The sequence below is a fragment of the Podarcis tiliguerta genome (assembly GCF_965153285.1).
Source record: "Podarcis tiliguerta genome assembly, chromosome: 1".
Lineage (NCBI taxonomy): Eukaryota > Metazoa > Chordata > Lepidosauria > Squamata > Lacertidae > Podarcis > Podarcis tiliguerta.
This window is the reverse complement of record NC_139534.1, coordinates 93,967,863-94,028,808: the sequence shown is the minus strand read 5'-3', so window position 1 is coordinate 94,028,808 and position 60,946 is coordinate 93,967,863. Positions and strand designations below refer to the sequence as shown.

At 45.0% G+C, this 60,946-nt stretch overlaps 2 protein-coding genes, 1 long non-coding RNA gene and 1 pseudogene across 26 annotated transcripts; 1 reads left to right on the top strand and 3 right to left on the bottom strand.

Moving 5' to 3' along the window:
- Positions 1-4,091: 4,091 nt before the first annotated feature.
- LOC310682521 lies at positions 4,092-27,850 on the bottom strand. 5 transcript variants are annotated; one of them, XR_014513933.1, is made up of 4 exons: positions 24,582-24,695; positions 23,780-23,855; positions 12,057-12,202; positions 4,092-6,370 (listed from the first exon to the last, which is right to left on the bottom strand). It is a non-coding gene; the product is annotated as an uncharacterized lncRNA (long non-coding RNA). The 5 variants fall into 5 exon arrangements; XR_014513930.1 differs by lacking the exon at positions 24,582-24,695 and adding an exon at positions 27,724-27,850 and having other exon boundaries at positions 4,093-6,370; XR_014513931.1 differs by lacking the exon at positions 24,582-24,695 and adding an exon at positions 26,758-26,867 and having other exon boundaries at positions 4,093-6,370.
- LOC310681968 (serine/threonine-protein kinase PAK 6-like) lies at positions 6,779-53,177 on the top strand. Of its 19 annotated transcripts, none has more exons than XM_083450203.1 (11): positions 6,829-7,426; positions 19,640-19,701; positions 28,658-28,810; positions 30,839-31,047; positions 34,420-35,052; positions 42,485-42,970; positions 43,905-44,038; positions 46,511-46,637; positions 48,879-49,004; positions 49,832-49,966; positions 51,375-53,177. In XM_083450203.1, exons 4-11 carry the CDS (start codon positions 30,844-30,846, stop codon positions 51,540-51,542), a joined length of 2,013 nt encoding a protein of 670 aa, XP_083306329.1. In that variant the 5' UTR covers positions 6,829-7,426; positions 19,640-19,701; positions 28,658-28,810; positions 30,839-30,843; the 3' UTR covers positions 51,543-53,177. The 19 variants fall into 19 exon arrangements, with proteins under 19 accessions (XP_083306318.1, XP_083306325.1, XP_083306329.1 ...); XM_083450206.1 differs by lacking the exon at positions 6,829-7,426 and adding an exon at positions 18,583-18,748; XM_083450205.1 differs by lacking the exon at positions 6,829-7,426 and adding an exon at positions 18,855-19,049.
- LOC310682426 (large ribosomal subunit protein eL24-like) lies at positions 47,047-47,627 on the bottom strand (annotated as a pseudogene). Its single transcript has one exon. The product of its transcript is annotated as a large ribosomal subunit protein eL24-like (transcript).
- A 1,494-nt stretch (positions 53,178-54,671) lies between the features above and the next one.
- On the bottom strand, positions 54,672-59,750 carry ANKRD63 (ankyrin repeat domain 63). The gene has a single exon (XM_083451136.1). It carries the CDS (start codon positions 58,140-58,142, stop codon positions 57,327-57,329), a length of 816 nt encoding a protein of 271 aa, XP_083307262.1. The 5' UTR covers positions 58,143-59,750; the 3' UTR covers positions 54,672-57,326.
- Between the last annotated feature and the right edge of the window lie 1,196 nt (positions 59,751-60,946).

The following is a 60,946-nucleotide window of genomic DNA, read 5'->3' as shown; positions in this document are numbered from 1 at the left end:
TAAATGTAAAGGGACCCCTGAACGTTAGGTCCAGTCACGGATGACTCTGGGGTTGCGGCGCTCATCTCGCTTTGTTGGCTGAGGGAGCCGGCGTACAGCTTCCGGGTCATGTGGCCAGCATGACTAAGCCACTTCTGGCAAACCAGAGCAGCGCACAGAAACACCGTTTAACTTCCCACCAGAGTAGTACCTATTTACCTACTTGCATTTCGACGTGCTTTCAAACTGCAGGACCTCAAAGACCAGGATTCAAATCCTCACTCCGCCATGAAGCTCACTGGGTGACCTTGGGCCATCCGCTGCCTAGCCTACCTCACAGGGTTGTTGTGGGGATTAAATGAGGGAGAGAACCACCTACACCACCTTGAGCTCTTTCAAGAAAAAGGTGGGATATAAATGCAGAACAAACAAACAAACAAACTGGAGTCACCCTTGGGCCTCTCAGAAGCAGGAAGAGTTAAATCAGAAGTGAGGAAAATACTAGGAATGCCTAAGGTATGTACATCAGTGCTGTCACTTTCCTGGCTCTGTGGATTTTCTCTTTGTAGGCTTGTAAATGCTATGAGACGGGACCTGAAGCAATAAATCAGGTTCATAAACTACAGGATCCGTTCTGTAGCAGGTGGAGTCACTGAGGTGAGATTCAGAAGGTCAGAGAGGAAGTCATCTTTCTCTGCTTGGGCAGAGTTGGAGGCTGAATAATATTTTTGGGTGCTTATCACTTTGAATATTGTGAGTGCAGGGCAAATTATCAGTTTGGCTTTTTCTGTGGTTGTGCTGTGGCACTAAAACTGCAAGCATATGAGTGACCTAGCACCTAGGTGGGTTATAGGAAAGTTCATACTGGCTGAAATACAAACTTGACAAGCAAGAATTGCCTACATTTTCTCTTTGGACTCAGCATTGCATTTTTCACACACTAAACTAATTTTCTATGCACTTACCTGTTTGGGGGCAAGTACTCTATTGTTCTGTATATGCACACACAAGGAAAGCGCATGGGTGCACTGTCGCAGTGTGGTCTCATCATAAGAAGAGCCTGACAGATCAGGCCAGCGGCCCATCTAGTCCAGCATCTTGTTCTCACAGTAGCCAATCAGATGCCTGTGAAAAACCCACAAGCAGGATGTGAGCCAAGGGCACTCTCCCCTCCTGTGGTTTCCAGCAACTGGTGTTCAGAAACATTGGCACCTCCACAGAGCCAGTGTGGTGTAGTGGTTAAGAGCGGTACACTCGTAATCTGGTGAACTGCGTTCGCGTCTCCGCTCCTCCACATGCAGCTGCTGGGTGACCTTGGGCTAGTCACAATTCTCTGAAGTCTCTCAGCCCCACTCACCTCACAGAGTGTTTGTTGTGGGGGAGGAAGGGAAAGGAGAATGTGAGCCGCTTTGAGACTCCTGAAGGGGAGTGAAAGGCGGGGTATCAAATCCAAACTCCTCCTCCTCCTCCTCCTCCTCCTCCTCCTCCTTCTCCTCCTCCTCCTCTTCTTCTTCTTCTTCTCCTCCTCCCAGCTGTGGAGGCAGAGCATAGCAAAGTTCTAAATCTTCGTTAGGATAGGCCCCATCAAACTCCTAACCCTTACCAACTAGCTAGCACCAGAATATTCCCTGATGCAGAAGGCATGTGAATCTTTGGAGGTTTTTGGAGTTGGGAGGAAAGATATTTCAGACCCCCTCCCTATCTTCCTGCAAGGATAGGGGGCTCTGCTGAGGTGAGAGAATGGTGTCTAGGGACAGGGTCTTTTTGGACATGTCCGCCCCATCTTAAATTATCTCCCCAGGTTAGGTTTCCTAGCACTAAGTCTTAAAAGTCTTTATGGCATCAGGCAAAGACCTTTTCATTTGTCCAAACCTATGGAATTTGCTTTTAATGTGATTTGGTTACTTCACTGTTTCAGTATTATTGCATTGCCTTTGCTGCTTTTGTATTTGATTTCATTTGTTTTCTTGTTAAGTCCCCCCGGAGTTCTTAAGAACTGAAGGCCAGGTTATGAAATTTGCTAAATAAATGCAAGTACAGCAAGGACTAGGCTATATGAGGATAGCTTAAAACAGATTAACATTGGACACCCAGCAAAATGTCACAAGCCATTTTTCAAGTACCTCTTGTGCAATAAGCCGTAACGTGTTTCTAATATATTTACAGAGGATTTTCCTGTGAAATAGGCAGATAACGTTTGGGCAATGTTTTCAGTCATTGAAAGCAAGTGTCAGCAAAACACCTTAAACCAGGAAGATTATGAAAGTGAGTGATTTGTTCCTGTTCTTGCAGCTAATATTTCTGGCTATAACTGGCGTGGTGGATTTCTAAAGAGGCATGACAATAGAAGGTACACCTTCTTTGAGAGTTGAAAATCAAGATTTAAGATGCTTATACGGAGTTCTGCCAACAGTTCACACAGCCTTTTTTAAATTTTGGGGTCACTTGTTTATGATGATCAGACCAGACCTTTTGGGGTCGGTTCTCCTTCTTGGATTTTTCCTGGTCCTCTTCTACCATTGGCTTATCAAACTTGGCATCAAAGGGGGGGGTGTCAATTGTACCCTATTTTCAAAGAATCTTATATATTGCTATCCTTTCCTTTAAGAATAGATTTCTTGATCTGTGGATAAAAAGGTAAAGGTAAAGGGACCCCTGACCATTAGGTCCAGTCATGACCGACTCTGGGGTTGCAGCGCTCATCTTGCTTTACTGGCCGAGGGAGCCGGCGTACAGCTTCCGGGTCATGTGGCCAGCATGATGCTTCTGGCGAATCAGAGCAGTGCAGGGAAACACTGTTTACCTTCCCACCGGAGCGGTACCTATTTATCTACTTGCACTTTGACGTGCTTTCGAACTGCTAGGTTGGCAGGAGCAGGGACCGAGCAACGGGAGGCTCACCCCATCGCGGGGATATTCGAACCGCCAACCTTCTGATTGATAAGTCCTAGGCTCTGTGGTTTAACCCACAGCGCCACCCGCGTCCTTTTGATCTGTGGATAAGTTTGGCCAAATTTTGATCTTGAAAGGTGATCATTGCTCATACCGAGTAACCATCATAATGTAAGTACTCTATAGAAACAATATCGTTTGGCTTTACTACTCCTGGCAACATATCATTCAGGATGTTCAGGAAATGCATTATGCGATCTATCCATGAGAGGAAGCCCTTTAGTGTAAACAGTAATCAGCGACTAGGACAAGCTCTTGTTTGTCTCAGTCGGAATTCTTCCTGGCCACTTCACCTGGAGTTGAATTGTATAGTCAGGCAGGTATTGTCTGACATGTTCCATTGCCCATCCCTTTCCTTATCAAAACCCCCTGACGTTTTAGGGAAGTGCCTTGGTTGTATTTGTTGTTTAGTCGTTTAGTCGTGTCCGACTCTTCGTGACCCTATGGACCAGAGCACGCCAGGCACTCCTGTCTTCCACTGTCTCCTGCAGTTTGGTCAAACTCATGCTGGTAGCTTCGAGAACACTGTCCAACCATCTCATCCTCTGTCGTCCCCTTCTCCCTGTGCCCTCCATTTTTCCCAACATCAGGGTCTTTTCCAGGGAGTCTTCTCTTCTCATGAGGTGGCCAAAGTATTGGAGCCTCAGCTTCACAATCTGTCCTTCCAGTGAGCACTCAGGGCTGATTTCCTTAAGAATGGAGAGGTTTGATCTTGGTTGTACAGGACCTCCAAATCAGCTTTAACTGGGCAACATGAATTTGCCCAAATGTGATTGAATCCCACCTGAAAACAGCAACAGTTTTGAAGCACCCAAGGTCTCTGGACTTCACCTTGAGAATACCACTCCCAAGGAGCACAGATTTAACTGGTGGCAAATAAATAAGTAATTCTGAATGCTCTGCTGGTGTCTGTATGCCAAGTACCACCTGACCTCTATTTATGGATTCACTGGAAATCACCTCTGAGCAGAAGAGCTAAAAAGCCAGCTGTATGGAATGAATTATGCCTGAAACCTGACAGCATTTCAGGGACTTGGAGCATTTCTTGACAGGTTAGCAAAGTTCATTTCTGAGACATGGCTGTCAAGAACCTCTGCCTGCCCGTTTCCCCCCGACACCCGCACTGAAAGAGGTGCAGGGATTCAGGGCGGGGAAGGGGGGGGGGATGGAGAAGTAGGCTCTTTTATAAATAGCTCTGTTCCTGTTGTATGTGTAAATTCTGTGCTTTTCCTGCGAATGACATCATCCTCTTCCCCATGGCAACTTCCTACGAGGTCAAAATTACCAGGCAACATTTAGGAAATGCAATGCTCTCAAGCGAACGAGTTGATTCATGATTTAATTGAGAAATAAAACTGCGGGGGCTTGGGGTGTGGGAGGAGCCCTGGCAAAATGGGCTGCTGTCAGCTCTGGAAAGGTTGCTTCTATTATCGCAGCTTTTTAAAATTCATCTTTCCCCGATCTCTCAAGCCCTCTTCGTTTCTCCCCCCTCTCTTTGTAATAACTAACCTTGTCAAAACGAAGAAGTGGGTGGACATTGGCAGGGCATCTGCGCTCACTCTGGTGAGCTGGAGAGAAGATGTACAGGTGACTAAGCAGAAGACTCAAAGATGAGTCACTCAGGAGTTATTTCTTTCGCTCCGCTTCCTGCACTTCTTCATCTCTTAAGTTTTGGACCAGCCGTTCATCCCCCCTTCAGACCCGGATGAGTGTGCTGTACTGTTCCACTCAGAGAAATGTAGGACATGCTTGCTAGCCCAGGTAAAAGTATTTCATGAGCAACGTTGCTTATGTCTGGCAGTGTCCTTCTCTTAGAATTCACACTTAGTTCTTCATTACTTGAACTTATTATGAAGTGCTGATGTTTACAGAATTGCTATCTAAGTTTTGTCTAACTGCATGCTTAGCAGCAGACATTACAGTGGTACCTCTGGTTACTTACATAATTTGTTCCGGAGGTCCGTTCTTAACCTGAAACACCTAAAGCACCACTTTAGCTAATGGGGCCTCCTGCTGCTACCGTGCCGCCACTGTGTGATTTCTGTTCTCATCCTGAAGCAAAGTTCTTAACCCGAGGTACTATTTCTGGGTTAGCGGCGTCTGTAACCTGAAGCGCATGTAACCCGAGGTACCACTGTATAATGTGCATAGGGCCTTATTTATAGTTTCTTACTGCTCATGAGAATATGTACTTGCGGGCATACAGGTGAGGATATCAAATGGAAAACCCAGTTTTCCCTTCTGAATTTCTTCCAGAAAAGTACAAGGTGTCTGACAGATTGCTAAACTGTCTTTGTTGTAAATATACCTGGGGAGGAGGCCGGAAAAAGAGGAAATATTTCTTTGGCAGTTCTATTGGTTTTAACTTGAATGGGAGAGGAAATTATTCTGATGCAAGGTTTTTATTTTATTTTTTAGTTTCCTTTTTTACCTGGGGCCTTGCTGAGAACTTGGATCTTGTCGGAAGGCAATACCATGACAGAAATATTCTTAATTGAAATGTATCGCAGCATCAGCTGTGACTGTGTGAGATGTGGCTGGCTTCTCAGACTCCAAATAAGAAGCGCTATCTTTCAAAACTCTTCTTTCTCCTTTAGATTTGTTATCTGAATTTGAATTAGCTGTGTAAACACCATACATTTAAAGCAGAATTGAAGCACATCCCCCCCAAAACAATTTTGCTAAGAGTTGCTGAGGATTGTAACTCTGTGAAGGGTGAAGTACAGTACCCAGAATTCCTTGAGGGAAAGAATGTGCTTCAAATGTACCTTAAAGGTACGCAGCCTCAGAGGTGCAGGCTCCTCCTCGAGGTCATCTGCCAATCTAAAAATTGCAGGGCAGGCTTTGCCATGAACCAAGCTGAAGGAGTTGCTTCAGGCAGGAGATTCCAAAGAGGGGTGTGATTTTTCCCCCTGTCTCTAATCTCAAAATCTGCGTATGCCAGTCAAAGGAGCAGGGGAGGATTGCCACCAGATGCTTTCCTTCAGATATGGAAATGCTGAAGACAGCCTTGCTGAGGAGAACTGGTGTGAAAGAGCTACGTGACAGTTGACTGCTATCATCACCACCATATTTATTTAGTGACAATACAGATGTGACACGGGTCCCTGCCCAGGAGGATTTTGTCCCTTGTTAGATGGAAAAGTGCACAGGAGCATTTCGGGGTGATAAGGCTTCCTCTTATCTTGGGTCACAAGCCACACGGGTTGTTTGCTCATGGCAGCAATCCCTTTGCAATGTTGTTGACGTTTGAATTTTGATGACCCTCTTGTTTCCAGTTTTGGAGACCTGGAGGAATTGTACTTATTGTTTCAACTGAGGGTGGTCTGCAAACCACCAACTTTGCCCTGTCAAGATTCAGTTGTAAAAGTAGCAGTGGCTGCACAACACGAACTGTCTCTTTCATCTTGCTTCCAGAACACATGTTCAGGGTGAGAGGCTGGGAGGAGAAAGCAAAGATCCCAGGTGAGAAATGGGAGGGACTACTACCTTCTGTGGGTGGTAAGTGTTAAGAACTACCTTTAAGAGAGGACTCTGTATTCTAGTTGAACTTTCTGAAGCTTAAAAAAAAATATTTACATCAGTTTTATATACAGTGGTACCTCAGGTTACACACACTTCAGGTTAGATACGCTTCATGTTACAGACTCTGCTAACCCACAAATAATACCTTGAGTTAAGAATTTTGCTTCAGGATGAGAACAGAAATCGTGTGGCGGTGGCGCGGCGGCAGTGGGAGGCCCCATTAACTAAAGTGGTACCTCAGGTTAAGAACAGTATCAAGAAAAGCTTTAATAAAAATCTTAACCTGGAATACAAGTTCTCTTTCAGGATCTAATCCAATCTTCTCTCTGCTGAGATTACAGGATTGGCTCAAAACTGGAATTGGGGGCGTGGACTTGCCTTCGTTGGAGGTTTTTAAACAGAGGTTGGGTGGCAAGCTGTCAGGGATTCTTCAGTTGTGATCCTGAACAGCGGATGCTTGGACTAGATGACCCTTTGGGTCCCTTCCAACTCTACGATTCTCTGATTTGCCGCAATATCATGCCTAAGTAAGATTTTAAAAAATTGCTTATGAGGTGTGTCGGGTATGAGCCGGTCATCGCAGCAAAAACCGAAGTGTACCTCTGGCCTGATTCTTTCCAAAGCGTATAAGGAAGAGGCTTCCTTGTGAGTCCCGCTTTTTCAACACCTGCCTGGGCAAAGGGGGGCGTTTGGCATTTTCATCTCTGCTCCTTCACAGCAGCTGGCAAGCTGGCACAAGGAGAGTGTTGGTGAGGAAGCAGCTGCGAGGAGGATGTATTTCTGTGCATGTGTAATGCTGAACCAGAATCTTTCTGAAGCTCAAGAGATGGAATTGTGGGGAATTTTTGCCTGAAGCGAGGGATGTTTCCCTCCTCCTGAGACAAGCAGCAGCCTGCAGTCAGAGATGGGCAGGGACTAAGCTGAATCTTCTGAAGAGCAGAAGCACACAGGGCAGGAGCCGATCTTCAAGGTAAGACCCCAGTTCCACTTCTAGTAAAGGAGCAGGGTCCGGGTGAAGCTCCCCTTCATGTAACAAGAGTATTTATGTAGAAGTGTGTGGGGGGGGGGGGGTTGGTGGTGGTGGTGTGTGCCTGGGAAAAGTGGAAGCTGTCATGTTCCAGACCTGTCTGCGCTATTAGCTGCCGCTCCCTTCTCAGACTTAACAATTTAAATCAGCCAATGGGAGCCATCTTTTCAAACCTAAAACCACCAACAAGTGAAGGGAAGACTTTTAACCCTAGAAAGGCTGCCTTTAGCTATAGCCAAACTACAGCAGACAGGATCCGATTGGTTTACATCCCTTATCCAAAGGGTCAGGGACTTTACTGAAGAATACTGAAAACAGATAAGAATTGTTGAGCCTGAAATTCTGTAAGCTGAACACACCACCATAGGAGATCAAGGTGTTTGTGGGTGTTGGGGGAGGGAGCGGGGCTCTGCTTTTCTTTATTTCTTTTTAAAAAATCTAATAATTTTAAGCTGCTAATGGGTTCCTTTTATGTACTTAAGATGTGGGGTTAAGATGGTTGTCCTTGAGAACTGGATAGCTCCTGTTCTTTTGCAGTTTGATCCCATATAATAGGAACAAGAGATTAGGAACCTCCAACAGCGCCAAACCAGTAGCCTAAACAAGCAGCTCTCTCTAGATTATTCAAGGTTACCGACAGCCATTATTTTGAGTTTAAGGGGTATAAACAATGTTGGTTTTTAATAATGGATTTTTTGAATGCTCTGCATATACTTGTCTGAGCAGAGGGGAGGGGAGGTGTTTTTTCTTTTTAAAAAGAAATTAATTAGAACATCTTCAAATGAGAGTAAAATACTGGGAATGGTTTCCAGAGCAATAGCCATGGTATATTGTTGCAGCAAAGATAACAATGAACCCTGTGGCACCTTAAAGGCTAACAAATGTTATTATAGTGTAAGCTTTTGTGGACAAACTCTAGTCCATGAACGCTTATGCTATAATAACATTTGTTAATCTTTGGGATGCCACAAGACTCTTGATTTTTTTTAAAGAACTGGGAATATGTTCCAGATTAATTCTTATTTCTGTATCGTTCTTCCATTAAACTTCTGTTTCTGCTAATATATTCACTGGCTGTTAGAACAGACATGCTCACTGGTCTGGGCAGAACAGATTATAGATATGTTCCATGCTGTTTCCCTCCCTCACTTTCATTTGCTTGATCCATGCACATACTTTTGAGATGCCGGTGCTTAGAAATGTTTTCCATTTCTCTCTCTGACTAGTCTGTAAACTGTGTGTGCTCTCGTAAGCGAAATCTACTTAGATGTAGGGAAACTGGTCTGCTCAGTGCAGGTGCAGAGACACACAGTGGAAGTGTCCGGAATAATTTATATCCTGCCAGCGAGAGATCCTTCATCCATCTATTTAGGTTCTGTTCTCTGTGAATCTTTGGCTATGGTGACAGGCCACTGTACGTACTTGGTGGGCACAATACTTAACTCTCTGTTTTGCGATTGGGATTGCCCTGCTTTGTAGGTTCACATGCAAGATCTGAAAAGTCTGACAGTTTTAGTATTGAGAAGCCTTCCTCAACCTGGGGCCTTTTTATTGTGCATTCATGAGGATGTAGGATCAGGACATGCACCTTTTTCCCTGCAAAGGTTTCAGGACGGACTGTGTGGTGTAGTGGTTAAGAGCGGTATTCTCGTAATCTGGGGAACCGGGTTCGCGTCTCCGATCCTCCACATGCAGCTGCTGGGTGACCTTGGTTGTCTTTGGTTTTTATTTTATTTTATTTTATTGATTGAATTTATATACCGCCCAGTGCCGGATTTACGTATAAGCTAAAAAATTTAAAGAAAAAACAACAACCTGGATGTACATTTCCAAAATATAAGTTAAAAAAATAAAATAAATAAAAGCTACATACAGCAACAGTGGCAATTGGCTTTAGATACCTATTAGGTCCATAAATTACCATATAGCATATGTTCAACATAATAAACAGTGACAATTTGTTGTTGAAAAGGACAGCTGGACATATAAAGGGCCCCATTACCTTCTGGAGCTTAGGGCCTCATCAAACCTAAATCCAGCCGTGATACCCCCTGTACCTCAGGGCAGTTCACAGAAAAGATCACAATATATAAAATCAAAATAAGTAACCCAATAACAACCTCTCCCCCAAAAGCCACATTTTAAAAGGGCATAGGATGTCATTCAGGTCAAGCAAAGGCCTGGTTAAAAAGGAACATTTTTTCCTGGCGCCTAAAGGTGTATAATGAAGGTGCCAGGTGACCCTCCCTGGGGAGAGCATTCCACAGATGAGGAGCCACTGTAGAGAAGGCCCATTCTCATGTTGCCACCCTCTGGACCTCTTGAGGAGAGGGCACACGAAGGAGGGCTTCAGAAGATGATATCAGGGTCCGGGTAGGTTCATATGGAAAGAGGCGGTCCTTGAGGTATTGTGGTCCTGATCCGTATGTATTTTGTATTGTGATTTTATGTTGTGAACTGCCCTGTGATCTATGGGTATAGGGCAGTATACAAATTTATGAAAGGAAAGGGAAAGGGAAAGGAAAGGAAGATGTGGGGAACCTCTGGGCCTTCAGATGCTGTTAGATTCCAGTTCCCAACAGCTTGAACAGTGTGGTCAATGGTCAGAGTGATGGGACTTCAGTAACACCTGAGTGTGAACAGCGCAATGGAAAACAGGGCTGTGTAGAAGAGGGAATGTTGAAAGCTGGAACTTTTCATACATGAAAGAAAAATTAGCCTCTGTTGAAATTTCTATTTTGGTTATAACCATTCGAGGTAGAGGAGCCCTCTGTGTCCTTCTTGGCAACTTGGCTGCCTCACTAAAAAGGTCACAATTCTTTATTCTAGCCATTTCCATGCTTTCTCCTTTGGTTCACTTTGTGGACCTAGATTTCTGCTATCTAGGGAGAGCGGGATAATTAAGAGGAACAGCGTTAATGTTCCTTTGGGATGCAACAGCTTGACAGGCCAGAACCACGTGCTCTTAATTAATATTGATTGCTGCTCTCTGCTAAAGAAACTGGTGAAATCTAGGGAATTAGAGCGCAGGTTATTAAAGGCCATTTGTATCTGTGAGTAATTGTTAGCAACACCTCTTGAACCAGCCATGAATAAGACCTCTCAAGGGGATGTGTGAGAGACGGTGGCATAGATGTCGCAAACAGCGTGGGAGGTGGATAGGGTGTGTGTGTGTGGATTACCTGGTGGAAGAATCAGAGAGTGAACTCTCATGGCGCCAAGTTCAAATACAGTTCAAAGCTGAATTTTGCAAAGACATTTCAGCTGGTCTCTGCTGATCTCCTTTCATTTCCTACTGAACCATTCAGGTTGTAGGCAGGGCTGTCACTGATGCTGCAGTGCTGTCATTATCAAACTGAAGAATCAGGATAATAACCAGGTGTCCAGGTAGATATTAAAGTAATGCGAAAGGTCTTTCTAGGACAATCTGCTGATTCCCAGTGTTGTGTTCTATCTCGGTTGGATTGGAAAGTCTGAGAATGGAGATGGGTTTAGGGCGTGCTCCCTAACTCTGACTCTCTTGCTAAGGTAAAGGGACCCCTGGCCATTAGGTCCAGTCGTGACCGACTCTGGGGTTGCGGCGCTCATCTCGCTTTATTGGCCGAGGGAGCCGGCGTACAGCTTCCGGGTCATGTGGCCAACATGACTAAGCCGCTTCTGGCGAACCAGAGCAGCACATGGAAACGCTGTTTACCTTCCCAGCGGAGCGGTACCTATTTATCTACTTGCACTTTGACGTGCTTTCGAACTGCTAGGTTGGCAGGAGCAGGGACCGAACAATGGGAGCTCACCCCGTCGCGGGGATTCAAACCGCCGACCTTCTGATTGGCAAGTCCTAGGCTCTGTGGTTTAACCCACAGCGCCACCCGCGTCTTACTCTCTTGCTAGGATACAACTAATTTTAATGCAGCAACAAAGAAATGGTGGTCCTTCTGATGTTGCTGAGCTACATCCTGCAACGTTCCTCCTGGCTCTTGGCTGTGCTGGCTGGGGCTGATGTGAATTGGAGAGGTCCAACAACATTTGGAGGGTTCCCTGTCTCTATTTTAAACAATATTCAGTCATGCAGTAAGACCGAGTAGGATTTCTTGTTGAAGTTGCTCCCTGAGAATAGTGCCAATCTCCTCCCTCTGCCACTATCATTTAAATGTAGCAGTCTTGATTTTGAAATAATAATAATAATAATAATAATTATTATTATTATTATTATTATTATTATTATTATACTACCCTTCATCTGAAGACCACAGGGCAGTCTACAACATAAAAATACAAAATGAAAACACAAAATACATAACATAATTTTAAAAACCCCACAATTATATGTTTGGTTCGTTTTACAGCTTTTTATCCTTTGGTCTATTTCAGTAAAATCAAAAGCAGCAAGAGAGGATGTTAATACTGTACTCCCTCCCCTGTTCCTCTGCCAGCCTCTTTGCTTACATTCCCTTGTAGTAACGAGCAGGATTCTAGGTTGCTGTTGTTGTTTACACATGGCAGATGTGAGAGGAAAGTAGGTGGGGCAGAATAATCTCCGTAGTCTATCTGGAGGACATGCTCTGGGATGTCTCACCTGTAGCCTTCCAGATGCTGTTGGACTCTTAACTTCCATCATTCCTCACCACGGCTATGTTGGCTGGAGCTGATGGGCACTGGAGTCCAGAGTATTTAGAGGTTCACAGGTCCGCCACCCCTGGTTTAAAATGCCAGGGATAAACTCTGTGGATGAAGATTTGGCAACCTTAAATCAAAGCAGGCATCTTCTAAGGATGTAGATCTAGAACAAAGCATCCTAAAAGAAAGTCTTGCTTTGCTGAGAACCAGTTCAGACATTAGGTAAATTAGGTAAAGTGGGTGTCTTGTAGTTCTGCGGCAATTTGTGGAGAGATCATGATCTATCCCTTGGTGAGATTTGTGAGCTCTGGAGCTCTTCTTTGTTGCTTTTCTTATATCTAAACTGGCTATTAAGAAGGTGGTTGTTTTTCAGCACAGAATGCCAATAGCATGGCACAACTGATGGCAGCAGGCTTGGTTTAGCTGCCTGCTTCCTTCCTTGTGCCATCCAAGTGCCCACCGACTGTTACCAAAAGTGATGGTGTTTGCTAAAAGGCAGCCAACAACCAGAGGATTCCATTGATTTCATGGGACTAAGAAGGTACAGAGCTTGAAACTGTCCCTTAACATAGTTTCGAAGATTACTTGCAGATTCCTAGTTCCACTTCTTATATCTGCTAGAAGCTAGTAGTTGTACCACCTGCCCGCTCCCTGCACATCTCACATTTACATACCCTCCAAAATTTCTCTGATGAAAATAGGGACATTAATAATAATAATAATAATAATAATAATAATTTTTACTATTTATACCCTGCCCATCTGACTAGTTTGCCCTAGCCACCTTGATCAACATTTGATGAGTGCCGCAACCCCAGAGTCAGTCACAACTGGACCTAATGGTCAGGGGTCCCTTCACCTTTACCTTTTTAATCTCCATTTAAGTATCAGTTTTTGAATTGACATGAAGGGATGATAAAATTGTCTGTAGTGAATTGTTCTTCCAGATGTCAACCAGTGCTGGAAATGCATGTCCCAAGTCTTAAGCTTTGTTCGGAACCCTGGGAGACTCTGTTCATTAAGACTGGCTTTTGAAGCCCGAGAGTCTGAACCAACATGTTGGGGAGAGAAGAGCTCGCATTTTCTGAGATTTTAAATTTGCAGCTTAATTGCAATTTTAATGGAATAGTTTTATGTTTGTTTTTTAATTTCATTTTATTTTTACTTACCCCGAGCCTTTGGGAATTAGTGATCTATATTATCAACTAAATATTTTGAGCAATTTTATTCCTCGAGGCTGCTATGGTGATTTTATTAAGGTTGAATTAGAGGCAGAGGCCTCTGTGTTTTTATAAGTTAATAATGGCAGCTTGATTACTGTAGGCTCAGTAAGATTCCCCCAGAGATTCTGCCTCATTAAGTAGCATCTGTGTTGTCTTATTGACAGTCTTCTAGTATTCATTATGTCCCATGAATGCTTTAAAAGGGACAGGTTCTTGCTTTGATTGCTCTCTTTTCAATTCAGAAAGTACAAATTCCATGTAATCTGTGCCCCACACTAAATTACAGCCTATAGTGTTATGAATTAAGGTTGATATTCAGCGATAGTCATACTTGGGGAAGGCTTAAGTGCATTGATTTCAGTAGGTCTGCTCTAAATATGGCTTAGGTACATAGCACCTTAACAGATTCAATATTACTGCAATCTCTATTCACAGGCTTCCTTAACAATTCTAGACACATAGGGGAGAAAGCTCAAATGGGGAAATATGCCCCTTTGTAGCAGATGTAATATTCTAAGGCAAAATGAAGTAAGTTCTTCACCCATGATGCGAACACAGTTTTCTAAGTTTTTATTTCCAGAGAGTGGTAGGTGACGTTTTATCCCATGTTGATGGGATAAATGTGATGGCCTTTCAGCTGATTCCCTGGTGGCCCGCTGGAATGCGGAGTTAACCAGGGCTATTGACTGTCTGGCTCCAAAGTGCCCTCTCTGATTGCATGGAGCCTGGACAGCCCCATGGTTTTCCTCAGAGCTGAGGGCAATGAAACACTCGTTGAGACGGCTAGAACGCCGGTGGAGGAAAACTCATTCTAAATTTGACCGGACACAGGTTAGAGCTCAGCGTCGAGCATACAAAGTGGTGATAGCGATGGTGAAGAGGACCTTCTTCACCGCCTCTATTGCATTTGCAGAAAACAGCAGCAGGATATTCTTTCAGATTGTTTGCAATTTATCAGAACCACCTGCACCATCGGGGCCTGGTAAGGACCCCAAGATCTCCTGCAATGATTTTACAAGATGGGTGGGGCATAAATAATAAATTATTATTACTATGTTATTATTATTAATGGCATTTTTTGGTCCTATTTTCATTAAAATAAATCTTAGACAGAGGAACAACACCAAGCACAAATACATCATCATCATGCAGTCTTAAAACAAACAAAAACAATAAATATAAATCAAGTCACAATCCAGTTCAGTGAAGGTGAAATCGCTTCCCAATAAATCATCCAAATGCCTGAGTAAATAGAAATATCTTCAAAAGAAGCATTAAACCTATTATGGTCAGCAGCGGCTGCATCTGTAAGGGTCGGCATTGCGTAACTGGGATACCCTATGGAGAATGCCCTCACACAAATAGCACACGGGTGCAGTTAAAAGGGTGTTGCCACCTGATCTTAATGTATATAGGCTGCTATATCTGGAGCAGACAAGCTAGTAAGTATCAAGGTATTAAGCTGCGTAGGACTTTATATGTCAATACAAGCACTTTGAACTTTATAACTTGTAATGAGACATCACCATGTGAAATACTAGATCAGGGAGCCCTTTTCTATGCCAAGGATGCATGTTCGCTCTCAAACCTGCTTCACCATTCCTGAATAAGTTGCCTGCATTTTAAAGTTCAACACACATCCCAATTCATGGGATTTTGTATGAAATTAAATGCTGAAACCTAATGCCTAAACATGTTGCTTGGAAATTTAGAGCACTGAGATCAATAGGACTTGCTTTCACATCGTGTGTTGTGAAGATTAGGGTAGTCTAAAATGCACCCAGATATGTTCTCCAGGCACTCCTGACATTGTTGACTTTCAGAGTGAAATCTCAAGCCAATAATAACTGGAAGGAAATTGTTGATACCGGATTCAGTGGGAAATGGGATTACACAAATTGGAACGCTTCTGCGATGGGAGTTGCTCTCTGCTTATTCAACAACCTGCATGGCTTATTTATTTTAGCAACATGTTGAAAGAGAGTATAGAATTGGCCTTTGACCAAACTTGGACAATATTATCTACAGAAAACATTGCTCAAATGTTTGGATAGTTACTACTGTAAATCATGGGATAGCTTCTGTTTCAATGCCTTGCCAAAAACAGGACACTAAAGGCTTTATGTGGAGTCATTTTCTTGCAAGGTTTTCTAGTGTGGTTAGGTCCTTAAACAATTTTGTCTTAAGTATTTTGCTCTTCTATATATTGTCACATTCCTTCAGTGACAATCCTGAACACTAATATCTCTCACTGGCACCCACGTAAATGAAAGTCGGGTTTCCCCATGTCAGAGATGTGGAATGAGGATGCCTTTTGTTACCCCCCCCAACCCCCCCCCCACAGTCAAGCTTTTAGAGTGATGACAGAACACGTAGCCATTATTTTGATAGTGATCTCTGTGACTATTGCAGTGCAGACAATAGATAATAATATGGAAGGCTGCTCTGTAAAGACAATAATACCAAAGATGGCACAGCCATTCTCTCTACTGTAAATTGACTTCTTGCAGCAATTTTGTGCTTACGTGTGCTCCTGGAAGCCTAATTTTTGAGGGTTACTTTAACTTACAGTGGCCTAACAAATCCAGGCCAGCTGGTAAAGTCCTTTCCATGGCCCAGTTTTATGTGCATAACAACTACAAAGCACCAATTAAAAATTATACTTGCAGAACTGAATTAGTATTGGAAATCTGTATTTTTAATAAATGCATAAATAAAATGCAGTGCAACTTGAGCCTCATCCATGGGTGCCTCTAGATAACCTGTTTATTTAGCATTCATCATGATTGGTTTGCAGAAAGCTTACAGGGAGGTTAGATTAACACTGGTCTTTTTAAAGCATCAATATCACCAGTATCATCAGCATCTTCCCAGCTCCATATGGCTCATGCTTCATGTTAGTGTACTAAGGGCCTGAATATTTGTGCACTGAATAGTTTGTACAGAGGCAGATGGGCTCAAGTGACTTTCCCAAGGACACTGGGTAAAGAGCAGCGTCTGGAAAGAAGCCAAGTCCTGTACTTTCCTAAAAACAAGGCCGAAAAGCATGACTCTCTATTTTCTTAAAAAGCTGGATGGAGTTAACTGAGCAGAGTGAATGTGCTGTTCTTGTGAGACCTGAGATCAATAGACAAGATACTATGTGTACCTTGAGGCGTTCTATCTGAGGTCTTTGGACCTAAGTGCTTTTGTGTGCAGTGTCCATTGTTTGCATTAGATCCTTGCAAATAAACCAGGCCTCTCTTATTTGCCGATGGCTTTGGATGACGTGAACTCTGAACTTTTATCTCACTTCAGGCGCATTTCCAGTATCTTCCGTGTACTTGGCTTGCTGGGGCTGGGGGGCTGGGTGCATTTCTAGGAGCCTACACAGACTCTCAGAGCATTTAAACCAGATCATGTGTTGTGTGGATTTGCAAGGCATTAATTATTATTCCTCCTCCTAATATATATTTATATCAACAAGCAAGACAGCTTCTGCTAGGCAATAGCTAGGAAATTCAGGGCTGGTCTCGAAATTTGCGAGCTGGGTGACATGGTGAAGAAATGTCAAGATTCATTAGGGATAGCGAAGGCTCGAAGGCCCTGAGGCTCTGGGGATTGGGAGAGAGAAGAGCTAATGATCTCAGCAAAGTTTTAGTAGGTCAGTCAGCTAAGAAGGTCTGTGCACAGCAGTGCAGGGGTTTTGGATCCTGAACTTACCTGCCATGCAGCGGGCGAGGGGTGGGGAAAGAGTCTCTCTTTAGACGGCAATGTGAATGGCTTCAAAGTACAATAAGCCAGCCCTGTTGCCCTAGGGAGCCCTCCTGCTTATTCTGCTGTGTAGCGGGTTCCCAGACATCTGCCCCCCCCCCCAGCTCTCCCCAATGGCACCACTAGGTGTGCAACCACATCGGAGTACCCACTCACAAATCTCAGACACTCCAAGTGTCCCCTTTTTCCAGGGACAGTCCTGGATTTACAGAAACCTTCCTGGTTTCTGATTTGATCCCAGAATGCCCCCCTTTTCCTTAGGACATCCCTATTTTCGTCAGAGAAATGTTGGAGGCGTTATCCAACCCCAGGGCCATCTGAAGACAGTCACGTATAGGGAAGGGTTGCTTTTTTTTAATGCTTAATGTTTTATTATGTTTTTATATATGTTGGAAGCCGCCCAGGGTGGTTGGGGCAAGCTAGTCAGATGGGCAGGGTATAAATAGTAATTATTATTACAGTGGTAACTCAGTTTACAGACGCTTCAGGTTACAGACTCCACTAACCCAAAAATAGTACCTCGGGTTAAGAATTTTGCTTCACGGTGAGAACAGAAATTGCGCGGCGGTGGCAGGAAGCCCCATTAGCTAAAGTGGTGCTTCAGGTTAAGAACAGTTTCAGGTTAAGAACAGATCTCCAAAACAAATTAAGTTCTTAACCCGAGGTACCACATTATTATTATTATTATTAATAATAATATTAATATTATTACAGTGGTACCTTGGGTTACATACGCTTCAGGTGACATACGCTTCAGGTTACAGACTCCGCTAACCCAGAAATAGTACCTCAGGTTAAGAACTTTGCTTCAGGAAGACAACAGAAATCGTGCTCTGGCGGTGCAGCAGCAGAAGGCCCCATTAGCTAAAGTGGTGCTTCAGGTCAAGAACAATTTCAGGTTAAGAAAGGGCCTCCGGAACGAATTAAGTTCTTAACCCGAGGTACCACTGTATTATTATTATTATTATTATTATTATTATTATTATTATTATTGAATAGGCTGTCCCTATTTCCATCAGAGTAATGTTGGAGGGGACGAAATCTCAGCACCTTAGCCAGAGATTCTCAACCTGTCACTTTGGCTGCAAACCCTGATGTGGACACTGGAGTGGAAAACTCATGCCCTGCAAATCCCAATGTCAGCATTATCCGGTTCGTTAAAATTCAAATCCGTGCCTTTGCAACGCGCTCCTGTGTGCTTGCAGGGCCACGCCCCGAAGTCAAACTCCTCGCTAGGTGAACGGGAGCCCTGCGCAAACACGCCAGGCAGGCCTCCGCCCCCTTCTCCTCCACTCTTCTGCTCCCCTTCTGTCATTCTCTCCTAAGTTTTCTTTTGGAGCGTCAGCAAGGAACTCTGCGTGAACTTGAGTTCCTACTTTGCTCTCAGGTGGCAGCGGCAGCCCTGGAGTAAAGGAGCCTTCCTCCTGTTGGGGAGCGGCACAACCAGGTTTGCTTATTTATGAGACTGACTTCTGATTGCTGCTCTCGCATCCTATTTGCTGGCTGCTTACGGAGGACTGGATTTGTCAGTTTCAACTAACATCTTCGCTTTCCAGTTGCTTTGCTGCTGAGGATTAACTCTTCGTACGCAGAGCTGCATTAAAAAAAAAGAGATAAAAGAAAAAAACAACAGAGTGCCAAGGAGGAATATGCTGAGCATTGATGTGCTTGTACGGTGAGGGCGGGGAGCAGTTTGCACGGCTTCTGCAGCTTCTCCCCCTTCAGGGATTATTCTTGGGTGGGTGGGGGGAAGAAAACTGAAAGCTGAACTCCTTTGGGAAGGCCTTTACTCCATCTTCACTCCTGTAACCCGGCAACAACCATCCACCAATCAGCTTTGCTCAATGGCAGAAGTAGAGTTTGCTAGCAGTCTTTTATTCCTTCTCCCTTGGAACAGTCCTCACCAGCATCATTCCTGATGCACCCTGATCTCCTTTCGCACCCTGTCATTTTCAAGACCTGTGGGAGGTGGACCTGCAAGTATATCTGTTAACGCCGTTTACGGGGGTGGGGTGGGGATGTGGTGTCTGTCTGGTGGGTGGGTGGGGTAGGATTGGGGGTGGGGGCCGACTCTGTAAACTGTCAGAATACGTGGAAGGAAAATTGCATGGATGAAACTGACAAGGAGAGGGGAAGGGGTTAAAAGATGCTCCAACTGATTCTTCTGAAATCAGTCAGCATGCAAGAAACGTGTCTGCCTGCTGCCTCTATGTATGCAAGACATAATCATCTGTCTTCTGAGGACCTTCTGCCTGGGGGGGGGGGGGGAACCCCACACCCACCTATTTCAAATTTACTAAGAAGGCCCCTGCCTATATGCCTGGCATACACTTGCCGTATCTCCTGGAATCGTGCGCAATCCAGATTTAATTTTAAACTATCAAGGAAAATTGACAAAACGTAGTTGAAACTCTTTTGTATGATTTTAGAGGAGATGCCAACCCACATCTCCCGTGACCCAAAGGTAATTGCCACATGTTGTGGTGTCTGTGTGTATATAATTACTTGTCCCACATGAGAATTGTTTGGTAACATTTGCTGACTGCTGTGTATTCTTCTTTGCCAGGGTATTAAGGATTTAGCCTGATTTGAGGCCGAACAGAGAAGAGACAGCGGACTGTTCACCTGGTGAGTGAAAACTTCTAAATGCCATGGAGCTGGGAAAGTTGAGCAGGATAAGGAGACAGGCGTTTAAAATGTAGGACCTATTTTGTGTGTGCTGTGTACCTCTCGCTGCCATACACATAAGATAAGGTCTGATGCAAAGGGTCAGAGAGGTGCAGTTGTTGTGTATGTGTTTTGGGGAAAAGGTTGTCCATAGGAGTTGGCCCAAGACATGTTGCTGAATACCAATTGCTGGAATCGCATGTAGGCAGAGCACTGTTACGCTCATGCCCGGTTTGCAGGTCTCACACAGGCATGTGAGAACAGGATGCTGGCCTAGATGGGCCATTGGCCTGATCCAGCAGCTTCTCCTTATGTTCTCATGATAGCATCCTCCATTGCACATTGCAGGCTAGCATGAGTGGTGAGATCTTTCCTTCAGCACCTTGCTGCCGCTCTCCACCCCCTAATGGAAAGGCCAGCGCTGTGTAAAGCTGGCGAAACAAAAGCTCCACTGTTCTGCAAACACATCAACGGCTTCACCCATCCTGGACCTCGGAGGGCAGTTGATCTACCAAGAGGGCTGATCTTAACACCTAAGAGGGTCTGTTGGGAAGGAAGCAGTCTTTCAGATATTTGGGGCCTAAGTCATTTAGGGCTTCATCCATCGATGTGAACACTTTGAATTGGGCCTGGAAATGAACTGCTGACCAGCGCAGCTGTGTTAACACAGGGGTTATTATACACATTCAAAATGGAACCCCCAACCAGTAATCTGGCTGCTGCATTTTGGACCAGCTGAAGTTTCTGAGCTGTCTTCCAGGGCAGCCCCATGTATAGCACATTGCAATAATCTAGTCTGGAAGCTATCCAAACATGGAGTACAGTGGCCAAGTCATCTCTATTCAAAAGCAGGCCATAGTTGGCAAACCAGGTATAGCTGGAGATAGGCACTCCAAGCCCACCAGAGTCTCCTGTGACAAAGTTGGGCCCAGGGGTAACCCCCCCCCCCAAGCATTTAGTGAGAGGCATGTACATAATGGCCTCTGTTAAAAGATACTGTGTTTCAGGTGATTTGCGATGACATGAAAGCTCGCTCTGTGTGTACTGTTTCATTGATGATAGCCGTTTCACCCATGGAAACTATCACTTGCAGTCATTAAGTGATGAAATTTTATGTGCAAATGCTGAATTGGTACATTGTATGTGTAGGAGATTGGCAATCATTAGCAATGGCTGGTTGTAAAATATAGCGTAAGACATATTGGCAAACAGTTTGCTGGATTACAACATCTGTACCAGTTCAAGGCTTCTCTGCATTCTGCTTCTGTGTGTTGCCCATTCTAACTACACGCAACATGTGAGATCTGTAATTTGTTCTGCCAATATTTAAGAGCAGCCATGGGCCTCTCCAAAACTGATAGGAGCAGTTATACTTGCCATCAGTCCTGTGGAACTGAGGGAAACTGTGGGGCTAAAGCTTTGGGGGAAAGAGCCATGGCTCAGGGGTACAGCACATGGTGTTGTATGCAAAAAGTCACAGGTTCAAACCCAGGAACGTCCCCTGCCTAGGGGTCTTAGTTGACCACAAGTTTAGCATGATTAACAGTGTGATGCAGCAAAAAGAAAGCTAATGCTATTTTAGGCTGCATAAACATAAGTATTGTGTCCAGATCAATGGAAGTAGTAGTACCACTCTATTCTGCCTTGGTCAGACCACACCTGGAGTACCGAGTCCAGTTCTGGTCATGACAATTTAAGAAGGATGTTAGAAGAGGGAGTTAGGGATGTCTAGCCTGGAGAACAGGAGACTGAGAGGTGATATGATAGCCATCTTCAAAATCTGAAGGGCTGTCACATGGAAGATGGAGCAAGCATGCTTTCTACTGTTCTAGAGGGTAGGACCTGAATCAATGGATTCAAAGAAAGCAGATTCTGACTAAACTTTAGCAAGAACTTTCTGATGGTAAAAGCTGCTGGGCAGTTGGACTGATAGACTCCTTCACTGGAAGCTTTAGCAGTGATTTCTGCATTTCAAGGAGCAGAACTGGCTGAACCATGGGTTCCATTCCAACTCTGCAATTCTATGGTTCCTCCACCACCACCACCTTTCCAAAGCAAACAGTTATTCCTGGAAGTTCCAACTCAGCTCTATTCCAAGGCAAGCTGAGGTGAGCTTGGGAGAGGTTGCCCATCCCTAGATCACAGCAAGGCCACATTCAGAGAGGTCACTTTCAGAATATTCCAATCATTTCATTTGTCCACACCCTAAGATTTTATCTACAGAAACACACAGGCTCACTAAATGGAATTTGCCATTCATATTATTAAGAGCCAACATACCCCCTAGCCATCAGATGCCATTCATTTAAAAATGAGAAAAGAACAAAACAACAACAAGGCAGTTTTGGCTTTCATTTATATATATATATTTTTACCCTTTCAGCCCTCTTGGTATAATTTTTCACAAGACACTGCACTCTTGCAGTTTCTTTCTCGTCTGTCCCCAAATACACCCAGCAATATAGCAAATAGTTTTTCTTTCTCACTCACTCTCTGTCTCCCTCTTAAGCTTGTTTCTAATGGAATGGTAATCTGTGTCCACAAAAGGATTTAGAGCATTCCATCATCAGTTTGCAGTGCCATTGGCATCTTTAAAATGCCAGGAGCAGAGCGTCGTTATTGGGGAGAAAGCCATAAAATGCAACATTCAAACAAAAAGTGACTGTACATTGTGACGGAGGTGGCTGAAAGAATTTTCCCCCCAGTAAGGAGGCAAAAGAAATGTACAACATCCTGGCTCTTCAATGGAGTAAGGCAGAGATGGGGTACCTGCAGTCCTGCGGATCGTAATATCCAGCCATTGGTTGGGGCGATAGGAACTGTAGTTCAGAACATCTCTGGAGGGCTACAAGGTCCCCCAGCTCTGGACTAAGGAATTCAGTCATCCCAGCTGCCTCCACATGTACTGTAGGAACCTTCCTTCGAATGCCAAACCATGGCTTCCATCTTCCCTGCCTCCCCACCTCCCAATCTTAGATTGCAAGGTAAAATCTGGGAAAGGGCCCAACATTTTTGCTTGTCTGCCAGGTGCTACAAACATCTGTGTTTAGGTATAAATAATGATAATACCAAATGGTTTTTGTGTGTCTGCAAGGCTGGGTATAGTGTAATATACAGTGGTACCTCGGGTTAAGAACTTAATTCGTTCTGGAGGTCCGTTCTTAACCTGAGGTACCACTTTAGCTAATGGGGCCTCCCACTGCTGCCGCCGCACGATTTCTGTTCTCATCCTAAAGCAAAGTTCTTAACCCAAGGTACTATTTCTGGGTTAGCGGAGTCTGTAACCTGAAGCATCTGTAACCCGAGGTACCAATGTACTGGGTATATAAATACAGGTGTACAGGAGAATTTCCTGCTTTCTGTATAGCAGCTCTGGCCTGCACAGTAATACAATAACATTCATCAGCCTTCTAATGAGATGTTGGTCTTAATAGCTGGAAATCTGGAGCATCTCTATAGCTATGAGGATCAAGGGAAATATCTGAAATCATTTCTGCTGAATAATTAGCAACCAGAGGAAAGTAATCTCTCCAGTAATGAGTAGATGGGACCTTTTTTCATTTGGCGCAAGTCTTACGTTTTCTTCTGTTCCCCCTCAATATATACTAAGGAACAAAAGTACACATGACTTAAATTTGACTTTGCATCTAACATGTGAGGTTCTGTTGTTGTTGTTTTAAAAAGCAAACTGTATTCATTGGGGAGAGCTGGAAATTAATGAGATCAAGGCTGGCACAGAGAGGAAATGTAACCCTTTCTTCCTCTGCAGCAGTCGAGGAAAATCCCACGTATGATGCTTGTTTTTGCTTTGAGGGCAAACACTCCATTGGTGGCAGTGTGGGATTTCCTCCCAACACAAATACTAGTTTGAGAGGATAGTTCATCCTCCAGGAACACAAAAGGGGAAGAAGGGTTAAATTCCCTCTCCACAGCTGATGGGTTCTTATTAGTTATCAGCTCCCCTCTCTCAGCTGATGCAATTTGGATGCTGACCTGCCCCACCCCACACTGGCGGGGTGGGAGATGCATTTAACCTCACCTCATATCTAGCTTGTTCCTAATTCTTCACACCTGCTGCCTTCAGATTGGTGTTATTACTATGCTTGTTCTTCGGCCTGTAACAAAGAAATTAGAACAAATAATTAAAAGTATTGTCAGAAGAAGAAATGATAAACAACAACAACAACAGTTACCTCCAGTGCCTTTTTGTTATAGTAGTGAAAAAAAGAAAGAAATGCCAGTACTCATATCTTGGTCAAAAATTCTGTGGGTGCCAGCACAAAATGGCTGCCATGGGCAGTTGGAGGGCAGGAAGTGAAAGCAAAGAGGTCACAAAAAGCCACTGGTTACTGCACCTATGGCTTTAGAGATCAGCATAAGCAAAGAGAGGGGGAGATCCCTGCCCCATAGAACTTACAAAGAAAATTTCAGCAGCAGGAAAGACAACAGAAGGAGGGGAGGGAGAAAAAAAGAGAGAGGAAAAGTTAATAAGCCTGGGGAGGGGAGAAACTAGGACTCTGGTGCACGTTCAGTCTGTGCAAGCATTTCAGTTTGCCAGATGGAGCAATCCGCCCCTCTCTTCTGGCATCCAGCTCTGGGGTTTTCCTGACACCCCGCCCCCCCCAGCCATTTTTGGGGGGGGGGTGCGGCGGGGGGGCAGAGAAAGCCCCCTTACGCAAGCAGAATCCCTAATGAAGCTGATGGGTTCCATTAGGTGAACCCCGCTCAGGGGCGTTATCTGATGGTCGCCCTGCTCAGAGTAGACCCATTGAAATGAACCAAGCTGTTAGTCACGCCCATTCTTTTCCACGGGTCTGCTCTCACACAGCTCACAAACGCACCGTGCGGCCAGGGGGCTAGCGCAAACGTGACGCTAGATCCCCGCTATTAAGATGCACAGCGAGCCCGTGCCAAGAGCGAGTAGCTCGGCATCTCTTCTGGCAGGCTGGCCATTTCCCGGGCCACCCACTCCCAGCCCCCGACCCTTTCCTTCTCCCTCTCCCCACTCCCCTCTCCCTGACGGTGCCTGACCCCCTTTTTCCTCCCCTCTTGCCTCGCCCCTCCTTCCCAGCTGCTCCCTCCTCCCTCTTGCTCTGAATCTGCCGGCTGTGCTTTTCCTCGCAGTCACTGGGAGATGTGACAGGCTTTGGGATTGTATTATCTATGAAAAAGCTATATCCGGAGTTGAAAAAATCTTGACGTGGCTCCCGGGCAGCAGGGATGGATCGTGGAGAGAATCTCAGTCTCGAGCGCCTTTTCCTTTATGGCAGGGACTGATTATTTCCGCTGGTAGCTGTTCTCTCAGTACAGATGTGAGCACTAAACGGGGGGTGGGGGGGATAGGTCGGGGGGGGGCCAGCAGAGACTAAAGACTAGCATGTTACTGAAATGTCAGTGTCTTGGAAGTACAGGCTGTATGTCAAAAAGGGACCTTCTCTAATTGCTTAAGCCTCAGGTATGCATTTTACATTTACTTACCAGGTCCAAATCCAGTTGTGAATTAAAATTGCTCTTGTGTGTTCTTTTTCTACTAGCTCAAAAAGTGTTTGATTTAGGCTTTTTGTATAATTTTTAAAATATTAAATGGGGGGGGGGAGAGAGAAATGCAAATACGCTCCAGGAGTGCTGGAAGCAGAACTGTAATGCAGGAGAACAGTGTGGCTTCAGCAAAATGTAAGCAGGTTATTAAAACTGAAACAGGAGGATATTTCTCTCTCTCTTTAAAACCAGTTTTTGTGCATGGTGGGTCTCTACCCCTCCCAGCAATCTTGCTAGTCTGACCTTCTAAACCATGTCCACCTGTCTGGTATGAGGCTGTGGTCTAAGATAGCTGGTGGAAATAAAACACAAATGCTGCTAGGAAACCCGTGGTGTTATGAATGCAAAATTGGATGCAGTTTTCAACATCCTCACTACTTGTGAGCAAATATGTGTCTGCTATTGAAGGTGCCCATGTGTCTCTCTGAGCCAGGTAACTGTTGCATCTGCAGGTGTAACTGCCTTCCTTGGGTGTTTTTTGGGGGGAAATTGTGGTTGGATTCTGGCAGTCTTTGTGGGTGTGGGCTTGAGAGCTGGCCAAGAGTTCCAGACCACAACTGCAGTGTAAAAGTGTTTAGTCCATAACTCAAGAAGACTTTGAGTCATAGAAGAACACTGTTGCTAATAGCTGCTCACCACAGCCATGGTTCCTTCGTTCATTTCTTTTCAAAGCATCTGAAATTACTGAAGCATTGTTTTGGGGGGTGTGGGGAAGGAAGAAATAAATGGTCCAGGGTCTAAAGAACCTTACAATTAGTTGGAGCCGAAGGGAACCTGGAGGAATATTAGCATGTTGGTCACTGGTTGATCTTTTGTTTTGAGAATGAAGGAAGTTTCAAATGCATGTTTTGAATGAGGCATGGCAGCAAGTTGGGGGGAAAGTTATAGAAATTCACTAGGCTAGTGCAGGTAGATGAGCCAAATGTAAGATAAGAACATCAGAAGAGGCTTGCTGGATCAGACCAGTGGCCCATCTGGGCCAGCATTCTGCTCTCACAGTGGAGCTGCTGCCAACCCGTGTTGAAAATACTGAGCTAAATGGGCCAATGGTCTGGGCTCAGTATAAGGCCTGTGTTCTGGCCATAGTGACCATTAGATTCTAGCAATGGTCACTATTGCTGGAATCCAGAGCCACTGAGATTGCAATGTTATACCCACTTACCTGGGAGTAAGGCTCTTTTGACTCATTGGACTTCTGAGTAAATATGCATAGGGTTAGTACTGTTAGTCTCATGTCTGTGGGCTGCCTTGAATGTGTCACGCAAGAGACATTTGCAAGCTGTTGGGAAACCATAACGTGGCAAAAAGGCTGACTGTGACTTGACTAGATGTCACACAATTTCCCACGCTAAGGTGGCATTAGTGTGGTTCATTTCACCTTCTGTGCCCAGGCCCTTGGTATGGGAGTGGCTCCAAGGGAATAACCAGTGAGGAGAAAAAGGAAGAGCAAAGTTTAAAGTAGCAAGATCACAAAATTACTGAGTCTGTTAATTATGTTGTTTGTTGTTCTTCTTATTTTGTGCTGGGGTGGGGCTTTCTGTTGGATGTTGAAGGGCACATTTGGTTGGCTTGCCACTCTGCTTTCGGTGCCCAAGGTAATAGGAGGTGGTGTTTTTTTGTGGGTTTTTTTACAATTAAGGCTATATTGAAAATAGCTTGGGGGACCACAGCTGACTGGACTTTGGGGACAATGGTGTAGATGACAATGTTTTAGATGACAATCTCATTACTTCCTACATCAGACTATTTGTCAAGATAATGATAGGTATTACTCATACTCTCTTGACAGCTGAGACACTTGTTTAATATCAAGGGCACAACTTCCTGAACTCTTCTTATGACTCCTGGCTAACTCACTTTCATTTAGTAGCTCATTTGTATTGATGGAAGCTTCATGGTGCCTTGGCATCTTTCTGTTGCTACCAGCAGCATTGCTAGGCATATATCATCTTTAGACATAGGAGTGGGCACTCATTTTTTTGTTTCGAGGGTCAACACTTCAATCTTTCCCGCCCACAATGAACCAATTGCCAGCTTTAGTCCAATAGAAGCTGTTGACAGTAGTGAAAATTACTCTTTTGGAACAATCTCTACCTCATGGATTGCCTCACTAACTGGGAGTATATCTGAGGAAACTACAGTGATCTTTTTAAGAACGTTGACACCCCCCACTTATTGAGTTTTATTCCTATCTTCCTTTTGTTTCTTACTAATTGGCATAGGAGCCAACTCCTAGGGGCCGAGGTCCTTTTGGCCCCCGCAATAAATTATTTGAGCCCTCCCCCCGGCAGTTGATGGGCATTGTGATTCAAATGGTGTGCATGTGATCAGTTATGTGGAGTGAGGCTTACTAGCCCCCTTCCCAATATTTTATTCAAGATGACACCCCTGCTGATGGGAGTAATAAGCAGTGAGCATATCCAAAATGCATATTGCTATTTATACCAAAATCGTCCTCCATTTGTTGTCATGAAGCACCAAATTCAGGCAGTTATTTGAAAGGAGAAGTGTTAACAGAAGAATGAGTGACAGCAGGTGTGTTTGTGTGTGATGGAATGGTGAGTGGAGTCAGAGTGAGTGACAAATACTCTCCATCTCTCGAGAAGGGCAGTTAGGAGACAGTTGGGCAGAGAGAGAGAGAGGAGCTGTTGAGTGGGAACAGGAAAAGAGATTGAGGACTGCTTTAAAGGCTGGTAGACAGAATAGCTTTTCCAGGGGGGAGTCAGTGTGTTAGGCTAAACAGAACCATTGTTCCTTGTTTTGTACTTGTTCTTCTGGGTGTTATTTTCTATAAATAAATATGGTTAATCGCTTTACATTTCTGAATGTCTTTTGGTTTGGGGGAATATAGGGTAGCATATCTCACCCCATGCAATGGCTTTGGCTTATATAGTGAATTGTATAAAAGAATAATCTTCCTGTGGTGTATCTGAAGAAGTGTGCATCCACACAAAAGCTCATACCAACTTAGTTGGTCTCTAAGGTGCTACTGGAAGGAATTTTTTTATTTTGTTGCGGTGTAGCAGTTAGAGTACTAGACCCGGGAGACCAGAGTTAAAATCCTGACTCATGCATGAAGTCTATAGGATAACTTTGGGTCTGTCACGATCTCTCGGCCTAACCTGCCTTAGAGGGTGATTGTGCGGATAAAATAGAGAGAAAGAGAAGTATTTATGTCACTTTGAGCTCCTGGGAGAAAAAGTGAGGTATGAATGTAATCATGAATAAAAGTAGAGCTTAACTCAATAGGTGGAGGCAGGTGTGTATTTGTTGGGGGGGGGGGGACTTAAGGAGAAGTCTAGACTTGGTGGACAGGTAGGAGCCAGGGTCTTTTAGGGAACCCCTGCGACATCACACCATTTTTGTTTGTATTTTGCAGAGAGCTAAAGAATAGACAGGAATCTCTGGGGAACTTTGGAGAAGTGGAAGCATGAGTGACCTATAGCAAAAAGGAAGAAGCCAAAAGTGTTATGAACTGCCCTCTGCTTGACCATTCCAACTGGTCATTAGAAGAATTAAAAACTAAGAATTGGTACCTATGCTTGCTTATATCCTCCTCCCTCCATCTTCCTTTTATGTTGTATCTTTTAGATTGCAAACCTGAGGACAGGGACTGTCTTATTACTGATCTTTGTAAATTGTTGTTGTTGTTATTTAATTTTATTGACTTATATACCACCTTATACCCGGAGGTCTCAGGGCAGTTAACTACTCTGGGAGCCGTTTTTCAACAGAAGAACAGGGCATATGTTCTTGTGTGTATATCTGTGTGTGCAGTATGGTACCACAATGTACTGCTTTACTGCCTTACAGGGGGACCATGTAAAGTAGGATAACCCAGTAGTGCCAGCACTGTGTCTGGACACTCTGAAATCTAGATGAATGCAAACCTGTGCAGGTGTGTGTCATTGTGTAGGTGTGATATACATTGGACAGGTACATAGATGAGCTAGAATTTATCAACCAGTTTGCTGATCAGAGTGGCCAGCTCATCTCACACACTGTTTGCTAGTTCAGCAGTTTTCCTTTTAAGGTAATGTGGTATAGGCTCGGTTTGCATGTGACTGAGTGGTTATATGGTTTGGCTAAGTGTAAATGTGTGGATTTCTAGAGAGATTGTGGCTCCTGTGCTTCTCCCCCTGTAAACCACCGTGGTACAGCTTGTGGACTACTTTGGTTACAGCTGGCAGAAGCAGATTTAGGGTAGCATGGTTGGTTCGGTCGCACTGGGAGAATGGAGCATGGGAGGCAGGTGTGTGTATCTGAATGTTGGTGTCCCACAGGGTGCTGCTGAAATTTTAGACCCAGTGGTCTGCCACTGCAGCTGGAGCAAGAGAAAGCCAGAAACCCAGGTTTGGATGTCACACTAAGCCAAACCATGGATTACCTTGGGCAGCATGGCGGCTGCAACTGTGGGGGAGGAACTCAGCTGCTGTGATCTCCTCTGCAGGAACCTGTGTGTTCACACTAAACCATGGTTTAGTGCAAGATGGAGCTGTTCCACCAGGTCTTTGGCCAGGGTTCAGTCTGACTCCCTCTCCCCTTTCATAAGAACTTGAATGAAAGTGGCCTCCCAGTTTTTCTCACAGGTGCATATAAGTTCAGCACAAACAGTTGGGCCTGGTGAGCATTTAAGGTTCCCAGCCCTAATCTGCAGGTTGCCATCTGATTGGGTTTTATTCTGATCCTGATCTGATTATAGGATGTATTTTAATTGATTGCCTGATTTTATGTTAATGTGTTATACATTTGATGTTAGCCGCTCTGAGCCCGGTTTTGGCCGGGGTATAAATAATAATAATAATAATAATAATAATAATAATAAGTGTTATGTGAAAATCAGGTTACCTTTAATCATCAACCCCTTTGTCTTTACCATTTAGATGCTCATGTTTTGGGTTCCCAACTGTCTTCAGAGAAGGAATGGCTGCTCTACGTATTTCATGAGCAACATTTGAATCTTGTCCATTTAAAAACCTGTTCATTAATTAAATCTAGGCTCTTTTGTGGGCACCGTGATGTAGTTTGCAGACAAAATGAACTTCCCTCTGAAGTCAGCATGTCACAGTGGTGCAGTATTATAATCATCCAGCTATTACGGACTGCGCTGACCCCAGAAAATAGGGCAGGATGGCAAAGAATACATTCAGAATATGTGGTACATATTTTTGCTTGGAGCTATGGTATTAGCTGTGACGACTGCGAGGAACAATATGGAATGCGATCACGTTAGTAAGCGTGACACTGAAGTGTGATGCATAATGCAAATATTGCCAGAAAAGTCTGTGGCTGCTACAGTAGACATTATTCCTACTGAATTCATGCTCTGCCTCTGACCCAAATTCAGAGCAAAAATATCCCAACTGTGGTAGTGAGCAGGCTCAGGAGAGCTCCTTGTGAAGTTGAAGAGCTGTGCAGGCAACTGAAATCTGAAAAGAGAGAAAGCTCTGGATGGGGAATGTGGGTCTCCAGCTGAGCCTTACAGTTGGAACGTGCGACTAGCTTCTTGTATTGTGGTCCAAAAATAAATAAATCAGCTTATTTTATCTTTCTCATCCAGGCACGATGTTCCGCAAGAAAAAGAAGAAACGCCCCGAGATCTCTGCTCCGCAGAACTTTGAGCACCGTGTGCACACCTCGTTTGATCCAAAGGAAGGGAAATTTATTGGCCTGCCTCTGCAATGGCAGAATATCTTGGACACTCTGAGGCGGCCCAAACCCGTCGTAGACCCTTCAAGAATCACCCGGGTGCAGCTTCAGCCTATGAAGGTGAGGATGAAATATCGGAACTCTCCCCAATCTTCTGGAATCTGAATTAAATAGTCCCTTCCTGTACATTTCAGCTTGTCAGATATGGAGGGGGTGCAGCAACTCCCTTATAAAGAATGGTTGCAAGGTGTGGGATTTTGTAGTTCAGAGATAAGGCAAGTAAGAGGTGACATGATAGAAGTTTATAAAATTATGCATGGCATGGAGTAAGTGGCTAGAGAAGTTCTTCCTTTTTCTCTTGTACTCAACTCGTGGACACCTAATGAAGCTGAGTGTTAGAAAATTCAGGAAAGATAAAAGAAAGTAATTTTTCATGCAATGCATAGTTGAACTATGGAACCGGCTCCCACAAGAGGAGGTGATGGCTACCAACTTGGATGGCTTAGACATATTCATGGAGGAGAGGGCTACCAGTGACTCCTAGCCATGACGGCTTTGCTCTGCCTTCACAGTTGGAGGCAGCAATGCTTTTGAATGCCAGTTGCTGGACACTACAGTAGGGGAGACGGCTCTTGCTGGTCAGATCCTGCTTGCTGTTCAGCAACTGTTCAGCTACTGTGAGAACGGGAAGCTGGACTCAATGGCCTATTTAGCGACTGCCCCTTTTCTGTGGAACACTCCTCCTGTTGAGATAGAACAGGCACCCACTATCCACACTTTCCGGAAACAATTGAAGACATCTTTGCTCCAACAGGCTTTCGCAGCTGGATGTTTGCCATGGGTGTCTATTTTATATGGTTTTAGATGTTGGTTTTTTAAAACAGGTTTTTTGTATGATTAATACATTAGCAACAACTTTCAATGGTATAGGATCCCTTTTCTCTTTCCCGTCTGGGCACTCTTCATCTCACTTTGGAATTGATGTTGTCCTTTATTTTTCTTTAACTGCCTAGATACAATCTCATTCCACCTTGGGAAAGCATGTGTGAAGCAAACTGTCTCGAAGCCCGTTCTGTTGCATTAACCCAGAAATTATGAGTATGGGAGATTATTGTTTGAGAGAGACTGAAGAGGCCAAGCAGTCCCTCTTGAGTGGGCTCCTTGACCTGAGTGTTTGTTTCTGCCATTTCCTCCCCATCCACCCCCGCAACTCTTTTTTCATTAAATTATCACCACATACAGAGCAAGAAGCCCAACCCATCTGCCAGGGCCCGTCTCCTGAGCCAGCTGGGTGGCTGACAGAGCAAGTCAGACTGTTGACAAAAAGAGCACATATGCGTGCCTGCACAAGTAGATGGATGCATTTCCATGGCAGAAGTGGAGAGAAGGAACATCCTAGTCCTAGTACAGATCCCCATGTTCCTGATAGGGCAGCATATTTGTTCAAGCTTTTCTCTGCCTATTTTAGAATCGCTACCACCAGCCAGAATAGGTAGAGAGAGAGGAAAGAGGTAGTTATGGTTGGGTCATAGGATTGGCTTAAACCCAGATGGATGGATCAGGCCTTCCTGACCGATTACGGAGTAGCACATACGCATATGTGAATGCTCTCTTGGAGTCCTCTACCCTATTTATATCTATTACAGTGAACTGCATCCTTACATGAGTAAGGGAGTCAGTAGTCAGAAGAAGCTACTGTTTTGACTGCTGCAGTTAATTCAGCTTGTGTTTTATGAAGGCACTGCAGAGAAGTTAGCAAAGGGAAGAAGTTCTCTTCTCACTCCAGGGGAAGTCCCCCCCCCCATACAGATTGGGAATGGTGCCAGGAGAAGGCATGGGTATTGTATCGGGCCTCCCTGTGGTGAAATAGATGGTGTTAGTTAATAGATTCTTAAGCTTCTTACTTCCTAAGTAAATGAGTTGGCTAAGCTGCAAGGTAGATAAGGTGTGGGAGGGGCAGGCGTCTGGGATGGAGAGACGTGTGTGCTATACTCAGGTTACATATGCTTCAGGTTACATACTCTTCAGGTTACTGACTCCGCTAACCCAGAAATATTACCTCAGGTTAAGAACTTTGCTTCAGGATGAGAACAGAAATAGTGTTCCAGCGGCGCAGCGGCAGCAGGAGGCCCCATTAGCTAAAGTGGTGCTTCAGGTTAAGAACAGTTTCAGGTTAAGAATGGACCATTGGAATGAACTAAGTACTTAACCCGAGGTACCACTGTATTACGTTCCAGAATCAACATTATTTGCACATGGTCACAATATGATTTGTCTCAGAGTGGAGCCAGTTTCTTACTGTGGGCGAGTTGGTCGGTGAGAACATAAAGCTATCATTATTATAGATTTAGTATTGCAGATGATTTCCCCCACAGCATTTTGATACATCACTCAGCAAGGGGCAGCAGGCAGCGAGAACAAGACTGTGGATTGTATCCAAATAGCTGGTTCATCATGTGTGCATTTACTGTGGCTTAACTCCAGACTCTTCCCTTCTCATATTGTCTATTCCAAAATCTCCTAAAGGCTCTCCATGGCTCAAAGGAGACCTGCACTGCTAGAGATATGTCTTTAATGCATGAGCAAGACTTTGGTTGGAGCTGCTGCAGGGTGCAATGGTAGGAGCTGAATGGGTGCATCTCCTCCCCCCTTCCATTAATGCAACTATTGTTGTGTGTTTGTCAATGACTGAACATGGCTCCAGTTTTTAAACAAATAGCAATTAAAAACAAATAGCAGGAGGCACAAATGTACTGTCTATCTGAGGCTTTGCATGAGGTATATTTTTCAGCACCTTGCCATGTTAAGTATTTTTGTAGGTAGCGCCAAGCCTTTTTCCAATTCAAGTTCAGCATCACACAGGAGATGACCATCTCGACTGTGAGTCCTGGAAGACCTGCTCCCAGTCTTGCAGGTGCTTTCCACCTGCGTGGGAGGGCAGGGCCCTGACGGACTCCAGCTACAAAAACTAGGGTGCTGAACAGAGACTTGGGCTGGGGTGTTGTTTGGGGTTTTTGTTATTGGGGGGGGGGGGGAGTTGTTGCTCTCGAATTTTTATATCTTTATTTTAGATCTTGTGATTTATGTGGCAATTGTTCAGTTTGCTTGTGTATTTTAAATGTTTTATTTATTGTTTATGACTACTTTTGTCATGTTGTAGTTATGTATATTTCTATGTTGTAAAGTGCCTTGAGCATGGTTTGAACTGTGGAAAAGTGGCATACAAATAAAATTTTGTATGTAATCTTTATTAAATTTGTATACCACCCTTCATCTGTAGATCTCAAGGCACTTCATAGCATATGTACCGTATGTATGCATGTAAAGCAGAATGTGCTTCACCCCATACATCTCTAATTCCAGTGAGAGGTAGGTTCAAGTTACACACTCAATAGTGTCAAAATGCCTGAGAATCTTCTGAATGAATCTTCTGAGAATGCCTGAACAGGTGACCACAGAACGTTAACATAGCTTTTGTTTGTTTTGTGGTAGACGGTTGTGAGAGCCAGTACATTTGAAGTGGAAGGATATATCTCTGGGATACTCAATGACATCCAGAAGCTTTCCCTCATCAGTTCAAATACCCTGAGGGGGAAAAGTCCCACGAGCAGGAGAAGAGCCCAGTCGCTGGGGCTTCTGGGAGAAGATGGACCCACTGACATGTACCTACAGTGTGCGGAACCAGACTGGGCAGACAAATATGGAAACTACCTCAACTGCAATGGTGGGAGCAAGTCCTCGAGACGGCAGACTTTATGGCCAGATTATAAACCTGCATTGGACGGACAGGCTCACTCCAATGGCCTCGTAATGAAAGCGCAGTCTCTTGGCCCTTCAGAATTCCAGGGCGCAAACAGCCGCTTTATCCCACTCTCCTCAGGTTTTCAGCGCCAGCAATACATCCCAGTTCCTGAGGCAAACAGTGAAGATGCTGGAAGGGCATGGAGCTCCGAAGAGCACTACGCTCAGCCTATCCAGGGGAGCCAAGCTAATTCGAGGCCACCCGGGGAAGGCAGTCCTGACTCCAAATCGAGAGACAACAGCTTGAAGAGGAGGCTCTTGAGAAGCGTGTTCCCCTCGTCCAGCGCCTCAAACAAGATCGGAAACAGCCAAACACAGATAAAGGTATGTTTATTTTGTGCCAGAGAGGTTGGTGCCTTTCAAGTACAGTTCTGAAGGTCAATATGGCTTCTAATAGTTTAAAGTTAATGTCAGGCCAGGGCTTATGCTTGCATTATGGAGCAGCTATTGGTCTAAATTTGCACTGATGTTACACCAATGACACAATCCACAGAGCATGCGCAATATATGCTGGTATATTCTTTGGCAAACTGTATTTCCTCTTGTTGCCCACAGTACAGCTGTCAAGGGAGCCAAGACAAACAAGCAAATCTATGTCTGCAATCATCATAATCTGCTTGTCAATGTCATTGTCCTTGGCAGTAGTGTAGTGGCGAATTCATGGTGGTCACACCCATGCGCCGTTCTAAGATCATACAGCTTTCTTGGATTAAACAATAATCTTATAATTATATCATAGCCATAATTAAGGATGCATTGCCCCAATCAGTGCAGATCTCCATGTTTTGCCTTTTAGCCAAATCTACTATTTTCTGTGCACTTACGTGGGCAAATGATTTGGAGCTCCAACATCCTCTTTGGGAGGGACTTAAGTTGTGTTTTCTGTGAAGTTCTATTGTATGGAGCAGAACTTGCACACCATTCTTTTGAAGCTGGAGCACTGTATGCTTTCAGTGTTCCTAGATGCTTAGCTTTGGAGCATGAAGTGACTACAAAGCTCCCCTTTCATGTTCATTGGGTGGCTGTAGGACTCTGGAGACAGGGACCCTGCTGCAGAATAGTATCAGGTCTTGGACAATCCATTACTCTGGATCACTATGCAACTAGTCCTTGGACCCTCTACTTTTCTTCAAAACGTATGTTTCTAGGCCTCATGACGACACGGAAGTGCAATGAAATTTGATATTTGTGTACTAAAGACCCATGTGTTCCAGAATCTGAGACTACCTATTATTCTTCTCATGGGGAGAAAATCATAATTGGGGCTGAATTTTGAGTGAGAAAATACCTGTTGGAAATATGGTGAATGCAGCTGCCCTGCCCTCGAATGGCCATTCATTCACTTAAGCTCTCAAGGTTGCATTTGTTTAAGAAAATAAAATGGTAGATCAGTGGTTCTTAAGCAGTGGGCTGGGACCCACCAGTGGGCTTGTGTCATTGTCTGCCTCCTTCCTGGCCTGCTCTGCCCCAAGCAACCCAGTCATATTTTTTTTTATTATAATATTTATTTATTTATTTATTTATTTATTTATTTAGCAAACAAGCTGGGAATACAAAGGAAAGGAACCAGAGAGGAAAGTTGTTACAGGAGGAAGAAGTGAATGTAGAAGGACTGGAGGGAGGGATGAAAACAAACCTGACAGGCTGGGGTGCATGTGCTGAAAGTAAGGCACAAGTTGAGTGTGAAAGGAGAATGTGATAAGAAACTACAAGAGATGGGTAAAAATACTTAGAGAGGCAAGTAGGAGTGGGAAGGGGAAAATATAAAAGAAAAAGCCTTCTCCATGTAGAGACACTGGATCAGCAAATTCTGTCTAAATTGAAGAGGCTGAGTCACAATACCTCCAGAGCCAACATCTGTCGTAGCTTGAGGAAAGTTGAGCTATGGAACTCCTCGCAGCAAGGAAAATGCTGTGGTAAAGAATTTATCAAAATTGAGTTGATATCCATGGAAAATTATGCTAGTCATTGATAGGTGGATATGCCAAATGCTGTCTCCATTTGCCACTTTCTGGTGGGCTTTGCCCCTGCACTGTCATTTGGTGGCTGGTGGGCCTCAGTCATTTTCCACGGTCTCACCTGAAGGTAGAAAGCTTGAGAACCCCTGTGCTGGAGGCAGGATTCCTGTGACTGCATGGCCCCACACAGATCCTTGGCCTTCCTGATGTCTCCCACCTCACACAAACACTGTGCCAATGCCTTTTTTTACTTTTACCAAAACGGCTTTTATGAAATTAAATGCCTTAGTTACAATTCTAGTTCCATCTCTTCTCCATATTAAATCAACCTGAGTATAGCTCATGATTTACAGGATTTCTTCAGTAATCACTTTCAGTTTACGGATGCCAGAACAAAATCCAAAACAGAGTTCCCTGTGTGGTTGCACATCAGCTGCTAGTCGGGGAGGCTGAGCAGCCTAAACAAAGTCCCTTCACCTCTAACCTCTTTGGGGCTTCCTCTGCTGTCTCTGCTGTCTTTTTCGAACTCCATGAGCCACAAGGACTCTTCAGTCTTGCACCGCTTCCTGATATGATTCTATTTATTTCATTATTTTCCGGCACTTCACATATACACAGTTGTGCGTGAGTAGAACTTGTGTATATGGGGTGTGTGTGTGAAATGTCTGTAATTTTAATAATGGCACTCCTGGCTTTCCCTTCCTCAATCTGATTCTGAATGGTGCTTTCAGACATCCAGGATTAAAAACCAATTCAGCCTTTAATGCTGTGAATTCTTTGGAAGCTGGTTGTGCGCGACTCCTGCAGTGTCAGCTGGTTGCTGCTATTGACTAACCACGTTTGTTCTGGGCCAGCCAAGAGGAGGAAGCTCAGCTGAAAGTGTGTTGAGTTCTGGCTGACTCAGAACATATTCATAAATGCAAGAGGATGACACACACTGTGGTTGCTCAGCGAGAGCAGATTGCAAGTAGTGAGCGAGTCAGGCTGCGGCCCATGTTAACTTGACCTAGATTGCAGCATCACCACTCTTTCCCCTAAAGAGTGTTTGCAGAACACCTTGAGGCCTCTGCTGGTTTCTCATTCTGTGTCTTTCCTTTCAGTGAAAGGGGGGAAAGCAAAATGGTATGGATCACACAAGTAGGAATTGGTGACTCTTGTCAGTTTCAGTTTCCTTCAGTTTCTCATTTTTCCACTTTCAGCTTTCCACAGCAGTTTGTGTGTTACTTTAAAGTCCTTATGAAAATTCATCATCAGTTAGTTTTTGCTAATACAGTCAAACCTTGGTTGCCGAATGTAATCCGTTCCGGAAGACTGTTCGACTTCCGAAACAGTCAACAATCCAGGCGCGGCTTCCGATTGGTTGCAAGAGCTTCTTGCACTCAAGTGGAAGCTGTGTTGGACATTCAGATTCCGAAAAATGTTTAAAAAACTGGAGTGTTTACTTCTGGGTTATCGACGTTCAGGAGCTGAAACTTTAGAAAATGGAGCCGTTCGAGAACCGAGGTTTGACTGTACAGTGGTACCTCGGGTTACATACGCTTCAGGTTACATACGCTTCAGGTTACAGACTCTGCTAACCCAGAAATAGTGCTTCAGGTTAAGAACTTTGCTTCAGGATAAGAACAGAAATCGTGCTCCAGCGGTGCGGTGGCAGCAGGAGGCCCCATTAGCTAAAGTGGTGCTTCAGGTTAAGAACAGTTTCAGGATAAGTACGGACCTCCGGAACGAATTAAGTGCTTAACCTGAGGTACCACTGTATAGACATATTTGTATGTAATTTTGCCTGATATGCATGTTTCTGCAAAGCAGTTTTACCTAATATAACTCATTTTTATATAGGATTATATTATTTCACTAATATGTAGATTTATATGCCCCCTGGTATGTATATTTTTGTTCACATGACATGCCTGGAGAACTGCATTGCAAAATTTGGAGAAGCATAGATTTTGAAAGGTATTTCAGTTCGCATATTGTTTCAGAAAGTAAGAATTAGGTCGATTCATCTTTCAGTGTGAACTGAATCTATTTTCTCCTCCATCCCTAGACAGTAAGGAGGTCAAGTCACTGAGGGAGGGGGAACCACAGAGGTGTCTTGCCTGAGGCCCCTCCAGATTGTGGAACCAACACTTGTTAGAGTGATAGCAGAAGGGACAGGTCATTTCAGTGGTGGGCTGTATTCTGTGGAACTCCCTTCCAAGCGATGCATGGTTGGCCCCTTCAAACGTGGCATTCAGAAATGCTTAAAAAAACACCTTTCTCTTTCGAGCACCTTTTAACTGATGTACTTTTATTGGACCCAGCTATACAATTCTGTGATTCTATGATGCTGGCAAAGTGTTTCTACTGCCTGGATTATATTTCAAAGTATGTCTGCTTACTTTTTGTATTTTATTTTTTAAATTAGAAAGTTTATACAGTGGTACCTTGGGTTAAGAACTGAATTCGTTCCGGAGGTCCGTTGTTAACCTGAAACTGTTCTTAACCTGAAGCACCACTTTAGCTAATGGGGCCTCCTGCTGCTGCCGCTGCACGATTTCTGTTCTCATCCTGAAGCAAAGTTCTTAACCCGAGGTATTATTTCTGGGTTAGCGGAGTCTGTAACCTGAAGCGTATGTAACCTGAAGCATATGTAACCCGAGGTACCACTGTAATACGATAATGAGTATTTATGTTTATACTGCTGCTCACTGCCTTCAGAGAACTTTGTGCATCCTATAAACATTTAAAATAAACAAAAAGAACAAATTTCTGTTTTTCTAGGCACATGGCTACTTGTGCGTGTGTGTTTTTAGAAAGCTTGACATGGAGAATGGATATTTGGTCTAATCATTAGGAAGGAAGGCCTCTGTGAGCAATGGCACCTCTTTTTTTGGGTGCTCTAGGTTACACAAAACACGTCTGTAAAACAAAGCTGGAGGTTTGAAAACACCTTTCCTCCAGGAACGTGTCTCAGCTGGAATGGAAGGGTGGTGCAGGTAGAAGACGGGGAAGTAATTTTCAACAGGCAGTTACTTGTAACTGTGTGTGTGTGTGTGTGTGTGTGTGTGTGTGTGTCCCCAACCCACAATGTGTTACTAAGCAAAATAAATGTGCATTTCCCTGTGTGTGTGTGTACCCACAGAGGTCAATAGGTTAAAAAATAAAAGCTTATCTTAGATAGTTCACTATGTACAGTCAAGGTGGAGTATAGGTGCTGGGAAAACAGGAAAACTTCCTCTCCTCTCTATTATATTATGTATTTGTTTGTCAAAGCCACACCTCCTTAAGGTTAAGGCCACTGACTTTCAGCTACTTAATAAGGACAGCATTTGAACCTAGAAAAAGAAGCTTGCGACTCAGTCTGGGCCCACAGTGGATGTGCTTCTTTAATCCCCCACAGACACTGCTTTCTCCAGCCCAGCTAACCAAACGGCTGCTTTCAGATGCATCTGTGTCTTGGCTGCCACTTTACCTGTCCATATCCTGAGAGGTTTTAGCTGATTCAAATCTCTTCCCTCACCAAGCCATGAAACCCATATTTTCTCAGCTGGGCCTACCTCACAGGGCGGTTGTGATTATAAAACGAAGTAATCCCCCATCTACGCCACCCTGAACTACTTGGAGAAGAAGTGGGATGGGATAGAAATGTAAATGATAGCAACAACGTTCATCTCATGCGGCTCTCTATTAATTTAGGTGTTTCAAGCCAAGCTGTAGCAAACTGCTGATCTTCTAGAACTCTTTTCCTCTTAGATTGGGCTTATGTTGTGTTCTGTCATAAAGCAAGGCTGGTTCTCTTCAGTAGTGTCCTGGGGGATTCTTGTATTCTTCAGGAAAGAAATCTAACTTCTTTTGAAATAACCTAAAACCAATGCAATAAAAGCATTAATGCTGTACTACTGCAAGTCGCTGTGCCACGAGTGACACGAGGATCACTTACATTTATTGAAACTCTATGGGCATTTTTCCCAAGAGAGCGCTGGTATTATGGCCAATGTTCCAATTTGGGTAATTACATTTTCTTTTATTTGACTCTCTCACTGCATCTTCCCTTGGGTTCTTAACAGAGCACTTTTCATCCATCAATCAGATCCGTTTACAAAGTGGCCAAAAGTATTTATTCACTTTTTATGGATGGGGGATGGGGATAGATACTCTGGCTAGCATTGGCTCTTGCAGATCTCAGGCAAAGAGAGGTCTATCACTTAATTTTTAAGAGTATGAATTAGAGTTCTTCTTCTTTTTTGTTTGTTTGGTTGCTGCCTCAAGAACAGATAATGTTGGTGGTTGTTTTTGTTTTTTTTGGAAGAGTTAATGACTGATTAGGGACTCGGGTGGCGCTGTGGGTAAAAGCCTCAGCGCCTAGGGCTTGCCGATCGAAAGGTCGGCGGTTCGAATCCCCGCGGCGGGGTGCGCTCCCATTGTTCGGTCCCAGCGCCTGCCAACCTAGCAGTTCGAAAGCACTCCCGGGTGCAAGTAGATAAATAGGGACCGCTTACTAGCAGGAAGGTAAATGGCGTTTCCGTGTGCGGCTCTGGCTCGCCAGAGCAGCGATGTCAGAAGTGTCTCCGGACAGCGCTGGCCCCCGGCCTCTTGAGTGAGATGGGCGCACAACCCTAGAGTCTGTCAAGACTGGCCCGTACGGGCAGGGGTACCTTTACCTTTAATGACTGATTGATTTGTTGTCATACAGATACTAGAAGTGTGAAATGTTTTGTTGCATGGAATCAAATCGTTTAAGTTTCTAGTGTGCGTGTTTTGAAAAGTCAACTAGCTTTAACAAATAAAACTGAGCAACTATGTTTTTTAATGCATTGTGAGTGTTCTTGCATATAACACAGAAAACTTGTTTTCAAGGGGTGGGGGCATGTTCTTAGCCTTCTCTGGATGTCTACAACAAGCATTTCCCCTTGTTGTACTTCTGTCATCACCAAACCAGTTTTTCAAGAGGTTCGCAGCATGTTAGAAGGTGCATTGGAAAACACAAATCTCCCCTTTCCAAGCATAACCAGCACTTTGCTGATAGAGATGTGTACATTTGGTGTGGTGTGTCACTGTAAATCAGTGACCTCATTCACGTGTCATGGTAAGCCATACTTAACCGTTTCCTGTGAATACACCTGTCTGAGCCTTTTCACTCATCCCTGCTAGCGTGGAAAGGAAACAAACTGCTGTTAGTGTTACATCTAAACAAGAGATTGCAATTTGTATCACACCAAAGAAATCACAACCAGTAAGCTAAGAACCATTTAGGCTTGTTTGTCGCTATTACAAACTTCATGTAGTTCATCCTGAAACAGCCCTGGGTATAGTTTTTGATTGTTCAAATTGTAGAGGAACAGGAGAACCTGGCACCCCTGTGGACATCACACAAGGCCACAGATCTCCCCTGGTCTTGCGGTGCATGCCAGCCACAGCAGGAAGGGAGAGACAAGCAAAGTGCTGTGACTGGCCTGATGCATTGGGCATGGGGGCTTGCTTGGGATCAGCCCCACCTCGCCCTCAAAACACACCACTTGTGGCTTTTTGCTGGCTACCAACCATGGAGCTCATGCCAGCGATACTCCTGGATGCCTGCCCATTCAGCAGGTGGGATGAAGAGCTTTGCATCATTCCACAGGTAGGGGCCAGTGGAACCTGGCAGGGCTGGACCAGGGGCCCCTTCCATGTCCTCCATGCCAGGGCAAAGCAGGTTCAGATTGCACCCTTAAGCAATTAACGATTCAACAGAAATTCATTTGAGAAATGGACTGAGATTTTGTAAAACTGACTTGATAGCCCTCCTAATAATGCCATTTTCTCCTGCTCTCCTCCAGCCCAGTCCTTTCTTCCGACCGCCACAGCACTGGGGTTCACCGCACAGCCCTGCTGCCAAATCCCAGTCCCTTCCCTCGGACCAGCCAGCGCCAGAGTATGCTCGGATTTCAGAAGCTGGGACCCCTCAGAAATCCCCGACCGCAGAGACTGCAGCGGCCCTGCCTCCAGGCCGGCCGTCGCCCGCGGGGTCCCCCCGGAACAGACACACCCAAACCAGCTCCAGCAACCTCCACCTTCCCTTGGACTCGAAAGCCCAGCCATCCAGTGAGGATCCGGTTGTCGTAACTCACGAGCAGTTCAAAGCTGCTTTGAGGATGGTGGTGGACCAAGGCGACCCCAGGACGATGCTGGAAAACTATGTTAAGATTGGGGAGGGGTCTACAGGTATCGTCTGCATTGCACGCGAGAAGCATTCTGGACGGCAGGTGGCAGTGAAGATGATGGACTTGCGGAAGCAGCAGCGACGAGAGCTCCTTTTCAACGAGGTGACTAGATGAGGGAAGAGGTGAATGGGATGGCAAGGAATACTGAATGGGGTGGATCCAGATTTAGGTTAGCTGAGCTTTAGTCCACTGAAATCAAAGGGATTTGAGTTAGACATGACTAAATTGCCCTATTGATTTCAATGGGACTAAAATATGCCTAACTGGAACCAGTCCTGTATTTCTAAAGGCAGTCGACAAAGAGAATATTGGCCAGATTACAAAAGAGGGTGATAGTAGTTAATATAGAGTAGAGAGATGAATGAAGGCAGTGAATACTCCAGGCAGGCTATTGATCTGCGACGTTTGGGATGTACCGTATTTTTCACCCTATAGGACACACTTTTCCCCCTCCAAAAATGAAGGGGAAATGTGTGTGCATCCTATGGGGAGAATGCAGGCTTTCGCTGAAGCCTGGAGAGCGAGAGGAGTCGGTGCGCTGACCCCTCTCGCTCTCCATGCTTCAGGAAGCTATCCGCAAGCCTTGCGCGCCCAGCGGGAGGTCCTGCTGGGCGCGCAAGGCTTGGGGTGGCAGCCTGCAGCACGAAGCACGGGGCGCCCTCCGGAGGACGCGACGTGCTTCGGTGTCCGCAAGCCTTGCGCACCCGGCGGGAGGGGCGCACAAGGCTTGTGGGCAGCAGCCTGTTCTGTGGGCTGGGGGGGGGAATAAATTTTTTTTATTCATTTCCCCCCCCCCCAAAAAAAAACCGAGGTGCGTCCTATGGGCCAGTGCGCCTTATAGGGTGAAAAATACGGTAAATGTTTGGAACTTATTTTTGATGTTGTGAGATTGCACCGTTTGGTGATCCAGTTTGCTTTGTGCAAACTGTATCTGATGGAAAGTCCCATTGTGCACACAGAAATCCTTGCACTGATAGTTACTTTGCACTGCGCTGGATGCAAGTCTCAGTTCCATGTCTATCCGCATCTTTCTCAGGTGGTGATAATGAGAGACTACCAACATGACAATGTGGTGGAGATGTACAAAAGCTATCTGGTTGGTGATGAGCTCTGGGTGCTGATGGAATTTCTCCAGGGAGGAGCCCTCACGGATATTCTGTCCCAAATCAGGTAGGTTAAAACAACACATTTCTTCCCTCCTTTCCTGCCTAAAATATCATAGAATCATAGAACTATAGAATCGGAAGAATCCCCGAGGGTCATCACGTCCAACCCCCTGCAATGCAGGAATCTCAACTAAAGCATCCTGAGGGAGACTGTTCCACTCTCGAACAGCCCTTACCAACAGAAAGTTCTTCCTGTTGTTTAGTTGGAAACTCCCTTCTTGTCACCACCCTACCCTCTGGAGCAGGATAAAACACGCTTGTTCCCTCTTCCATGTGACAGCCCTTTAGATATTTGAATATGGCTATCCTATCTCCTCTCAGTCTCCTCTTAAAGGTAAAGGTAAAGGGACCCCTGACCATTAGGTCCAGTCGTGACCGACTTTGGGGTTGTGGCACTCATCTCGTTTTATTGGCCAAGGGAGCTGGCGTACAGCTTCCAGGTCACGTGGCCAGCATGACTGAGCCGCTTCTGGCAAACCAGAGCAGCGCACGGAAATGCCGTTTACCTTCCTGCCGGAGCGGTACCTATTTATCTACTTGCACTTTGACGTCCTTTCGAACTGCTAGGTTGGTAGGAGCAGGGACCGAGCAACAGGAGCTCACCCAGTCAAGGGGATTCAAACCGCCAGCCTTCTGATTGGCAAGTCCTAGGCTCTGTGGTTTAACCCACAGCGCCACCCGCATCCCAGTCTCCTCTTAGCCAGGCTAAACATACCCAATCTTGGGCCAGTAACCATCTGTCAGCCTGATCAATCTCAATGGGTTGTTGTAAGAATAGAATAATAATAATAATAATAATAATAATAATAATAATAATAATAATAATTTATTATTTATACTCCGCCCTCCCCAAGCAAGGCCGGGCTCAGAGCGGCTTACAAGCAATAATAAAAACAAGAGGAATGATTACAACTTAAATACAAAAGTAAAATACAACATTAAAATAATGGAACATTAAAATATTAAAATGTTTTTAAATGACGAAGAACCATGTAAATTGGCTCGAGATACTTGAGGAAAGGCAGGATACAGATGTAATAAATAAATGATAGCTTCCGTCAACATAAGACAAATTCATGGACCATGGGGCTATCAAGAACTACTGGCCCTGGTATCTGTGTCTTATCTCCACTGTCAGAGGCAGCATATCCCTCTGAACGCCAGTTTCAGGAGAGCACAAATAAGGTGTGTGCTGTTGCTTCTCATAGGCGTCTGATTGGCCACTGTGAGAATAAATAAGAATGCAGTCCAATAAACACAAGTTCCCATCAGCCACACCCAGCTAGCAGCCACTGGGGATGAATAGGCCTAGCGAGATCAGTAATGTAAATAAATACACAAAGAGGGACAATTACTTTCTGTCGCAAGCTGCCCACTCCCAGGATTTGTTGAGCTCAAGTTCTACAGTGTTAAATTTGCTAATAAATTCTACCTTGGCAGTTTCCCACTGGTGCAATGTATAAAGGTGATATTGTGTGACTCCAGCATGCTGCCCCAACCTGGTTTGCTTGTGCAAAACTTACATGGGGGTTAGACTATGTCTTGCCTTTATTGAGCATTTGTTCCCGTTTGTTCGAGGGGAGGTTATACGACAATGAGCATTCATCCTGATTTCCTTGTGGGGTGTTTACAGTACACAGTATGTCTGTCATTAATCATCTGTTTATCCCACACTTTTCAGTGCATTTCTCTACTTTCCTACCCCTCCTCCCAAAAAAATCCATTTCTTTGTTACAGTGCATTTGTTGTGCTAGGGCCACAGAGCACTTTAATTCGCTTTAATTATGGATAGCTCTGTTGGTTAGAGCGTGGTGCTGATAATGCCAAGGTTGCAGGTTTGATCCCTGTATGGAACAGCTGCATATTCCTGCATATTAGGGGGTTGCACTAGATCGGGGGTAGGCAACCTAAGGCCCGGGGGCCGGATTCGGCCCAATCACCTTCTCAATCCGGCCTGCGAACGGTCCGGGAAACAGCCTGTTTTTACATGAGTAGAATGTGTGCTTTTATTTAAAATGCACCTCTGGGTTATTTGTGGGGCATAGGAATTCGTTCATATTTTTTTTCAAAATATAGTCTGGCCCAACACATGGTCTGAGGGACTGTGGACTGGCCCACGGCTGAAGAAGGTTGCTGACCCCTGGACTATATGATCCTCAGGGTCCCTTCTAACTCTTCAATTCTATGATTCTATGAATCCTTCCCACAAAATTCTGGAATTCTGCAAGCGTCTTTTGTATATGAAACTTCCACATAGCTATTCCAGTCACTGCAGGCCCCGTACTTCATAGATTTGTCTAATCTTTTCTAAATCAATGGTTGTGGCTACCACCATTCCATTACAAGCTCCGATACTCTGGACGGAGCAGGAAGTTCACTTAAATCTCATGCCATCAGACATAATTGGATATTTAATTGCTTCTGCTCTATGAAAGAAAATGACTTCCGATTTTTTTATTTTTGCTTCTTGTTCCAGGCTGAATGAAGAGCAAATTGCTACAGTGTGTGAGTCAGTCTTGCAGGCACTGGCTTACCTGCATTCCGAAGGTGTGATTCACAGAGACATTAAGAGTGACTCCATTCTCCTGACCCTTGATGGAAGGGTAAGAATTCCTTCGCAGTTTGGGCTCTTCTCTCTCCTCCCTGACAACGCTTTGCAAAGCTCTCTCTCCAGCTCCCCTGTGCCGTAGCAAGTTTTGTGCACTGAAAGTCACACATTCATTCCGTAGTTTAAGATAGATTTCAGGCCCATGGTGGACATCCATTCCACATGAATTAGCAATTGCAAATGGCTTTAAAAAGTAAATTGCAAGCGCCGTTGGGAGGCATCCAGATCAAGAACCCAGTGTATGTGGTGGGATTAGGAGGCTTTAACTCTTTGCCTCCCTGTGTTCCCAATTCAGATTGGGCCTTCTGTACCTGCATGGCGTGGAGCGCACACCTCCCATTGGAGCAAGTGGGGGCTCCCCCCACTGCCCCCAAAATAGCAAGCATCAGAGGGCCCAGTCCAGATTTTTATTTTATATTTTTTTGCATCTCAAATGTTTATTTCATGTAACCAAAGCAGTCAAAAAAATTAGCGTTTTCCACCAACACAAGGAGCAGAAACTTTTACAGGCTTCATGATTTTTTGCTTTGGCGCAGACTTTGAAGGTGCCTTTGTTGTGGAGGGTACAGTTTTCTTGGTAGCCTGCTTAGCCTTCTTTGCTTCCTTGGCAGCTCTAATGGCCTGTTCCCTTTGGGCTTTTCACACTTCAGGCTTTTGATTTCTCTTGGCCATTATTTCAGCCAAAGAGGCACCTGTGATTGCCCTATGGCACTTGAAAGCACGGCGGGTACGTTTCTTTTGTACCTCTTCAGACTGTCCTTTCTTGTGCTTCCACCTGTACAAAACAGTCCAGTTGATCTGGCAGGGGTTTCTCTTGGAATGGAATGCAGACTCGCATTTTGCATTCAAAAACTGAAAAAACTTGCCGGCCGGCTGCGCATAGCGGCAGCCGTGGCCTGGGTAGATCTTGTACCCGCTGAAGCTGCACAACCCAACCTTCATAATGGTGGCTGCGGGAGCTCCCTCACAGGCAACTCCAGCGGTGAAGAGAGGATCCCCCAGTCCAGATTTGAACCCCAGCAGGAGGGGTCAGGCCAAAGGTTGATGCCCCATTCCCTCTGTGGCAGGGTCCCAATTGGATCAGGCCTTTCATGCCCACACTTGACCTTTAGCAATTGCCTGGGGGTCTTTTTAATCTCACAGATGATGTATTGTCTACTATGGTCCTCAGGCAGCAGTTTGGGCAAGACTTTTGCCCAGGGGCAGCCAATGTGATGAAGCTCCAGACATCTTGGGCTACAACTCTCATAATTCCTTGCAGCCCTGTTTAGGGAAGTTTTTAATGTTTGAAGTTTTATTCTGTTTATAATGTTCTGTTGAAAGCCGCCCAGGGTGGCTGGGGTAGAAATAAATTATTATTATTATTATCATCATCATCATCAACATGCTGCTTGGAGCTGATGGGGTTTTTAGTCCACAACATCTGGAGGGCACCAAGTTGGCTACCCCTGCTTTTGTCTGAGGACTTGGATAATGTCCTGCTGCTCAGCATAGACAGCACTAGGCTAGCCAAGGGTTTGTCAAACCTTGATTCCCAAATGGCTCCGTTTCAGTTCCCGAACGCTGAAAACCTAGAAGTAAATGCTTGAAAACGTTTTTTGGAAGTCGAACATCTGACACGGCTTCCGCTTGAGTACAATAAGCTCTTGCAACCAATCAGAAGCCGCGCCTCGGTTGTCGAACATTTCGGAAGCTGAACAGGTTTCCGGAATGGATTACGTTTTACAACCAAGGTTCGACTGTAGTTTCATATGTTCACTTTTTGCCCCCTTTCCACCTCCTACTCCTGCAACCCAGGCATAGGAACCAACTCCTAGGGCAGGCATCCCCAACCTTCGGCCCTCCAGATGTTTTGGACTACAATTCCCATAATCCCTGACCACTGGTCCTGTTAGCTAGGGATGATGGGAGTTGTAGGCCAAAACATCTGGAGGGCCACAGGTTGGGGATGCCTGTCCAAGGGACTGAGGTCCTTTTGGCCCTCCCAATAAAATATTTTAGGGGGTTGCCCCCCCCCCCCGAGTTGATGGGCATTGCTATTCAAATGGTGTGCATGTGCTGTGCCTTATGTTTATGTGGGGTGTGGCTTACCTGTCCCCATCCCACCCCAACATTCAAGTTGGCATCCCTGGACCCAGGCTGCCTCCAGGTTTTCCTACAACCTGCTTTATTTGCCCCTTTGCCCCATTTTATTTTCCTGGTAACTTTAGGGTAACGTTTTGCTTCTTTGGGATAGGTCAAGCTCTCCGACTTTGGCTTCTGTGCTCAAATCAGTAAGGACGTCCCCAAAAGGAAGTCCTTAGTGGGGACACCGTACTGGATGGCTCCGGAAGTTATTTCAAGGTCTCCATACACCACAGAGGTAACTATCATTCCTGGACTGCAAAAGAGACAGCAAATGAGCAGGACATATCCATTTAAACCTGGTTTACGATGCTTTCTGAAACCAATTCCTTGACATACATAGGTGTATCTGACCTAGCATGCCTCAGTGTTTCCTGCTCTCTGCTACGTTACTTGTGAAGTGTGTGGCCCACCACGATGGGAACCGTGCTTGATGGTAGGATGCAAGAATCTGGATTGTGTTGCTTTTGCGTTCATTCCAGCAGCACTTACATCTCCACCCCAGTGAAAGGTTAGCATGAATATAAAACTGCTCTCACAGCTTTGGAAGTCTAAAAGTAGCAAAGTCAAGCCCACAAAACCAGAATAAAACATGGAAGTAGGCAACTTTCCTATTTAACAAAATATGATTACTTATTATTATTATTCTTTAGCAGAACTTGGAAGTTTTGGATGAGTGTGTATTTGTGTGTAACAGCAAAGTGGAAAGGTAATGACAGTCCTAAGAGGAACATTGTGAAGCAATGCTTTTGTGCTATAATTTGGAGGTTGGATGAGTCCTTTAAGATATCATAGGGGGGAACCAGTTGTTTTTGGACTCCAACTCCCATCAGCTCCAACCAGTCTACCCAGTAGTCAAGTATGATGGGTGTTGGAGTCCAACAACATCTGGGCAGCCACAGTTTTCCCGCTCCTGATTCAGCCTTTCAGGTTCTTTGCTGATATCAGGTCCCCAGTACCTCTTTGCTAGTCTGCTTCACAGGTAAGAAGTTCTGTAAACGCCAGAGGATCATGAGGTATCTTTCTACAGACCATCTGTACTGATGCACGATTTTGCTTCTGCAGGTAGACATCTGGTCTTTGGGAATCATGGTGATCGAGATGGTGGATGGAGAACCCCCTTATTTCAGCGATTCTCCAGTCCAAGCAATGAAGAGGCTCCGTGACAGCCCTCCTCCCAAAATAAAGAATTCTCATAAGGTCAGTCAGTTTGTAAGAAATGTCACAGCCAGGTACTTCATAGAATCTGGTTGTACGCGGAAAGGCATGAAAAAACCAGTACAGGTGGTCGCTTATGATAATCTCACATACGTCTTATGTAGCAGATCTGCACAGTGAAACAAAGGCACGTGTTATTGGCATGCAAGGTAATATACAGTGGTGCCTCGCAAGACGAAATTAATTCATTCCGCGAGTCTCTTCGTCTAGCGGTTTTTCGTCTTGCGAAGCAACCCTATTAGCGGCTTAGCGCTATTAGTGGTTTAGCGGCTATTAGCGGCTATTAAAGGCTTAAGGGATTAGCGGATTAGCTGCTAAAAGGCTATTAGTGGTTTAGCAGCTTAGAAAAAGGGGGTGGGGAGTGAAAAAAAATCTCAAGACTCGCAAGACATTTTCGTCTTGCGAAGCAAGCCCATAGGGAAATTCGTCCTGCGAAGTGCATCGAAAAGCGGAAAACCCTTTCATCTAGCGGGTTTTCCGTCTTGCGAGGCATTCGTCTTGCGGGGCACCACTGTACGTGGATTTGCCCTATTTCCCCCCTGTGTGGAAGTTCTTTCCATGTTGAAGGATCCTGTGATATTTGAAACTGCCACGGAGAACATTTAAGTGCGGCTCCTGCTCCCTGAAAATTGGCCCATAGAACCCAAGTACATTTGAGCTGTTGCTTTATGATAGTTGCATCCTTTGTGTCTATGTATCCCACCTTTTATACTGACTACAGTGGTACCTCGGGTTACATACGCTCCAGGTTACATACGCTTCAGGTTACAGACTCCGCTAACCCAGAAATAGTACCTCGGGTTAAGATCTTTGCTTCAGGATGAGAACAGAAATCGTGCAGCGGCGGTGCAGTGGCAGCGGGAGGCCCCATTAGCTAAAGTGGTGCTTCTGGTTAAGAACAGTTTCAGGTTAAGAACAGACCTCCGGAGCGAATTAAGTATGTAACCAGAGGTACCACTGTACTTGAGATTTGTTCAGACTCAGAATCAAGAAGTTAGTATTGATTTCAGCTTTTGGTTCTATAGGCTGGTGCTGGCATCTAGTGGCTGGTACAAGAAATGCCTCTCACAATAAATGGTTTGTGAACACAGCTGCATCTTAAATCAAACGCTGGACCTGACCAAGGCTGCTAGTTAGTAAAATGCTTCCCGAGCCCATTGGTTCCACTTTTTGCTTAGATCATGTTATCAATCGCATTTTAGTCAAGTAGCACGATCACCTGAAACAAGACAGGGGAGGACTTTCTCCACACAAGCATCATTTGCAGAGTCTGTATATTTAAATATGTCCTTAAGTACTACTACTGGTTGTTATTTATTAACTGTGCATACTGCCCTTCATCCACCCTCCTGCCCTAAAATGGCTTATCTGAATTGTTCTGTTTTCACAGACATCTCCAGTTTTAAGAGACTTCTTGGAACGGATGTTAACACGTGACCCGTTGGAGCGAGCAACAGCCCAAGAACTCCTTGATCACCCCTTTTTGCTTCAGACGGGACTTCCAGAGTGCCTGGTGCCCCTTATTCAGCGGTATAGGAAACGGACCTCCACCTGCTGACCCCAAACTTAAGAAGCACCTAGTATATCATAGCATTCGAATGCAATCTTTCTCTTGGAGTTATCAGATCAAGGGCAGCCTGGCCCCGCAAACATGGCTTGGAACTTGTCAGTGTCCTTTCCGAGAACGCGAGAGGGAATTTTCACCATCTTGAGCTGCTTTTTAATGTTTACCTTTTTTCTCTTTTTCATTGCTGAAGACAATCAAAAGCTGGACTCCTACAAGTCTTAATATATATATTGTGAAGCTTCTGGGATAGTTCCTATTTCAGGAGCATGTTTGGTGTTTGTAAGAAGATTCTCGCCACTTGATTTGTACATACCTGCAAACCTGCAGAGACTTCATCTACTGACTGCACTGGAACAACATTCCTCTCGCAGGATGGTATTTGTTCTTTAAAACACATTTCAAGGTAGCCATCCTTACTTTAACCTGAAAACAGGCTTCTCCAACTTGGTGCCCTTTAGATGATTTGGATTGTGATGGGGCTGATGAGAGTTGGAGTCCAAATCATCTGGATGGCATAAGCTTGGCAATGGGCTTCCCTAAAACAATCATCTCATCTCATGTATGGGCTACTTGATCCTGTTACAAAAGACTCGCCTACCTTGTTTCCTTTCGAATCATTTTTCCAGGACTTACTTTCTTTCTACAGTTGGGACTAATATGGGGCCTATGGCTTTTCAAACCTTAAGAATGGTCTGTCATTTCACAATCTTACACCAGCTGGCAAGCAGCGCTTCATGGCAGACATTTCTCCAGAGATGCTGGAACCTGATGCTTGAAACTCCACGGCATGTAAACGTAGTGCCTTCTCCAGCGAAGACTGGAAGTAGAAGGCAGCACAAGGGTTATCCAGATAAGAACTTCAGTTTGCTCATATCAAGGCCCCTCTAAGTACACTGGACTTGACCAAGGATACAGCCTTGAGGCAGCTGCTGGGTGGTGTTTTTCACCAGCTCCGAATTCTGTAGCAAGGTCAATAAAACGTTGAAGCTCTCCCATTCCACTGAACAATGTTTGTTTTGCCAGTGAGAAAGTTAAGACTCTACCTACCTCCTATGTTGTTGAGAATAGGGGAAATGCATGGAACAGAGTTTAAATGTGTGCTCATGGTTCTATAATCTCCTGGATGTAGGTGGACCACTTCTAATATTCTTATCTAAGGTTGATGCAGAAATTTTATATGGTTAAGTCTTATCTGTGTAATGTCCAGATCAGTTGGCACCGATTAGTTTAGGTTGTATTATGTGTGTTACTGTGTGGAGCATAGTTGTAACATAACTGGAATTCAGTTTTGTGATACATTTGGGCAGGAGTTATGGAAAGTGGGGAGGGGTAGGTTGGAGGGGGGTCAGGTGTCACTTCTACTGCCTCAGATTCTGCCCTTACACAATCCACCAAGTGGTAAAAATATGAAAACGTGTAAAAACAGCAACAACAAAAAACTTGAAATATTGTGGGGAGAGCTTGTTGTAAAATATGTCTGTATGTTCCAGGAATCCTGTGCAAAAAACTCCCAGGTTTCTTTCTTCCTTCTTTTTAACTTAATTATCTGAAACAAATATTTCTCCTTTCCGTGAGTTGTTTGCATTTGTTGTTTTAAATTAAAACACAATTTTGATTATTCATAAACCCATTGCAATGTTGAAATGTTTTTGAAAAACGCGTTTATCCTTATTCCAAAGTGCTCCACAGAGTTCCTAACTCAAGAGTTTAAAAACTTGCCACAGAAAGTGTCAGGCCTATAAACTTGACAGACAAATCAGTGGCCCAAATGAATTCCATGTAGTTTCAGTCAAGAATGGCCAGCAAGGCAGTGGGCGGTGTGTGAAGTCCATTTGGCCAATAGTGCTTTATTATGAAAGTGGATGGCAGCAATGAGGCACAGATGCAGCCCTGCCATTTGCAAGGACAGGGATCTACAAAAAAGGGCCCCCTGGACTGAGGTATGATCCTATTGTTTTACTCTGGAGGCAAGGGAATATAGGTTCTGCAGATGCCTCACTCCATTATAGATCCTGAAGATCTATTTGTTTGTTTTTAATTGGAACAATACATAGAAGCAGCACTACTTTAAAAAGAGCATGCAGCTTTTTTTTATGGAAAAACCCCACCCCACCCGCCAGCAGTTAACAACCACAAAATACAAGTTTCTGTAACTCAGTGTTCTCTTATTCTTCTGAAGATGTGTCAGATGCCAAGAAGCTTCTCTGGCTGCACAAACACAGAAAAAACAGAGCACAACCTAGCAAAAGCATTTCATGACAAACACCATGTAAATCAGTGGAACTCCTTTGTTTTCAGTGGCCTTCGTCACAGAACTACCTTACTAGAATGTGCCTATAAATCATTTGTACAGAAACATAAAAGTTTGAATTTAGACTACAAAATCCAACCCAAGTAGCAGACAATGGGCACCATCTTTTGAAAATCAAAAAGGCCTGTGGGGGTGGGGGAGACATTAAATTCACCTAGCTTTTAGAGCCAAATTTGCACTTTCTGAAACTGTACAAAGACCAGAACACAGTTCTCCAATTAAACAATCTGTACAAAAGTGCATAAAAATGAGGGTGCTGAAAAGTAACGTAAATGCGTCTTAGGAGAAATTGCTTGCAGAAATGTGCACCTTAGTCAAAAGTGCAGACCAAAATATGTTTACTAGGAGAAATTTGCACTAAAATGCTGAAGGGAAAAAATCACAAATTGCTGCAGAAATGTGGATAACCTGAATTTAAGATTGGAAAAGTATGGAACAGAGAGAAGTGAAATGGACAGATCCTTCCATCCCTACTTGTGACTGATGAAAATAAAAAGTAATCCCAAAATGCACATGGAGGTTACTCTGCCACTGAATTCCTAAAAGGGAGGGAGTGTCATTTCTGAGGACACATAATCTGATTGTATTATTTATTTTATTTATTAAATTTATATATTTCCCTTTATCTGAAGATCTCAGGGCAGTTCACAAGATAAATATACAGGATAAAAGCACAAAATAAATAGTTATAACCAAAACAAAACAATAACCCCCTCTTCCTACAACACATTTAAATAGTAATCCGCCCAAGTAGCCAGGGGAAAATATTTACTCAGCAATGGATTCCTTAGAAAGAAAGAGCCATACAATTAGCAAGAAACCAGTTTTATTGCATTCTGTAGAAGGTCAGCTTGATAAGCTACATAACCCTTTACCAGAACAAACCAACATTTGAAAGAAGAAAATTCTGAGTCCATCCTGCTGTAATCACAATGTGCTTTTAAAAAAGAAACAAAAGGAACAAGTCACAGTGGGTATGGAACTAACATTGTGTTATTGCTACATGCTGCATTTTGCAGTCAGTGTCCCTTTTAAAAGCCTGGATCAAAGCTTTACAATGCGTTTCTGAATTGTGCAGTCAATGCTAATAAAATGCAACTCCTAGAATCCTGGCTCTAAGAAATTCATAGACTGGGATCAGCTGCAGACTCATCAGATGGACACCAATGCAGCTTCAACTTTATTTCTGAAGTGGAAAACCGTACTACTACAATTTACAAAGATGTTATGAAAGGAAAATGAAAGAAAATAATCACACACTATTATCTAAACTTGCTAATAATTTTCCAAGTTTGTATGTGCTTTTCAAGTGCACTGCCCTCCTATCTTCAAAAACTTTACCACCATGTGTGTGTTTTTTAAAGTTTTGACAATAAAAAATCAATCCCAGTTTAAATCTGACATCTCAAAAAAACTAAACAAAAACAAAAACAGGTAGCAAGTGATGTAGCAGACAGACCCCTGCCTGAGAGTCCAGGAGAGCTGCTGCCAGACAGTAAGGCTGCAATGCTAAACCATGTCTAACCAGAAATGAGTACTGTTGAATTCAGTGGGCCTGAAAAATCCAGGATTGGATTCCCCAATGTAATTTTCTTTTGTTAAAAGCTGTTCGAAGAAACAGAATTTGGATTGGGGTTGTTATACCAGGGAAGGTGGGTTAACCTTCCACAACAACAACAAATAAATAAATAAATATCTAAATACATTAACAACCACCTAATAAATAATATACTATTAACTAACAAAAAAAAAAAATGTAAATAAAGCAGTAACACCAACAACATGTTCCGATAACTCATCCAGTTGAAACTGGGATGCGGGTGGCGATGTGGCCTAAATCACTGAGCCTCTTTGGGCTTGCCGATTAGAAGGTTGGTGGTTCAAATCCCCGCAATGGGGTGAACTCCCGTTGCTCTGTCTCTGCTTCTGCCAACTTCGCAGTTCAAAAGCACGCCAGTGCAAGTAGATAAATAGGTATCACTGCAGCAAGAAGGTAAACGGCATTTCCGTGCACTCTGACTTCCGTCACGGTGTCCTGTTGCGCCAGAAGCGGTTTAGTCATGCTGGTCGCATTACCAGAAAGCTGTCTGGTCAAAGCTGTGGACAAATGCCGGCTCCCTCGGCCTGAAAGTGAGATAAGCGCCGCAACCCCATAGTCACCGTTAACTGGACTTAACTGTCCAGGGGTCCTTTACCTTCCCTTAACTTTACCTTCCCTTTACCTTAGTCACAGAAGGGGGCTGGGGAGACAGGGACAATATGAGCCCTTATCATTTCCCCCCTCTGTGGTTAAATAACAGCTGATCTGATCACACAACTCCCACTTCACACCTTGTTTGTCTTTCCGTTACTTTCAGAGTTCATGCAGTGTCACTAAATAAATAAAACTTGAACAAAAAATGCCACAAAAAGTGAAAGGCCACAAACATCCCAATGCACTCCATTGAAATCATTTCAGGCAAATGCGGCATCTAGTTACAAATAAATTTCTATCTTATTAAGGCTTGCTGGATTCAAAGACAATGTACACGAGTGCAATTCCATTTAGATAAAGAAATCCACACAGATCTAAGTGGACATGAAAGCATCTCCTAAGAATCAGACATAGTGCAAAATCTTCTTCAGAATACCTTACAGAAACTGCCATGAAAATGTAGCAATCTGGACATCATATTGACACTTCTGTTATTTACCAAAATGACCACTAATCCATTTCACCCATTACAGAAAGAAGCATACTCAGAAAATGCAAAATTTTTATTTTGCTGTCATGCCCTGAACTGACCTTTCAGCACTTTTAGCCAGGTTCACCATTAGTTTTACTTGACAGCGATAGGCTACCAATATTTTTTTTCATAGCTGGAAGATATTAGAGTTTGACAAAATGGTACTTTGCCATCCATGGATTAGGCTCCTGAGATTTTCCACCCGCTCATTTTGCAAGATTTGCCCCAAAACGGTACATAAATTCTTGAGATGGGCAAAGATAGCTCTGGCAACAACACTCCAGTCGGGCAACGGAAACTGATGAATGTTGTAGGTGACAATGACATTTTGTGCTTTTAGGTTGATTTTAAAGGAAGTACACTTCGACCCTCTTGCTGAAATCGACGAGACCCTTACGCCCAATCATTCTAGAACATTCTTGACAAGCGAAAGCAGTAAATAACCATTCATCGCACCTTATCACAGTGCACATTGCTACTTGTTTCAACTAAATAAATGCTAACACCTGCGCTTCCCGGGTGCTGTTCAACGAAATCGGGAGAGCCTCGGGATGTGCGGAGGCGCTCCGAATCCGCCCGCGGGCAACGACGCAATGGTCCAAATGGTCGCTGACGAAGCGGCCGGCACGTCGGAATCCGCGGGCAGAAGCAACGCCTGCGAGGCGAAGCGGGAGCTGGCCGCGCCGAGGGGACGCGCAGCCGGAGCCTAGGGCAGCGCGCGCTTCCCGCCCTCGCCGCCTAGTAGCCGAGCAGGCTCTGGCAGTCGGGCGCCGTGGCCCTGCGGATCAGCGGGCGGCCTCGCAGCGAGGCGCCCCCTCTCCCCACCTCGGAGCCGGGCTGCGCTGCGGCGGTGTCTGGGCCCCGCTGCTCCTCCTCGTCGTCGTCCTCCTGCTCCCGCCTGTGGGCGCCGCCGTCCCCGCGAGGCGACCGAGGGGCCGTCGGGCCGTCGCCGGGGGACGCCGCCGCCGGCTCGGGCAGCTCAAGGATCAAGGCTCCGGAGGCCCGCAGCGCCCTCACGCAGCGCCCGTGGCCCTCGCTGGCGGCCAGCTGCAGCGCGGTGCGGCCAGCGCGGTCGGCGCGCTCGAGGCAGAGGCCGAGGCGGCGGAAGGAGCGCAGCAGCCACTCGACGACGGGCGCGCGGCCCTGCCAGGCGGCGTACATGAGCGGGTTCCAGCCTCGCGAGTCGGCCGCGTCCGGGTCGGCGCCGTACTGGACCAGCAGCTTGGTGACGTCCAGGTAGCCCCGCTCGCAGGCCAGGCTCAGCGCGCTCCGCCCGGCGTCGTCGCGCAGGTCGACGGCGGCGCGGCGCTCCAGCAGCAGCCGGGCGAAGGCCACTCGCCACGCGGGGTCCTTGAGCGCCACGGCGTGCATGAGCGGCGTGCGCCCGCGGTCGGCTCGGCAGTCCACGATGGTGCCGTCCACGGCGTCCAGCACGAAGCGCGCCAGGTGCAGGCGGCCCGCGCTCATGGCCTCCAGGAAGGTGCGCGTCGACGCCCCCGGGCCCAGGTCCCGCGGCCGCAGCATGGCTTGCTGCTCGTACCCCGCGCGGCTCATGGCCCGACGGCGACTCGAGGCGCCGACTCCCCGGAGCCGCTTTATAACCTCGCCTCAAGTCGCCATGGCGATCGCCGCCTTGGAGTGTCAGGAGAGGGAGATCCACCGAAGCACCTCCGCGCTCTGGTTTGCGCGCTGGGGCGGCGGGGCTGGGTCGTCGACGGTTCCCGGAGCCCTTCCAGCGCTTCCCCGCCCACCTCGAATAAGGCAGGGCAAGGTCGTGCGCTAGATGCGCTGCCCTTGTTATTAGTGTGCTTTCAATGGTGTGACGTGTGACTTGTTCAAGGTGGCACGTCCACATCTCCATTGGCTGAGTGTGACAACAGTCTAAAAACCGAAGAACACTGGAACGGTATTTGTCCTATAGATCTGCGGGGAATTACGGTATTTTTTTGAAACAAGACACGAATGGTGTTCTCCGAGTTGTGAAATCCTCCAGGGAGGGAGGAAGACGTGAAAATAAAATAAAATAATTTCAGTTGGAAGGTACCCAAAGGGTAATCAAGTCCAGCCCCCTGGAAGATGACTTGGGGGATCCTTATGCCTGAACTTTTTCAGGGCTCAAGGTGATATCATTGATAGTGTGTGGTTCCATGGGCAGAATCTATCTGCACAACACTTGATAGTTCTTATCAGGGGGTGAAGAAGGTCTGAACTGTGACTTTTGACCACTATTTTGTTAAGGTGATGTGAAGATGCTCTGGGTGGCTGTAAAGTTACAGCCATCAACTGTGCTTGTGTGAATTCACCCTTTGTTCCTTGTCAGAGGATTAGATGTGTGTCTATGCAGTACATTCAGTCCCTGTAGCCCACGCACCTCCTGCGGGTCTTTTGCTCTCGACTTTCCTGCAGGGCAGATGGTTAGTAACAATACTGGGATCAGTGCAAGAAGGGGTGTATCCACAATCCAAAGTGGTCCACAATTGCCCTGACTGCCTTGTACTCACCTCCTCCTGCAGGTGCTCCTGGATGCCTGCAGCAAATGCACCATCCTAGGTGAAATTTTCATATCCTTTCATATGACTTCAAAGTCAGTGGTTTACAGGGGAGGCTGTACACACCTTCTGCTGTGTGTTGTGAAATGCAGCAAACATAGAGGAACCAGCCCAGAGTTGCATTCATTTCATCTCTATGCTGCCCTCTCAAAAATTCTGCTTTTGCAGCATTCAGGTTTTGCAGCCTGATTATTTATTTATTTATTTATTTATTCCCATCCATTTATGAATGGCTTCATATGAAAGTAATTGAAGCAATTTAACAATTAAAACAATTTCATACATAAAAAGAATTAAGGCATAAATCTCTCTATAAGAGACTGGGTGAACCACTCTACTGGCCCACCCATTCTGGCAGGTGAAGAGGAGCCCATTCCTGATGATGGCTTCTAAGCTTTGTAACCAGCTTCCCACTGTTGTGAGGCAGATCCATGAGCTTCTGGAGTTTCTGGACTACAACTCCCATCAGCCCCAGCCAGCATGGCCATGTTAGAATTCCTGCTCCGTGACTGCAGTCATGGGATTGTTGTCTTTCATATGACAATGTATGTTTTGACTCCACAGAGTGGGAAGTGATGGAGGCAGGATGTTTGTGTTACTGTCTTCCACAAAGTGGGACTATTTCCTTTGTTCATTCCCTTTGCTGACTGATGCTAGAGAGAGAGGGAGCCATGGTGCAATACTCCATGTACAGTGGTGCCCCGCAAGACGAATGCCTCGCAAGATGGAAAACCCGCTAGACGAAAGGGTTTTCCGTTTTCAGAGGTGCTTCGCAGGACGAATTTCTCTATGGGCTTGCTTCGCAAGACGAAAATGTCTTGCGATTCTTGAGGTTTTTTTTCGCTCCCCACCCCCTTTTTCTAAGGCGCTAAGCTGCTAATAGCCTTTTAGCAGCTAATCCGCTAATCCCTTAAGCCTTTAATAGCCGCTAATAACCGCTAATAGCCCTAATCCGCTAATAGGGTTGCTTCGCAAGACGAAAAAACCGCTAGACGAAGAGACTCGCGGAATGGATTAATTTCGTCTTGCGAGGCACCACTGTATGTTTATATGTAAATAAAGTAGATTAGCCAAAATGCTGAGTTGCTGAGGTCGGTTACACAACCTGTGAACACTGCGGATCCCTAAGTGTGCCGGTGTCTGTTGGCATTGGTCGCTGTGATGTTCGGGCTGAAGAAATCTTTTGAAGCTCCCGAACGAAAGACCAGGAGGGAGAGAACATGCGAGTCGGGCATGTGTCTCTGCCAGGGTCCTACTCAAGTGTAGGATGAGCTCCTGACAGGCCAATGGTCAGGGATGACAGGAGTCGTAGTCCACCAACATTGAAGGGTACCACATTGGCTACCCCTGCCTTAGGTTAAGGCAGAAATTCAGGCTGTTTTGCAAGTAGTAGTGTAGTTTTATTTTAGTGATGAATCCAGCATAAACTGAATCTATCTGTCAATTATCTGGCTTACAGAAAGTACACAAAACTCATGACATGTCAGGAAGCGAGATGTCATGGGTGTTGGGGAGCATGGCTAGGCAACACCAGCTCCTGGCATGAGTTTGCAGCTTGAGTCAGGCAGTGCATAGAGGACCCACCTCTGAACATCAGAGCCCTGTGCTCTTACTGCCAGCCAAGTTGCCAATGGCAAACTTACCCACGAGGTCTAGAAACTGTTTTTTAAGTTTAAAGCAGAACTGAGGTTTTCCCTTGTTCTCTGTCCCCTGCTAGATTCAGCAGGAACCTCCACGTGCATGGTAATCTACCAACTCAGTGGGAGCCCCTGTATGTCAGGTGCTGCATTTTCCTCTTTAATCATTGTT

What these genes read in the sequence shown, in the direction of transcription:
- ANKRD63 (XM_083451136.1), bottom strand. Translation starts at nt 58,142, where the DNA reads ATGAGCCGCGCGGGGTACGAGCAGCAAGCCATGCTGCGGCCGCGGGAC.
- LOC310681968 (XM_083450192.1), top strand. Translation starts at nt 30,844, where the DNA reads ATGTTCCGCAAGAAAAAGAAGAAACGCCCCGAGATCTCTGCTCCGCAG. An exon ending in TGCAGCTTCAGCCTATGAAG is followed by an intron (nt 31,048 to 34,419) that starts GTGAGGATGAAA and finishes GTTTTGTGGTAG; the next exon opens with ACGGTTGTGAGAGCCAGTAC. An exon ending in GGTCTCCATACACCACAGAG is followed by an intron (nt 49,005 to 49,831) that starts GTAACTATCATT and finishes TTGCTTCTGCAG; the next exon opens with GTAGACATCTGGTCTTTGGG.